General features: G+C 42.8%; 2 protein-coding genes and 3 long non-coding RNA genes across 6 annotated transcripts in view; 4 read left to right on the plus strand and 1 right to left on the minus strand.

Moving 5' to 3' along the window:
* Nucleotides 1-14,649: 14,649 nt before the first annotated feature.
* LOC309702562 lies at nt 14,650-31,112 on the plus strand. The gene is made up of 4 exons (XR_014275627.1): nt 14,650-14,935; nt 21,381-21,486; nt 22,011-22,051; nt 31,102-31,112. It is a non-coding gene; the product is annotated as an uncharacterized lncRNA (long non-coding RNA).
* A 255-nt stretch (nt 31,113-31,367) lies between these two features.
* LOC309702466 lies at nt 31,368-33,493 on the plus strand. The gene is made up of 2 exons (XR_014275523.1): nt 31,368-32,033; nt 32,359-33,493. It is a non-coding gene; the product is annotated as an uncharacterized lncRNA (long non-coding RNA).
* A 544-nt stretch (nt 33,494-34,037) lies between these two features.
* On the plus strand, nt 34,038-35,205 carry LOC309702342 (putative nuclease HARBI1; the record flags this gene model as incomplete). Of its 2 annotated transcripts, none has more annotated exons than XM_082527029.1 (4): nt 34,038-34,356; nt 34,433-34,545; nt 34,631-34,742; nt 34,823-35,205. In XM_082527029.1, 4 exons carry the CDS (start codon nt 34,038-34,040, stop codon nt 35,203-35,205), a joined length of 927 nt encoding a protein of 308 aa, XP_082383155.1. The 2 variants fall into 2 exon arrangements, with proteins under 2 accessions (XP_082383155.1, XP_082383156.1); XM_082527030.1 differs by having other exon boundaries at nt 34,433-34,539.
* Nucleotides 35,206-36,470: 1,265 nt separating this feature from the next.
* Nucleotides 36,471-36,977, minus strand: LOC309702515. The gene is made up of 3 exons (XR_014275579.1): nt 36,825-36,977; nt 36,673-36,733; nt 36,471-36,562 (listed from the first exon to the last, which is right to left on the minus strand). It is a non-coding gene; the product is annotated as an uncharacterized lncRNA (long non-coding RNA).
* A 32,996-nt stretch (nt 36,978-69,973) lies between these two features.
* Nucleotides 69,974-72,089, plus strand: part of LOC309702404 (protein NLRC3-like) — a 28,465-nt gene continuing 26,349 nt past the window's right edge. The window contains exons 1-4 of the mRNA XM_082527122.1: nt 69,974-70,209; nt 70,465-70,566; nt 71,559-71,637; nt 71,799-71,985. Of these exons, the coding sequence (XP_082383248.1) occupies nt 70,091-70,209; nt 70,465-70,566; nt 71,559-71,637; nt 71,799-71,985 (487 nt within the window). The 5' untranslated portion in view covers nt 69,974-70,090. The remainder of the gene's footprint in view (nt 70,210-70,464; nt 70,567-71,558; nt 71,638-71,798; nt 71,986-72,089) is intronic.

Genomic DNA, 72,089 nt, shown 5'->3' on the forward strand with positions numbered 1-72,089 from the left:
TTTGGTTAAACTGTCAGCGAGGAATTTGCATTTGCACTGTTACATTTTTATATAACTTTAATGCACATAAACAACAGCTGCTTGTTTCAGTGAAAATACATTGATGGGTTTTTAATAAAGTTGTACAGCTGTAAAGTATTTTGTCTGCTGTCAATTCTATCGTCAGCTACATCGTTATGGCAAATGTTCAAATGTATACAGGGAGTGCAGAATTATTAGGCAAATGAGTATTTTGTCCACATCATCCTCTTCATGCATGTTGTCTTACTCCAAGCTGTATAGGCTCGAAAGCCTACTACCAATTAAGCATATTAGGTGATGTGCATCTCTGTAATGAGAAGGGGTGTGGTCTAATGACATCAACACCCTATATCAGGTGTGCAGAATTATTAGGCAACGAGTCAAAAGAAGGACTTGACAGGCTCAGAAAAGTCAAAAATAGTGAGATATCTTGCAGAGGGATGCAGCAGTCTCAAAATTGCAAAGCTTCTGAAGCGTGATCATCGAACAATCAAGCGTTTCATTCAAAATAGTCAACAGGGTCGCAAGAAACGTGTGGAAAAACCAAGGCGCAAAATAACTGCCCATGAACTGAGAAAAGTCAAGCGTGCAGCTGCCAAGATGCCACTTGCCACCAGTTTGGCCATATTTCAGAGCTGCAACATCACTGGAGTGCCCAAAAGCCCTTTCCTCTACTCCCTCTTCACCCACGACTGCAGACCTGCTGATGGTTCCAACACCATCATTAAGTTTGCAGATGACACCACGGTGATTGGCCTCATCAGTGACAACGATGAGGCCGCCTACAGGGAGGAGGTGGATCGTCTGGCTGAGTGGTGCGACACAAACAACCTGCTGCTTAACACCGAGAAGACCAAGGAGCTCATCGTGGACTACAGGAGGAATGCTGACCCACATCCACCCATCCACATTAAGGGGATGGCTGTGGAGCGTGTGAGCAGCTTCAAGTTCCTGGGAGTCCACATCTCCGAGGATCTCACCTGGTCGACCAACTGCTCCAAGCTGGTCAAGAAGGCTCACCAGCGCCTCTTCTTCTTGAGGACTCTGAGGAAGAACCACCTGTCCTCAGACATCCTGGTGAACTTCTATCGTTGCACCATCGAGAGCATCCTGACCAAATGTATAACAGTCTGGTACGGGAACTGCTCTGCCTCGGACCGGAAGGCGTTGCAGAGGGTCGTGAAAACTGCCCAGCGCATCGCCGGAGCACCACTTCCTGCCATAAAAGACAGCTACAGGAAGCGGTGTCTGAAAAGGGCTGGGAAAATCATCAAAGACCCCAGTCACCCATCACATGGACTCTTCACCCTCCTGCCCTCTGGGAGGCGCTACAGGAGCCTCCGGACTAAGACCACCAGGTACCGGAACAGCTTCTTCCCCACAGCTGTCAGACTCCTGAACTCTGCCTCCTGACATCTGACCCACGTTAACTTATGGACTCAACATACACACACCCACAATGGACAACTGTACCCTATTAGAATCACCTTGTTGTTGAATTGTGCTATACAAATAAATTTGCCTTGCCTTGCCTATTTCAGGAAGCCGGTTTAGAAAACTCAGAGTGAAAAATGATACTCAGGGTTGAGTAACCCCGAAATGTCCAACTCGGAATATTCGGTTTCAGAAAAGCTGATAACAAGTAGTTCAATCAACGCGGAGTTGCTTTAACCCCAAGTTAAATGCGTGCACGAGGATACATAAAGCCCTGATTAGTGGAGCACAGATTAAGCGAGTCACCATGGAGACGGAGGGAAAGAAGGCGCGGTCAATGTATTTTACAGCGCTTGAGGCCGAAATTCTGATGGCAGCATAGGGCTTTGGAGTTGACGTCACGCCGCAATGCATTGTGGGAGCGCAGCTCCATTTTCGGGGTCTACGAATCAAAACAAACACACTGTGTTGGAACTACGACGACAAGAAACATGCTTAAAAGCAGCTAAAAAAGAAAACGGACGGTATAGAGACCGATTGCGTCCAGAGGCGAAGCAGCGGTACTTGAAAAAAATAGAGTGCATCGCAAATCTGGACCCATATGAAATACGGCAGTGGAGTAAAGACCCAGACGACTTACCGCCACTGTCCTACCCCGATATCTTCACGTATCTTGTTTGTGGAGTAAGCGCTTACACAGCGAACCAGTTTCGTAATTACAAGTCACTGGAGGCGCACATCCAATTTACAAATGGCTGGGTGCAAGATTTGGCTATTTTCAAGCCGCCAAACTCTGAGTATGTCGTCAAAGTAAGTCAGCTGGAGTGCATCCAGTGAAATAGCCATTTTCCACCCCCGACCATAATTAATGTTATACATTTATCATTGAACTGCTAAAATATCGTTATCATATTATATGCCCGTAATTGTAAAGTACATGCAAATTAACACATTGATAATCGGGCAAATTATTAACGCCAATTTGTGTCCTTCCTGTCTCATTTCATTTATTGTCTTTACATCAACCAATCAAGTCACTCCATTCGATGTTTGATCGCAATTTCTATAACTTCCGAGACCACCAACGATGATATTATTCAGCTATAAAGTGTGATAAGAACATATTTAGAACTTACCGGAATGAAAATGTCTTGAGCACACCAGCTGATATCTGGAGACGTAACAGAACTTGATATCAGCTCGTCTCACGGCTGCTATCCAGGCTAGACGCCTTCGTTTGGTAATATCCGATACATGAGCTCCTTCATGTTGCTTCCAGGTTGGGAAAGCATAAAAAGACAATCCAAACTTATTCCCTTGCCGGTCGTAAGATCGAACATTGCAGCCGAGCACACAGCAAGTACGAACCATGGCTATGCTTTCGCTCCTTACTTAGACCCCCAAAATGGCGGATCGGGCCAAAATCCTTTCCACGCCCACCCCCGTGACATCACGCTCCAAAGCCCTATATGCCGATAACATGCAAATTTTGTAGAAAAAAAGTAACACAGCCTCAGCTGCAAAACAAAGGGAGCATGCATGGCAAAACATAGCCGACAGAGTCAATGCGTGAGTGTTAATTTAAACATTGATCTAGGGATTTCCACCCATTTAACACGTTATTTTATTATATTTCATTTTTTATTTTATACATTTTATTTTGTGACGTGATGTGAGCGCAGGTGCAACCCAACAGGCCCCAAACGTTCCTGGCAGCAAGTAAAAATGAAATATAAAAATATAGTCCAAACAGGTAAGGTGTAATTGTATTATGAGCCATAGTGCTTGGTCTGTTTGTCCGATGTAAATCAATTGCAGTTAGAGGCTACATTAATTTTCTTTCTGTAAGCACTTATTGAAATTATCTGAGCACATTACAAGTAAATATCTGCTTACTCTGTATGCTCAAATGTGACCCGTTATAGCCAACAGAAAAAAAGCGGAGGCCCGAAAAACAGGTGGGGGTCCTCCACCACCACCACTCACAGAGCCTGGCCACTTGGCTTCCACATTTGTGATAATGTTGGCAGCATCACATATGATCTTCACAGTGCAGAGAACACAAATTAGCATCCATTACTATAATGAAATAATTTGTTAGTTTGAAATGCTACAGGGAACTATGTACCTGCACATTAATGCTGTGGAAAGACTTCCTGTTCACATAGTCTCCTTCATTTACTGAAGGAGCAATGATTGGAATGTGAGTGCCATCTGTACAGCCAATCACGCCTGGGAACCGTGAAAATAAATGTAAAATTTAAGTAGTAGTTCAAGTAGAGCTGGGCGATTTTTTCATATCACGATATGTTTTTTTCATTTCAGGCGATTCATTTCAGAATTTTAAATTGGATACGGTATTTCACAGGCAACCAGTGCAAATCAGCTAGGACGGGAGTAATGTGGGCAAACTTCTTAGTTTTGGTTAGAATGCGTGCAGCAGCATTTTGGACTGTCTGTAATCTATGGAGAAGGGCAGTGTGGAGTCCAAAATAGAGTGAATTGCAGTAATCCAGCCTCGACGTTACAAAGACATGGATGAGTTTTTCCAGGTCTTTATGCGGGATATACTGCCTGGCCTTAGAAATAAGGCGGAGTTGGTAAAAACTGGATCTAACAACAGCAGACACTTGTCTATCAAGTTTAAATGAGCTGTCAAGTAACACGCCCAAATTCCTAACAGTGTCGGAAAAGGAGCTAGTGAGAAAACCAAAAGCATCATGAAGTTTGGCACGAAGGACGTCACTGCCAAAGACCACAATTTCAGTTTTCTTATCATAAAGGATAAGAGTATTTGCCAGGAGCCATTGCCTGACCTCACACATGCACCCTCGAAAACTATTCAAGGACAAAGCTAGGTCATCATTTAACTCAAAGTAGATCTGAATGTCATCAGCATAATAATGAAAAGCGATGTGATATTTCTCAAAGATAGCGCTTAATGGAAGCATGTACAATGAGAACAGAGTAGGGCCTAACACAGATCCCTGAGGGACACCACAACAGACAGGTACAGCGGAGGAAGAGGAAGTGGCCAAGTGAACCGAGGAGAGCCGATTGGACAAGTATGATTTAAACCAATCCAAGGCAACACCCTTGATACCTACAGTGTGCTCAAGTCTCGCCAATAGGATTTTATGATCAACCATATCGAAAGCCGACGATAAATCCAATAGCACTAGGACCGAGGAGCGTCCATTGTCAGCCATTAGTAGAAGGTCATTGAGAACTCGGAGCAGCGCTGACTCAGTGCTATGATGTGGTTTGAAGGCCGATTGGAATTTATCATTAATGCTATTCTCATCCAGGTAGGCCTGGAGTTGAAGCAACACTATCTTCTCAAGAATTTTGGCCAAGAATGGAAGCTTGGAAATCGGCCTATAGTTCGCATAATCATTATAATCGAGGTTCCTTTTTTTAAGAACAGGCTGAATTATAGCATGTTTAAAGGCTGATGGTACGCAACCAGAGAGCAAAGAAGAGTTCAAAAGGGACAATATACTAGGTCCAATTGCACTAAAACAGTCCTTAACTATACGAGATGGAAGAACATCATATACGAGATTAGTATTGTTCAGTTGTTCAACCAGACGCTTAAGAGTAGGGAGTGAAACGGGTTCAAACTGATAGAAGGAAGAGGAACAGTCAGGGGTAAACGCAGAGCCTGTCATTAAAGGAAGAGCAGATTTAAGAGATGAGACTTTATCTAAAAAATAATTTAAAAATTGTTCGCAAAGAACCGGGGAGCACGGCAGCGGCATAGTGGGGCAGGGGTTGACCACAGAGTTAAAAATTTTAAATAAAATTCGAGGATTGTTACCATTGGTAGAGATAATTTTTGAAAGAAAAGCTGCTTTAGCCATTTTGGCAGCAGTTTGAAACTTCAAGCGACTAGTACGTAGGATGTCGTAAGATGCCTGGAGTTTATCTTTCCTCCACCTTCTCTCATCCCGCCGACACGCACGTCGTAGAGCGCGAACAGAGTCACTTAACCAACATTGTGAGTAAGTTCTGGGGCGCTTAATTTTAATAGGTGCCACAGTGTCGAGGATGGAGGAACATGTAGTTAACAGGGTATTGGCAAAATTCTCAACCATATGAGGGGTAAGACAATCTGACGTAATAGATGCAGAATACACAAAAGAAGCAGAGAATTTCACCACAGTATCAGCATTAACAGTGCGCACATCACATAATAACGTTACATGTTATTATGTGATGTTACTGAAATCATCATGAATAACAGGAGTGGTGATTCCTGTAACTTTGTGTATATAATTTGGCATTTCTTACTGATGTAGGCCAAAAATAAATACATAAACTGAGCACCTGATGGCTTTGAACTTTTGTTGTCCATCTTCCATTGGTTTGAATTTTGCGCTCCAGTACAAACACAAATCCCCCAACCCGAGGATCAGCACAATTAACCTAACAGACCTACACCTTAGTTCACAGATTCACTTTGTCTAAGGTTGATTTCTGGGATTTCACACAACCCAGGATTCAGATCGTGAATCCATGATGGGCTTGGATTTACATCATTATAAATGAAATGTGCTCTACTTGGAAGCAGCCGGCCCCGCCCCTTTTGACGGGTTGTGTGAGACTTTAAATCATCAAACTGTAAATTATAAATTTAAATTGTTATTGATCCTTTACCCCGAGTCCTAAAGTGTAGATTTATTTTCTTACTCTTCTTATATTTATTGTTTGTTTACTTGCACCGCTGTAACTGCAGCCTCGTCGTCTCGTCTCTCTATATGCTGGACTGTCTGTAGCGGAGATGACAATAAAGTTTACTTTGACTTCAGCAGCGCGCAGGCGCACCGAGGGCTCTCGCGCTCACGTTATAGAATGTAGAAAAAACATGGGTGCAGATTATAAGTCTGTATCATAATATCTGTTTGTTGTTTTTATTTTGTTTTGCGAGTTGGTTATTAGATGCCGCTCCAGCCAGCCAGAGACTCCCCGCCGCCCCGCCCTCTCCTCCCTGTGCCGCCAGCAGCAGGCGCACCTCGCAAACGGAGGGCGCCCTTACTCCCAGCAAATGGCTGATAGAAAACCGATCGGTGCCTACGAATTTCCCAATATGCGCTGGCATGACGTCGGGGAAGCATGGGTACGACCGATTATTTTATTTTTTTCTTGCCCGTGATGCCCCCCCCCCACCACGATGCATTCTATTGGTTTGCACACTTACACACACCCAGCTGTGGTTTCCTGTTTTGCTGGACTCTGGAGAGCCCCGCCTTTAATGCTCTTCTCTCACAGAGAGCAACAGAAAACTTGGAAAAACTCCAGATTGACTGAACTCAGTTCAAAGTTACCTTGACACCTTTAGATGTGAGACGTAGTGATGGTCCGCTTGAAGCTGACGCTCCGGTGCGTGTGTCAGAAAGATCAACGCGCTGCTTCAGAAGCACCGTGTCGAGGCTTGATTCGTTTGGCCAGAGTCACGTGATCAGTGACGTCTGAAGCTTCGTTTAGAACGTACCTTTTTTTAAATCGAACTTTATTGAAACACAATGAGTATACAACATACAAACAGATGAAGTTTACAAAAGAACAGAACATGAACATACAGAACCAGGAGTAAAAAAATGATGATATGAGGAGGCGAAAAAAATCAACATATAAATATTGTTCTGAGAGGCTTTTTGTTGGTTGAGTCTGAAATTGATTATATGTACAATTCATATCCTTATAAAAAGGCAGAAATATGGTGTTTTATTAATAAACTTACATTTATGGATATAAAATAGCTAAAAGTATTAACAAATATTTTATAAAAAACATTTATCATTCTTCCTGGGGAACTTAAAGAAAGAGAATAAAACATTTTCCCATCGTAAAGAAAACTCCCTTAAAATATAGACAATAACAAAACTGCTAAATTCTTCCAGAATCTCTGTGTAGAGGAACCAAAAGACATGTGCCACAGTTTCTGGATGATCCCCACAGAAAGTTCAATTAGTATTTATGTCTCTTTTAAATGTCACCATATAGTGACTGGCTGGGTCACATTTATGAAGAATTTTATATGAGATTTCCTTCACCTTGTTCACAATTAGATATTTATGGGATCATCCAGACTGTCTTCCAGGTGATATCTGGAACATGTCGGTTCCAGTAAGATATTCTATATATGGGAGAGACATGATATCTTCTTGGAATAAACTACGTATTCTCTTATTGCTGTTACCAAGTTCCTGTGAAAAGCAGATTTTTCCCACTGCTGACTCAGCTGGATCAGGGAGAGTGACTGAGGCAGATATTGAGCTGTCAGTGTTTTTATATAACATTAAAGTCCCTGAGGGTATGGCACCAAGCACCATTGAGAATTCCCCAACACTGACGGGAAAATTATATAGTGTAAGGAATTCATTGTAAGTAAGTAGTACTCCCTCGTTAAATTTTAAAACTTAGTAGCGGCCGCCATTGTTGGCAGCTGAAATTTGGCTGGGCCGCGCTATGAATTCTGGGATATGGTGGGCCACGAAGGACACACCCGACCCATCCTTCAAACTCGGGGGAATGAAGGACGCATTTGAAGGAGTCGAGGAATCGGGACAGCCTTCGTCGCCTGGCTGTGACGTCATCGGCCTTCAAATGCGGCCTCCGGAGGATGCAGCCGACGTTTTGGGACACAGCTTGTGTGTCTTTGTTGGTCATGTGACCTCCCAGGGACTACACATGGAAACGAGCAGTTTAGCTCAAATCTGGCAGGTTTCCATCGTCTGTTTTTGTCCTGATGTCCATGAACATGAACACTGTCCCTGTCAAACACGTCCAGATAATCTGATCCAGTGTTGTTCTTCTTCTGTGGTGTTTGTGATGGAGCAGCAGCTGCTGATCCTGATGTCCTCCACCAAGGGGGCAGCAAATTCAGCTGACTGTCATCATTTATTAAAAAGATGTAACAATGTGACATAATGCAATATAATAGTGTCAGTTACACATTGTGGGTTGCACTGTGGCCAGAATGGACATTACCTCCTGCCTAATGGAAGCTGTCAGCCATCCTGCAACCATGAATTAGATAAGCAGAAGTGAAGGGATTGTTAACAACAATTTAATAATAAAATGTAATGTGATAGTTGCACTTTATTAGCTCCCCACAATCGTATGAATAATAACCATGAATGCACTGCATGCTCATAGCAAGTTCTTTAGGTTTAAAGTGAGATCCTGCTTTAAAGGGCGCTTCATCTGCTGGGAATGACATGTTTCTTCTAGTATGTAAGGCTCAGCCCATCTTACTGGGACTTACTTTTGTAGATCCACATGCTCTAAACCTGCTGCTCCATGATTGGTGCAGAAGCTTTAAGCTACTATTAACAAATAATGACCATGGACTTAGTTGTTACTACAATAACTTATCATTGAGCAACTTTTAATTTTACTTGTAAAACTATGCAAGTAGAATTGAATGGGGCACAGTGAGCTGAGCACAGGCCCACTCTGTGACACTCAGAGGTTTGTGGATATCATACTGAGAGTATTGGACACAGTGCAGCCAGCTTGCAGCCACTTTCCCACCACTTTAGCACAATGTTTACATGAGACTCAGCCACACTAATGTTCCTGGGCAGACATGTGGTGCAGCATGGCTGATGGCACTGTACCTGCAGCTGTCATGGACAAGAACCACTCAATACCTCACCCAAGCCAAGCCTGTGCTGATGTTGTGATCTGAGACCGAGACACTAACCCAGGATCATGATATGATGTTGTGAGAGTTTCACTAAGAATTAGCTCTGATTACAAGATTTCAATCTATCGTAACTCTAATTTGTATTTACTTCAGTTTGTTCATCTTGGAGCTGTGTGCAGCTGAGGACAGTCTTATTATTACCAGGTGAGGATATGTAACAGCCACAGTCTGTAGAGATGATGTCACCATGGAGTGGTGATGTCACTGGAGCTGCCAATATGTGCTCCAGCCAAAGCTACACCAGAGGGTTGTGCTGTGTAACAGGTTGGTGCAGGTGGTGTTATCTACATTTGAACATTAGGCAACAGTCTCATGAAGACACTTTCTATTGTTCACTAAAGACCAACAATAACAGAGACAAAGGGAGAGCAGCAGAACTAGTGCTAACAATTAGCACTGCTAGCCTGCCCACCAACACCAGCTAATGTTCTAAAAACGATGATCAATGATTTTGCTGTAACGGCTCCAGCTGTCTGTGTCAGGGACACGTTGGAGATGAAGTGAGTGATCCAGTGACAAAGGTTTGGAAAGCTGCAGTCAGCTGAGACTAAAGGAGTCACCTGACCGAGAGACCAAATGTTTCACTGAGAACGTCCAGATGAACAGAATCAACCTTTGGGATAATCTGTTCCACACATCCATGTTTCACTTACTGCATTATATTTCCTCATTGCTGTGCACACAGGCCTGTGGCTTATAACCAACTCCAAGTTCAGACTCAGAGGCTGCTGAAGCTGTTTTCTGGAACAGAGACGTGTTGGATATAAAAGCAACTCTTCTTTATGTGTCAGCACTGAGGAAAGGAGCAGCTTCGTTTCTAAGTGTATGAAGGACTGTAGCAGTGTGTGTGTGAGCTTTATTTCACAGACAGAACCATGTCAAAAACACAACTTCAGGTAAAAACAATACAAAATCAAAGAGTCTGATCAGAAGGATTAAACAGAGGAGTGTGGGACTGTTTTTAACAGACAGCAGGTTAAGCCAGGCTGGAGGAGTAAACTGAGCCTCGGTGTGAGCAGCAGTGTGTTTGACAGGAAGCTGAGATAAACAGTCTGGAGCCCATTTAGTGCTTCATATGAAAGTGTGAGGATTTGAAAGCAAATCTAAAATCAAGCAGGAGTCAGTGTGAGAATGATTTGTGCTTTTCCTCAGTCAGATGCTGGGAGTTTCAGTTCATCCATGTTCAGCGTGCTGTGCTTTGTGTAACAGGAGAATATGACAGTATAAATCAAGTCTTCATGTCACTGAAAGCCTCCACAGTCTGCTATGGAGGTGCATCAGTTTGGATTTACAAGAAGAACATTTCTTAAACCTGCCACAAGATGGCGCTCCAACAGAAGGGATGTCCACAGTGTAACACAGACACACACATACTGTGTGAATGTGTGAGTGAATGGGCTTTCAACACAAGGCTTCTGCTGCTACCTTTAATGACATAATTAGCTAACAAGAACAAACTGTTAATTACCACCAAAGAACGGCTCCAGATTTTAGCTGCTGACCATTTTGTGAAACGTTGATTACATCAGCTTATTGTTGATTTTTCAACCTTAATATCAGCTGCTTTAAAGGAGCCTGGTTCTCTCGCAGTAACACTTTTCTTCACTAGATGCAGTGCAGGCACAGTCTGTGTTTCTAAACTACACACTAATGTTCATTGTTGTGCAGCTAAATCCTCCCTCTGGATGGGAAGAATCCCTGTCAGGCTTCAAACACCTGGCTTGGTGTTCTGGAGCTAATGTGTCACCTGTGAGGACTCTGAGATGAACACACAGCAGACACTTCAGTTCTCCGTCTGTGTGTCCTCAGTTTCCCAGCATGCCTTGGCTGTGGTGGTGGAGGTGAATGAGGGGGAACATGCTGCTCTGTCAGCACTCAGGTTTCATACCTGGTGATCTCAGAGGACAAAGCGGCGTTACAGCAGCGCACGTTGATGAGACCTGATGCTCTGAACAGTTCAGACTTCAGCCTCACTCTGAGAAAACAAACGACTGACTGTCAGCAGCAACTACACCTGCTCCATCAGTGACGGAGAGAAGAACTGAGACTGAGAGACATACAGCTGCAGGTCAAAGGTCAGAAACGCCCGCTCTTTGTACGGGTCAGGAGTTAGTACTGCAGAGGTCAGAGGTCAGCTTGCTGACAAACCATTTGAAACAGTTTGGAGCTAAAAGCACAACAGCAGAGGAAAGAAGAGACACTGCAGAGATGATGCAAAATATTGTGTTTTGTTCTCAGCTGTCAAAAAGTGTAACACACGTGTTCCAGCACAGCCTTTGTGTACTTTCACTTCTCCATACTGTCCATTGGAAATCCTGTTTGTTACTTTTTGATTTCAGTCCATGTGTCCAAAGCAAACTTCTGTCCCACACTTTCTCTGCTGACTCTTCACCGATGCTCAGATGATCTCAGATGATTTCACCAGAACTCATCAAAATTCGGGCTCCACAGAAACCCAGACGTCACTAAACAAGCGTAACAAGCAAAGTGAAAACTGGTCGTTCAGCTTTATTGACCAAAGATAAGCTCACATGTCACCTCATGACACAGACACTTATTTCCACAGCATGCACGAGGACTGACAATAAGTGTCTATAAAGCCACTTCTATCTGCCACACCTGTGCTTCTGTCATGGTTGCTCTCCTCTCACTCTGTCATTTATCCACAGTCTGCCTCCCTCTGCTCCGTCAGCTGACGTCCTCTCTACACCACCTGCTGTGTTTTATCCTGCAAAAACACATTTAAGAAGCGTTGCACCGAGTAACGGGAGGAACTGCTATAAAATCCATTTAAAGGAGGTGGTGCTGAGTGCTGTGACTGGGGTCCCACCACTGACATCACGGGTGGAGGACATGTTGGAAAACTGCTACAAAGTGCTGTGCAGCCAGCAGAGCTTACAGTCTGTCCTGTGTGTCATACAGGCTCTCACACTTAGTGTTTCTGTGACACATTGAAGAGAAGTTTGTGTTGTTCACAGTTGTGCTTGTACTGAGTGACAGCTGACATGACCTAACAGGAATAATGTGTCTGTGCTGAATGAGAAGTAACACACAATGAAGTCTTGATGCATCTCAATCATCCAGGAAAGTGAGTCTGTTGCTTCTGTTCATCTGGACGCAGCGTTTTGTGGCAGAAACGTGTCGTCATCATCAGGTGACGTCTTCAGTCTCAGCTGCAGGTTTCAGTCTTACAAACAGGACATTTGCATAAAGACTGAAAGCAGCTGCAGGAACGATGGGCTGGGAGCTCCGTTCCTTCATCTTAATTATGCAGATTCTCAGGACCATTGATCAACAACCACTGATCCATGTCCATGAGTCCCATTCACAGAGATGTGGGAATGGCTGCAGTCACAGCATGTAAGATGGAAATAAATGAGAAGTATTTAGCTGAAGTGGATTTGATTTATGTTACTTCTTTTTTAACTTGTAGTTCTACATTGGAAGATTATTGTGATATTGAAATATAAAAATACATTTATATTCTATTATTTTCTCAAAATAAGCGTCACACTCGTGGAAGCCGGTGTACCCGCCGAAACGCCTGCATTTATGGAGACTTTCAGCCCCAGGTAGGCCAGTTATGGATCTTCGGATCCACATTATGTCAGCAGCTGTTCTCCACCGTGAACTGTGTTCAAACAAACACGCTCACGCCTCACAGACGACAGCTTACAGTCCTGTAGAGATAAAGTGACTCGTACAGCCCCGACCTGCAGACGCTGTGCGCAGAGGTTCAGGAGCAGAAGTCCCGTTGTAAACATATCACGGCAGACCCAACGATGTTTGCATGAACGCGCTTTTTTTAAAAGTCAGGTCGAGGCTCCAAAAGCCCAAAGGCGATATAACAGTTTGTGTTTGCTACATGGATCATTGGAGTTCAGCTTTCCTTTGTTATATTTCTTTAAGAGCTCAAAATGTGTTCATTACATAAATAAAATGTAATGTAATGTAAGCTCAATGTCCTTACAGCATAGCGTCTCTTTGATAGAGAAATGCCCAGAGTTACACCATCTATCGTTCACAAACACAGCCAGACCCCCTCCTCCCTTCTTACCACTCTCCGCTGTTCTGTCATAAGAGGCTCAGCAGCTAAAGCAGCACACCTGGGTCTCCCAGCCTATTAAAAGCAGCCCTTTGCTTCACCTGCTTCACTAAACATTATTATTTTAAGCAGAGTGGTGTGATTTATGTAGGCATTGCTGTGTGACAGGATGACTTTTCTTGCACACCCACCAAATGAGGGCGCACATGCTTCCACGCCCACTGGTGACTGCACACATCCTTTCAAGGAAGCATTTCATTCATCCCTAACAAATGGAAGAAAACACTGTGCAGCGTGTTCAGGTTTGAACGTGGCCCTGGCCTCTCTCTGCATCCACCTGGCACATGCAACACACATCCACTCCCTGCTGAACTGCTTGTATTTGATGTGTTGAAGTTTTGGTAAAGTTTGAATAAATTCCACTTTATTTATAGGAACATTTCATCTGTGGACTCCTGCTTCCCCTCTCCTTGAGCCAGTTTGTGACGGGAACATGACATAAGAAAAGTAATTTATCCCTTTTTGATTCTGTGTATCTGGCGCTCATCCAGTGAGTTCACACTTGGCAGAAACAGACTGAATTTGTCTGGAGAACTTTGGCTTCAGCCAAGTTAGATAAACACACTGTGTCTCTGTCAAAACAGCAGTGTAGTTGTGGCACCCCTGTGAGGGAATGACCACATGAATATTATTTTGTGTAAAACACTCATGTAACGGGACATTTTTCATTGCTATATGTATTTATTTTCAGTTTCTTTAAGAGGATAGAAAATCCATGTAACAGGGATTCATTTTATGTTAGAAAGCAGTGAGGGCGGAACTTTGGTGCTTGCTCCGGGGTTTCGGGGAGCAGTAAGTGGAGCCCACCTTCCGCTGCTTCCTCAGACACGTTCTGGAGGAAAGCAGAGACGCATCGTGTCTTCCTTACTCTGCTCTTCACCTGCTTTTACAGGTCGGTACACGGTGCTCGCACCGAAAATGTTGTTTATTGTCACCATGGTTACCCACGTTAATGTGAATGGGAGAGTTAAGGCGGTCCGCCAAAGTTATTTATATGTAAACACGGGAGAAAACCAGAGGAGTGTCCCGCGCGACCGCACCGCGAGCCCGCTCGTTAGGTGGAGCGCTCGTGAAGCAGAGTCAGTGCGCTCCTATGCTCTGTGCAAACGTGTTGTAATGCTCCAATCAAATCAGTTCTGTGAGATGTGAATGTTAATAGTTCTGTTAAAGTGACTGAGTAGATTAGCTAGTGTAACACAAGCACTCTGAGCAACTCTGTGTAGCTAACAGAGGCATTCATGGGTTGATTCAACAAGCTGTGTTTCATGATGCACTAAATAGTGATTTTGCCAGTAAATTACTGGAGGGAACAAATGTAATGTATTTACCAATGCTGTTATTGAATAGAACTGTTTAGCCAGTAAGACACTGCAGAAGACAATGTGATGTGTTTATTGATATGATAAAAGGATGTAGCTGTTATGGAAAGAAGTGTGAACTTGAGAAACTGAAGCAGTTAAAAAGAGTATATTTCACTGATGTTGTGAAATAAGTAAATGTCATTGATGTGAATGAGGAACCAGCTGAACAGTATATTGAAAGCTCATGTTTAGTGTTTTATAGCATTTATTTGTGTGAAATAAATCAGACTCAGACACGTTCTGGAGGAAAGCAGAGACGCATCGTGTCTTCCTTACTCTGCTCTTCACCTGCTTTTACAGGTAACATATTTGTCATCGAGGTCTTCATCCTTGGGACCCGTAACATAGTAACTTCTTCATTGTTATACTTCTATAGTTTTCCCATTTTGTGAGCTGTGGATGTGGAAAGTGTCTCAGTGACACATCCACATGAAAACGGCGTTACCTTCGTTCATTTGCACGTCAAATGAACGAGCTGTTTGGACTTTAACGTCACAGCTGATGCTTCGATACTCGAACTCAAGAGTTCAGCTTCCACTCAGAGGTACAAGTACACACAGCAAAGATAAACGTGTACACAAGGTGGAACCCACAAGTGCACAGCTCCGACCAGAGATGGGCAGTAATCCGATTACTTTTTTCAAGAAACGAGTAAAGTGAGGGATTACTATTGCAAAAAAGGTAATTAGATTACTGTTACTTTGCCGTAAGCACGCTGCGTTACTGCGTTACTAAAACCGCAGCTGTGTGCAGATGAACAATGGATAATCTATCGAGTGTGGAGAGAGTGTGAGCGTGCAGCGTTTAAAGCGTGGAAGCACTGACCTTACTTTGAGTTTGACTCTGTAAAAAGTGACAAAAACATTAGCGTCCGCTGTTCACTGCGTGGGAAGACAACATGCTCACTCACTATGTGTTAATGGGCATGCTTATTTATAACTTTGATAAAATGTCATAAAAATAATTCCATGCCAGCTCACCATTGGTGATCAGGTAGTTTCTGTTCCAGTTCCAGTCCCATAAATCATGAAGCTTGCTGCCAGAAAAGCTTCAAATCTCCTTTGAAAGCTGTTTGTGGTCTTGATTGTGGGAGCTTCAGTTGTCTGACTCCAGCTGCCACACAGTGCTCACTGATATCATTTGCAAAAACCCCAGTGTGACAATATTTATCAGTGAAGCAGAAATCAGGAAGTGACGACTTTTCTTTGAACATTTGCTCAGGCTAAGCTGTGCTTTCTACCACAGTTGGGAATTTCCTGGTTTACAACAAATTATTGTGTCAACACCGCATAAGATTTCAAACTACAGGAAAATCACTGGAGTTATAAGAGGCAGACAACGACACACACACCACGTGCATGCTGTTGCTATTTATTGTGGATTAACCTGTCAAGGGCAAGAACAAAAGAATTCTGCCTCAAATACAGGAAATCATAGCTTTCCTGTATTTCCTCCATTGTTGGCATGCTGGTTAGTGCTGTTGCTCCACAGTAAGAAGGTCCTGGGCTAAATTATCCATGAATGTAAACGGCTGTGTGTTTCTATCTGATAGACTGGTGAGCTGTCCAGGGTGTACCCTGCCTGGTAACCTATCACTTCAGGGTTATTTCCCAGCCCTGCTGCTACCAGGATAGAGATAGGAGGATGGTAGTTGTTGTAGACCCATTCAATTTCAATTGAAGGATTAAAATGTTCCAGGAGCTCAACTTACTCCATCTGAACATGTTTCAATCGTGTTTTATGAACACAACATGCAGCTTTACTGAATATGAAAAGGTTGTGTTGATTTAACTCAGTTGTTTAAGTTTCTGCCAAAGCAAAACCTTTGTGTGCAACCAGTGTCCACTATTGAATCAAGTAAATCCAACATGTTTTTGTCAGTGCAAAAGGAGTTACGGTGCCTGTATTCCTGCACAATATTGTCCCGGGAGGGAGGAAAACTTTCTGGTGAAGTTTTGGTTGATTTTTGGGTTTTGCGTGACACTAGGTTGATTTTATCAGTGAGGTTTGGATTGTTTTCTTTCTCTAAGAGAGAGAAAGATGGTTTTATGCTTGGACATGTTTGCAATGGGCCCCAGTATTTGTTACTTTATTAGTATTTTATTGGTTGCGTTTGTTTGTGCTTTTGTTACAGTGCACTGAGATAAGAACATCTGAGAGGTGTGATCCACCGCTGGTGATATTTTTTGTATTTTGTGAGTTCCCGATTTAACAAATCAGCTCTTTAATCCAGACCTGAGAGGTTGAACTTTAAAGCGCTATAAAATATTCTTACTGGAAACAGTCGCAAAGTGTTTTTCTCCATGATTATAATGAGCTTCGGAGAAATTCACTTATATGTGACATTGATCACATGAGAAGTCCTGAGCCTAAAAGGATTGCAGCGAGTCAATCCAGTCCAAAAACAAGGAGCTGTTTTCCTTTAAAATGATGACATCATCTTGCTGGTGATGGAGGCTCGAATAGGCTGCGCGTGAGACTCCATTATCAGCAATATCTGGTATGAATGTGTGTGGATGTATGCATGTGACTGGACTGTGACGGACTGACGACTAAAAGTTTAACTGACTTGATACTGAGACAAAAACGGTGCCGACTTTAGGATTAGTGAATGTCCACAACAATTCACCCAGCCTGTAGAAGAAGGGTGGAGGTTTTGTCTTGCTTTGTTTGTGCAGGAGCAGAAGGATGACAGAGACTAAAGGGGGAGGCTGTAGCTTCACATGAGTGTGAGCTGCAGACTGAACCCTTTGGTTGCTAATGTTGAGTCACTGATGTTTGCATTAAGAAAATTGTGTTTTATTAGCTGTGTTTTAATTAAGGTATCACATTATATTGTTGGGAATGTTAAATGCTAAAGTGAAGAAAAGCTTTGATTTCACTCATGACTGAACATGTTATTATTAACCATAGCAGGCCACTGTAAAGAGTCAATTAACTGTTATAGAGGGAAAAAAGGCCAAAAACTCTGTTAATACCTATGAATAACAGGCAATGATAGACTTGTCACATTCAAAATAGAGATATGTAATAACAAACACGGGTCCGTGTCATTTAGGTTCTCCATTGAAATAGTCAATCATTTAGAAAAGTAGAATATATATATATATATATATATATATATATATATATATATGTCTCAACGCTGTTTCTCAATAATATTAAAAACCTAAAAACTATTGTTGTGGAAGATAGAAGTCACTGTGACAGCCCTCTGACTGTGGAGGACGTTTGTAATCCTATTTCTGCACTTAAGGCCAACAAATCTCCCGGCACAGATGGTTTAACTGCAGAGTTTTATGAATCATTTTCTAATCTCCTGGCTCCGTTCTTACTGCAGCTTTTCATAGGAAGTGTAGAGAATAACATCCTCCCTCCTACTCTTACTCAGGGTCTCATAACACTTATTCCAAAGCCAAACAAAGACTTACTTCTTATTGATAATTGGAGACCCATCTGTCTGCTCAATGATGACTATGAGATTATGGCTTTAGTACTTGCTAACAGAATGAAAGAGTTCTTGGACACAATTATCGATGAGACACAATCAGGCTTTATGAGAAACAGACACCTTTCTAAGAACATGAGACTGGTTTTAGATCTACTTGATTACTCTGATTTGGTATCTGACTATAGCTTCATTCTCTTCCTGGATTTTTAAAAGGCTTTTGATACAATTGAACATCAATTTATTTTCCACTTTTTGGAAAAATTTGGCATTTTTCTGTAAAGCTATCAAAACCTTGTACACGAATGGCAATAGCTCAATTAAAATGATTAAGACTCCACCCCGAGATTTGACCTGTTATACAAGGAATCAGCACAGCTGATAAGGAGCTCATCATCAGCCAGCTAGCTGATGACACCACACTCTTCTTGAAGAATGCAAATCAAATCCGTCCAGCCCTTAGTGTTATTAGTGATTTCTCTGAGGCATCTGCTTTATGTCGAAATCTAAAAAAATGTGAATTACTAGCAATTAAAGGCTGCACTGCAAATGCTCTCTGTAACATTTCTGTTAAACAAGAAGTCACATGCCCAGGACTGTTAACATCCAAAGACCAAAAGTCAAGATGCTCGTCAAACTTGTCAAACAGTGTTGGGGAATTCTCAATGGTGCTTGGTGCCATACCCTCAGGGACTTTAATGTTATATAAAAACACTGACAGCTCAATATCTGCCTCAGTCACTCTCCCTGATCCAGCTGAGTCAGCAGTGGGAAAAATCTGCTTTTCACAGGAACTTGGTAACAGCAATAAGAGAATACGTAGTTTATTATGGCGGGGAGTCTCTGGCTGGCTGCAGCGGCATCTAATAACCAACTCGCAAAACAAAATAAAAACAACACAACAAACAGATATTATGATACAGACTTATAATCTGCACCGATGTTTTTTCTAAATTATATAAAGTGAGCGCGAGAGCCCTCGGTGCGCCTGCGCGCTGCTGAAGTCAAAGTAAACTTTATTGTCAAAGGAGCTTGCATAGAAAAGCGTCTGGACTTCTTTAAGTTACTTGAAGACGTTTCACCTCTCATCCGAGAAGCTTCTTCTTTTGTCCCTCTGTGGGGGGTCACTCCCACTAGGTTTATATCTGGGACTCTCCACCATTTGACCTTAGAACTGAAGAAGCTTCTCGGATGAGAGGTGAAACGTCTTCAAGTAACTTAAAGAAGTCCAGACGCTTTTCTATGCAAGCTCCTTTGACTACGATGACCTGGATGACTGAGAACCTTCACAGACATAAACTTTATTGTCATCTCCGCTACAGACAGTCCAGCATATCCGGTTGTTCAGTCTGACGTCACTAGCCGTGTCTGGGCCTAAACTCCGCTGCAGGTCCATATATCAAACGATCACTGTGGCATTACTGAGAGTTGAAAAACTGTCTAAAGTCTTTCATCTTTAATAAAATGATCAGCGTTCTGCTCTACCAGGTGTAACAATTGAGTTTAACATCCAGGCATCCATGAAAACGGAATTTATGACATTTAACGGAGTTAGAAGTTAGCAGGAAGTTAGCTCGCTAGCTTCTATCTAAATACAATATAGCATGTCCTGACTGCGGGGTTTTGGAAACAAATTCAAACGTACAGCTCTGTTATCACTTCCAGCATAAATGAAGACAGAAAACTAAACAGCAGTGACGTTTGTAGGGTTACTGAAGTTGGGCTAGCTGATATATAATGATGTGCTACGTGACCGCTAGCGACACTGCTATGTTAGCATAATATAAACAAGATAACTTTTTTTCCACTCGATAAAAGTTAACGTGAGTGTTCTCGGTGGTCAGGAACAAATGTAATCGCATGGCAGGATGCTGTAAAAGGACCAAACTTCAGCCAGGAGAACAACTGAGATAATCCATCCACAATACGAGGTTAGTCATTCATATACTGCTGCATGGGCTGGGCTGTAGTTACATCCTAAGGTTTTAAAAACTGAGCTTAAATAAATGATTAGCGGTAATAAAAGCCGAGGGAGGTCAACAGAGATCACTGACTGTTTTAGGAGCTTTTTGAGATCAAATATAAGAAAATACATAGCATTAAACATGTTAACAACATAAAAGCCATATTAAACGCCCGGAAGTAGGATTCGTCTTGTCATCACTGAACAACCGGATAGAGAGACGAGACGACGAGGCTGCAGTTACAGCGGTGCAAGTAAACAAACAATAAATATAAGAAGAGTAAGAAAATAAATCTACACTTTAGGACTCGGGGTAAAGGATCAATAACAATTTAATTTATAATTTACAGTTTGATGATTTAAAGTCTCACACAACCCGTCAAAAGGGGCGGGGCCGGCTGCTTCCAAGTAGAGCACATTTCATTTATAATGATGTAAATCCAAGCCCATCATGGATTCACGATCTGAATCCTGGGTTGTGTGAAATCCCAGAAATCAACCTTAGACAAAGTGAATCTGTGAACTAAGGTGTAGGTCTGTTAGGTTAATTGTGCTGATCCTCGGGTTGGGGGATTTGTGTTTGTACTGGAGCGCAAAATTCAAACCAATGGAAGATGGACAACAAAAGTTCAAAGCCATCAGGTGCTCAGTTTATGTATTTATTTTTGGCCTGCATCAGTAAGAAATGCCAAATTATATACACAAAGTTACAGGAATCACCACTCCTGTTATTCATGATGATTTCAGTAACATCACATAATAACATGTAACATCCTGTAAGCACAGTCTGCCTGTGTCTTTTCTCTGCAAATGAACATTTTCAGCCAATATAGGTAATACATCAACATGGCTGCCGTGGCTAAGTTAGGAATATTTATAATGTCATTTCCAAAACTTGCATGTGATCTGCAATTTGTAGCAGATCTACTGACTGTCACAGAGCAGCTGGAGCAGTCTCAAATGCAGGTCAGTCCACTGCTGCCCCCTGTGGCCAAGTGCCATAGCTACTGCTGGATGAACTCGTGACACATCTGCACCTGTTTCTATGAACACATTGAGTCTGAGTGGCTGCACTTACACTGGTGCATTCAAACATATTGAAAGATGGCAGCAATGTGGATTGTCAAGACTCAAACCAATCCACATTGCTGGCGTTGCATCTTTCAATGCCAGCAATGGCAGGTATCAGTGCTCAAAGCTTTTGTGTTTGTTTCCAACAAGTTGCCCACCTCGGGAAACAAAAATGTGTTCTTTTACTTGTCAGATGAACATATGAGACACTTTGACTCTTCAGTGCAGTGTGGAGCCTAACAAAGATCTGTTTTGTGTCCCAGCTGATCAGCAGGAGGAGGAGAGTCTGACGGAGCAGCAGAGGAACATTTTCAGCTACTTGGACTCAGCTCAGCCACTACAGAGGAAACAATGAGCTCAACACAGAAGGTGACAGACAGAGCAGGACCATATGACCAAAGATATTTATCACCATATACATTTGAACATTTGCCATAACGATGTAGCTGACGATAGAATTGACACCAGACAAAATACTTTACAGCTGCACAACTTTATTAAAAACCCATCAATGTATTTTCACTGAAACAAGCAGCTGTTGTTTATGTGCATTAAAGTTATATAAAAATGTAACAGTGCAAATGCAAATTCCTCGCTGACAGTTTAACCAAAAGGCGTTTCCAGTGGAAACTGGCCGACACATCCTGAGCATAACCATGTATAATATCCACTAAACTTCAGAAGAGGTTATACAGTCGTGGCCAAAAGGTTTGAGAATTGCATAAATATTGGAACCTGGAGAAGTTGCTGCTTAAGTTTTTATAATAGCATTTTGCCTGCACTCCAGAATGTTATGAGGAGTGATCAGATGAACTGCATCGTCCTTCTTTGCCATGAAAACGAACTTAATCCCCAAAAAGCCTTACCACTGCATTTCATTGCTGTCATCAAAGGACCTGCTGAGACCATTTCAGTGATCGTCTTCTTAACTCAGGTGAGAATGTTGGCGAGCACGAGGCTGGAGATCATCATGGCTGTATCCCGATTCAGGTTCTGCAGCTTTAAAGTCCTCAAGGGCCGCGTACTCAAAGACCGCTAAGGCCGAAGTGCGAGGCTCGTAGGCTCGTGAAATGGGACGTCTAGCCTCCGTCGCGCTGCCCAGGTTGCCTAGCAACCATGATACTAACAGCTGGAAACGTTTCATACAGCTTTGTTTGACAGAAATGAAGGAGAACATATTTAGTTCATTTGTTTCTACATGAGCTCTGTGTGATTTGATGAGTATCTGAGGCTGAGACCACAGGACTGTGAAACATGATTGTTGGGCTTCATTTCTGTGCTGAACAGTCGTTTAAGATTAGCTGTAAATAACAATTAGCTGATGTTGTTCATGAGACTAAAGTCAGTGTAAATATGATATGGCCAATATCATAGTTATCATATTAATCACTTCACTCACAGACAAGTATCTGTGACAGTGTGTATACAGATGTATCATATCTATGTATCATGTCTCAGTTATGTGTGCCTTTACTGTATTTAACACACACATAAGGCGCACTGGATCATAGGGCGCATACAAGTACCGTATGCGTATTTAAAAATAAAGCAGGAGCAAACCTGAGTTCGGTACTCACATTTTTATTACCAGTAATCGTCATCATCAACAACACACAAGCATACAAGTGTGCGTATTTAAAAATAAAGCAGGAGCAAAACAAAGTTTGGTACTCACATTTTTATCATCAATCAAACCCATCGAAGTCCTCATCCTCTGTGTCTGAATTGAACAGCTGCGCTAAATCTCCATCAAACATGCCAGGTTCACTTTCTTCACTGTCAGAGTCACTTTCCGTGCCGTGCGGCTCCTCGGAAACGATGCCGGCTTTTGCGAAAGCTCGAACAACAGAGCCAGCAGCCATGTTAGCCCAAGCATCTACAATCCATTGGCAAATTGTGGCGTAACTCGCCCGGTGCTGCCTTCCACTCTTGGTGAAACTGTGGTCTCCATCGGTCATCCATCGCTCCCAGGCCGCTCGCAGCCTTACTTTGAGCGGGCGGTTCACACCGATGTCCAGCGGTTGGAGTTCCTTTGTCAGGCCTCCCGGAATGACAGCAAGCTCACAGTTCATTTGTTTCACTAGTTTTTTCACATCGGCTGTGAGGTGGGCACGCATAGAGTCACAGATCAACAGCGATGGTGATGCGTGGAAAAAACCACCTGGTCTCCTTACATACACCTCCCTCAGCCAGTCTTTCATCATTTCCTCATCCATCCAGCCCTTTTCATTTGCCTTAATGATGATTCCTGCTGGAAACTTCTCTTTAGGCAAAGTCTTTCGCTTAAAAATCACCATAGGCGGCAGTTTCTGTCCATTAGCATGGCAGCCAAGCACAACAGTAAAAGAAGACTTTTCATACCCCGTTGTGCGTATCGCTACCGTGCTGGTCCCCTTCTTCTCCACAGTGTGACTCACCGGGATGTCAAAAGTGAGCGGGACCTCGTCCATGTTTGTGATGTGGCTGGGCTGGATGTGTTTGTCGCCGATGTGTTTGCTGCAGTAGGAGCAGAAGATGGCCAGCTTTTCCTTATAATCCGCTGGAAGTTGCTGCGCTACCGTAGTCCTGGTCCGGATGGAAAAATGGCACCGTTTCATCAAACGAAAGCACCAAGACGGGCCTCCTTGGAAATGTTCAATGTTCATCTCTTCAGCTAGTGAAACTGCTTTTAGCCGAATGGTGACCGTCGAAACGCTTCTCCCGCTCGTTCTTTGCTCGATGATCCACCGCTCGAGTCTTTCCTCCAACTCGGGCCTCCTCGCCTTATGTCCGCGGAAACTCAGCTGCGTTTTCTTGACCTGCCGGAGCTTGTTTTCTAGCTTCCTCCATTTGCAAACCATCGATTTGTTAATCTTAAATTCTCTCGCCGCTGCTCGATTTCCATGTTCCTCCGCGTAGCTGATGGCCTTCAGTTTAAACTGTGCTTCGCAAGCGTGTCTCTTTGGCATTTTCAGGGTTGTTAAAACAACGATGTTCTGCATAATGCACATACCTGTTCTTTTATACAGGTATAAAAGAACAGGTATAGGGCGCACTGCGCTATAGTAGGGCGCACTGCGCTATAGGGCGCGCCGTACTTTTTGAAGAAAATCTAAGACTTTTAAGTGCGCCTTATGGTCGTGAAAATACGGTATGTGTAAAAAGCAAACGTAGGAGCTGTGATAACTGTCTTCTTTTTTTTCTTTTTTTTTGTCCCGTTTGGATCTATAGCCATCAGAATTGTTGTCTTGAGGCCAAGAAAGATGCCAAGCGGATTTATTTTACCAAGTGGATCATCATTGAATTAAGATGGCGCCGGTGAGGTCGGCTGCCGTCACGACTGCTCCGACCACTTTTTCTTTGTCTTTGTTTTTTTAAGTTAGTTTTCAGCGTTTCTAAATCGGCAAAATCATCACCATTGGGTACATTAGGTATGACAGTGACACTCTTGTTTCTATTGGTTTACAATGTACTCACAATTCGATGTTTTTAACTCCGGATCCGAGCTGGCCGAGTGAGATCTCGAGGGAGAACAAAGGGAAGCGGCGGCGGCCTAGAGGGAAGCGAGCCGGCGTCAGGAACAGGCTGAGAGCTCGTGCACACCTCTGCCTAGCATCCTGCTCGCCAACGTCCAGTCACTGGAGAACAAGCTTGACGACCTCAGGGCCAGGATAAAGTTCCAGAGAGACATTCGGGACTGCAATCTCCTCTGCTTCACCGAGACATGGCTGAACCCAGAGGTGCCGGACCACGCCATCCAGCCGGCCGAGTTCTTCTCGGTTCACCGCATGGACAGGACACGGGACTCGGGGAAGTCAAGGGGAGGCGGCGTGTGTTTAATGGTGAACAACAACTGGTGCAACAGTGCGAACGTTGTTCCTCTCACACGCTCCTGCACACCAAATCTGGAACTACTGTCCATCATGTGTCGTCCTTTTTATCTACCTTTATCTAATTTACATCGGTCATCGTAAGTGCCGTTTATATTCCACCACAAGCGGACACGGTCACCGCCTTATGCGAGCTGCATGAGGCACTCACACAGCACCAGACACAACACCGGGACGCTGCGCTTATTGTGACGGGGGACTTTAATAGCGCCAACCTCAAACGCGCAGCGCCGAACATTTATCAACACATCACCTGCCCCACCAGGGGTGAAAGGACACTGGACCACTGCTACACTACGGTCAAGGACGGCTACAAGGCACAATCCCGCCCCCCGTTTGGCAAATCTGATCACGCCGCCATCTTCCTCATGCCAAAATACAAACAAAGGCTGAAACAGGAAGTTCCGGTTCAGAGGAAGGTCGCGCGCTGGACGGATCAATCGGTGGCCGCGTTACAGGACGCACTCGATGACGCAGACTGGGGCATGTTCAGAAACAGCTCCGACGATGACGTCAACGTGTTTACGGAAGCGGTTGTGGGATTCATCGGGAAACTAGCGGATGATACCGTGGAGACAAAGACTATCACAACGTTTCCCAACCAGAAGCCGTGGGTGGATAAAACCATCCGCGATGCTCTGAGATCCCGCACCGCTGCCTACAACGCGGGACTCACGACGGGGGACATGGACCCATACAAAGCCGCGTCATATAACGTGCGGAGGGCGGTGAAAGAGGCGAAGCAGCGCTACGGGAGGAAACTAGAGTCACAACTCCAACAGAGTGACTCTAGGAGCCTGTGGCGGGGACTAAGGACAATAACGGACTATAAAGCACCAACAACCGGTATGACGAACGCGGCCGTGACTCTGGCAGACGAGCTGAACACTTTCTATGCTCGCTTCGAGGCTGCAGCTAAGGTCTCCAACAATGCTTGTGTTAGCGGCGCTAACGGCTGCAGACAGGAAGATACTGCCAGCACCGGAAACGTGCTCGTCATCTCCGAGCATGAAGTAAGGAGAGCCTTCAAGAGAGTGAACACCAGGAAAGCAGCAGGACCAGACGGCATCCCAGGTCGTATCCCCAGAGACTGCGCATACCAGCTAGCTCCTGTGTTCACTGAGATATTCAACATCTCTTTATCTCAGTCGGTGATCCCCACATGCTTCAAAGAGTCCATCATTGTTCCTGTCCCGAAGAAACCCCACCCTGCTTCTCTCAATGACTATCGCCCTGTAGCCCTCACCTCAGTAGTGATGAAGTGCTTTGAACGCCTGGTCAGAGACTTCATCATTTCTTCACTACCAGACACACTGGACCCACTACAGTTCGCTTACCGTCCAAATCGTTCCACAGACGATGCCATCTCTCATCTCCTCCACACATCACTCACTCACTTGGACACTAGAAGGGGGAATTATGTTAAAATGCTCTTCATAGACTACAGCTCTGCATTTAACACCATAATTCCCTCCACACTCACCACCAAGCTGGAGCATCTGGGACTCAGCTCATCTATGTGTCAGTGGATCTCCAACTTCCTAACTGGCAGACCACAGGCAGTAAGGATGGGCGGACATGTCTCAGCCTCCACCACTCTCAGCACTGGAGCCCCCCAGGGGTGTGTTCTGAGCCCCCTGCTGTACTCTTTGTACACATATGACTGTGTGGCCACTACCAGCTCCACCACCATCATCAAGTTTGCTGACGACACCGTCGTGGTGGGCCTGATGTCTGATAACAACGAGACGGCCTACCTGAAGGAGATTAGGAATCTGGAGAACTGGTGCCAGAGGAACAACCTCCTTCTAAACGTCAGTAAGACAAAGGAGCTGATAGTGGACTTCAGCACTAAGCAGGAGAGGAACTACCAGACCCCCGTCATCAACGAGTGCCCAGTGGAGAGAGTGGACAGCTTCAAATACCTCGGAGTTCACATCACGCAGGACCTGTCATGGTCCTGTCACATCAACACCGTGGTGAAAAAGGCCCGACAGCGTCTCTACCACCTCAGACGCTTGAGAGACTTCCAACTGCCCTCCAAGGTGCTCAGGAACTTTTACTCGTGCACCATAGAGAGCATCCTGACGGGAAACATCTTAACCTGGTTCGGGAACAGCACCATGCAGGACAGACGAGCTCTACAGAGGGTTGTGCGGTCAGCTGAGCGCACCATCCGCTCCGAGCTCCCTGACCTGCACTCAATCTACAGCAGGCGGTGCTGGACCAAGGCCAGGAAGATCGTGAAGGACCTCAGCCATCCCAACAACAGACTGTTCTCTCTGCTGAGGTCAGGAAAGCGATTCCGCTCCCTGAAGACCAACACAGAGAGACTGAGGAGGAGCTTCTTCCCGCAGGCGATACGGTCTCTCAATCACACCACCACACAGTACTGACCCACACATATGGTTCTTACACACACACTGGACTTTCTGGACTTTGGTTTTGCACAACACTGGTCACTATATTCTTCATTTCCAGTTAATACTTGTACAGCTGCTGTTATTGTGTATATATTTATTTATATTTAGATTTCTTCATACATTCTTATATAGTTCTATATTGTGTATTGTGTATTTTGTTGTACAGTTATTTTATTTTCAACTTTAATTTATATATTTTATCTTATTCTTCCCAGTTAAATTTACCCTTCATTCTAATTTGTGTTGTACAGTTATTTCATTTTTAACCTTAATTTATATTTTATTCCTTCCTAGTTAAATTTACACTTTTTAATTTTTCATATTTATTTCCTATCTTATTCATAGCCTTTTCCTTTTTTTGTTTTCTTTAGGTCACGAGCAGTTGTCCAAGCATTTCACTGCATATCGTACTGTGTATGACTGTGTACGTGACAAATAAAATTTGAATTTGAATTTCATGGCCTTGCCATATTGGTCCATTTGATTGACCTTTATTATAATTATGAATCTATTTTATTTTCAGTTGCAAACGGGACAGACATAACTGTGGGATAGGACAGGGGGAAAGAATGAAAGAAAGAGGGGGAGAGAAAGAAAGAAAACCAAAGGGGAGAAGAGACGGTGAGAAGGGGGGGAAGAGAGAAAAAAAACAAACAAAAAACAAACAAAAAAAACTCCTGGGTCACCTGTATGGAGAAAAAAAAAACAGAGGAGACAGCAAACAACAAAGAGCAACATAATAATAGAAAAAAAAAGCACCATCACAATAAACTAGCTAGTCATAGATATCAATAGTTACTAAATAATAAACGATATTGTGCAACACTCAAGATAGACAGCGCACAGTGTGCTTTGAGGCAGCAGCCAAGAAAGCTGTAGTCCGCGTCTGTGAATACCCATGTGTACACCTGTGTGCATACCTGTGTGGATCAGCATGCTTGCATTCCAAAGGTTTCTCCATGTAATGATCTGCTAGGGAGTGTGGGGGGGCCACAGCCCTGTCCTTTATGGTATCAAGCAGGTATGGAGGAGATCAAAACTCCAGACATCCAGAGGCCCCCAGAACACAAGAGACCAAGGAAGACCCACAGAGGGGAAGCTGTGCCACTGTCCCAGTAAGAGCTAAGGAGAGTCCCAGATGAGGGCTCATTCAGCAGCCGCGGAGCAGAAGCCAGGGGGAGTTGCAGTGACGCGCCCGTGAGCTCCGCCGGCAGCCAGTTGTGCCTGAGTGACTGAGCCCCAGGCCGAGAGGCCGGGGGCACCCCACCTCTGAAATGGCCCGAGCGAGCCCCAATAAGCGGCCGCCAAGGAGTGAGCCGGTGTGTACCCGGACGCCCACCCCCAGATACAAAGAACCACCAACGCACCGACACCCGAGGGAGTCCGCCACCGGCAGGGGAAGTGGGGTGATAACTGTGGTGTGATAACTGTGTCTGATAGAATGAAGAGTAGACTGATATATGAAATATTCCTTTATTGGGTGAGAAAATCAGACCATGTCATAACTGCTTTAAGTCATACAGAATAGATATCAGAGCCTTAAACAGGCTGACTTCTGCTAAATGGGTCAAACTGGGCAGAAAGTCTACAAACACATAACATCCTTATAGAATATGATGTAACACTATAGATCAGCTTAGCTCAGAATATATAAAGCATATAAACAGTTACAGCAATATGATGCAACAAACACAGCAGCTACTGATCCAAAATACTCAAAGCTTCATAGAACTGAAACCAACATTTATTTTTAGCTCCATTTTGCTGCTGATACAGACTTAAGGTTTCTGAACATTAAACTTGTTGCTGCCTTTCATAGTGTGTAACTTGAAGGCCCTGAGTACTTTCTCCCACACTGAAAACACTGGGATGATCACATTATTTGAACATTACCTAATAAGACTGATTCATCAGGGCTGCAATGCCTCACAGATGATGTGCAGCAGTGGGTCCCTCAGTCTGTTCTCACTCTGGACACTTGCAGTCGTCACACATGGAAATCAAATGTGTGATAAGCTGCAGGATTCAAACACAAGTGTAACTTATAAACACATGTTCATACTTTTATTCCACAATCAGAGAGAAAGAAACAGAGAGAGAGTGCAGGACAGACAGACAGGTGACAGTCTCAGGTGTACACACTGCTACACAACAGCACCAGAGAAGCAGGATTTAGTGTTTGTGTTATTACGAGTGTAAACAAGAAGAGTTCCAGATGGTGCAGTGGACACATGTGTGACTGCTGTGATTAAAGCATCTTTCTTTCAGCTTAACGAGTGAACCGTCAGCTCGTTCAAACACACGTTAAAGTGCGTTTGGCTCGACACCACCGAACAGAGGCAGCAATATAACACAGCTAACATTAACAGTGCAGTGGATCCTGCTTGTGCCGTGATGTTCAGGACTGCAAACCGAGCAGCATCGCTGACTTTCAGCTTGTTGTGTTTGTGGATATATGACTGACTTTAATTATCCACAAAATCATCACATTCTCTGTCAGATTAAAGTCGACTATTGAACGGCGTATATTTTAAAGGCTTTAAAACCAAGTTAACGCTGAAAGTACAAACATCACTAATGTCACATAACTCTGCCGACAAGGCATAGCTATGGCTATGAAATGCTCTTTGTGTATCACTTCTTCATTATGAAAGATGTCATTAATGCACTAGTAATGTCTCATCTGGAGTATTGTTCAATCATTTGGTCAGCAGCTAATAAGACAGATCTTAACAGACTTCAGTTAGTCCAGAATAAGGCGTCCAGATTAGTGTGAAGATGTTCATACTATACTAATATTGATAAAATGCATAATAACCTTTCTTGGCTTCCTGTACAGGCTAAAATATTCTATGGCTTACTTGTAGTTCTAAAGAAAGCAATTCTGTTAAACACACCACATTTATTCTGCTCAGCTGCAGTATCCAGATGAAATACATCATCATATTACACAGTTTTCAACAAGCTGCAATTTAGTAAATGCTCGAGTTAAAAGTAACGTTTTGTAAAACTGTTACATTTAGAGCAACTTTTAAGTGGAATAAGTTGCCTTAAAAAATTAGAGAATTATTCAAAACTTCAATGAACACTTAAAAGCCGATTTACAGAGCTTTTAGTTGTTGTAAATATTGTAAGACATGATTTGTTTTTGAAATTTGTGTAATGTGCCTCAATGTTATTGATATTATTATTATTATTATTGATTGCTTATATTTGAACAATTGTGAAACCTCACTGTGGATGTAAGAGTGAAATTATGTGGATATCTTGAATCCACTTTATTGTGTAATATTTTATGTGAGTATTTGACGGAAGACGAGCAACATCTGTTGTGGAAGCTAACGGGGTTCCTTTAGAATAAACAAACATAGGATTTATTATCACTGAATAATTCTGTATAAATCTATACAAATTATAGAAATATGTAATAGGAAACAACAAAATAATCTAAATTATAAAAGTGTGTGTGTGTGTGTGTGTGTTTAGTGTTTGAACAGTCATGAATTATCTTTAACAGCAGGTTGGATGTAATGTGTTAGAACTACCAGCAGGTGGGGATAAGAGACCTTTAAGGTGTTTGGTGCCACGCTCCACCTTCAGGTTTAAAACTAGTGTTAATGGAGTTTGAAGGTTGAGTTTGTTCCACGACTGCATTTCACTCACTGCCTCTGTTTGTATCTCTGTCACTGCAGGACCAACATGGAGCCAGAAGTCAGCGCTCTCAGGAGGCCGACAAACCTCACAGAAGAAAGGGAGAGAAAAAACACACCTGTGACGAGTGTGGGAAGGCTTTTACTCTGAGGGCTAAACTAAAACGGCATCAGGTCATCCACACTGGAGAGAGACCGTTCAGCTGTGACTTGTGTGGAAAGTCTTTTTCCTGGAAGCGTTGCCTAAAACACACAAACTCATCCACAGTGGAGTTAAAGCGTACAGCTGTGATCAGTGTGGCAGAGCTTTTACTCGCAGTAGCCACTTACAGAGGCATCTAGTTACCCACTCTGGAATTAAGGCATACAGCTGTGATCAGTGTGGCAGAGCTTTTACTCACAGTAGCAGCTTACAGAGGCATCAAGTTACCCACTCTGGAATTAAGGCATACAGCTGTGACGAGTGTGGGATGGGTTTTACTGAGAAGGCTTCACTAAAACAGCATCAGGTCATCCACACTGGAGAGAGACCGTTCAGCTGTGACTTGTGTGGAAAGTCTTTTTCCTTGAAGCGTTACCTAAAACAACACCAACTCATCCACAGTGGAGTTAAAGCGTACAGCTGTGATCAGTGTGGCAGAGCTTTTACTGACAGTAGCACCTTACAGAAGCATCTAGTTACCCACTCTGGAATTAAGGCATACAGCTGTGACATCTGTGGAAAAACTTTCAGCCAGAGAAGGAACCGAAATACACACCTACGCATTCACACCAGACATGATGTGTACTGCTGTGAACAGTGTGGCAAATACTTTACAACAGACGCACAGTTACAACGACACATGTTTACCCACACTGAGGAGAGACCTTATCGATGTGACCTGTGTGAGAAGACTTTTAAAACTCCACAGCACCTGAGAGAACACCAACAGATCCACACCAGAAAGAGACTCTACAAGTGCAGCTACTGTGAGGTATGTATTTATATTGTTATCTTGTCATTTTAGCCTGACTGTTTGGAACAACTCTGCTCATTAAACTGTGTTAGCATGTTAGCAATTCTACTGCATGGAAAAGCAGCTCTGAGTGATTATTCAGATTTTCCTTTCAGTTATGATTTTAGTATTACTGTAGTATTATGGTGGTAGTATTGTAGTTATTGCAGCCCAGTAAACTGAGTGTGTTAACTGAAACAGTCAAATGTAGTTGGACGTCTGCAGAGATGCTCTTTATTTCAGGCGACGTTCAGGATACAAATGTTGAAGGACTGACTTACACTGTCTTTGTGTCTTTGTTTAGAAGCAGAGCGACACAGATGGATCCAGTTCTCAACCCTGTCATCACTGTGGTGGTGGGAAAGACTTTCATTGTGACCTCTGTGGAAAAACTTTCAGTCAGCAAAAGACCCTAAAAGTACATCAACGTAGACACACTGGAGACAAACTGAAATACTGCAAAGAATGTGGGAGAAGCTTCACCACAACAAGTGAGTTAAAACGACATGAACTGATTCACAGTGGGGTTAAAAAGCACCTCTGTGATCAGTGTGGGTCATCCTTCACCACTGCATGGAAGCTTAAAACACACAAACGAGTCCACACAGGAGAGAAACCACACAAGTGCAGACACTGTGAGAGAAGCTTCTCACGGTCAGGTAGTCGTAACATTCATGAACGTGCACACATGGAAGGAAACTACAGCTGTGACCAGTGTGACAAGAGCTTCAGGAATCTCAGTTCATACTCTGCACACAAACGATCCCACGTTACTAATAAACTGTTTCACTGTTACCAATGTGCCCAAACATTCACCTCATTGTCTGCTCTGTGCAAACATCAGCGCGATCACTCAGGGCTGAAATCACTCCCATCACTGGATCACAGTGAATCTGAAGACACAGAAAGATCCTCTGGTTTCTGTGTCAGACTCAAAAAGCTTGAGATCAGGCTCCACAGAGTTCAGATAGAATCATTTAAACTTGTGTTGAACTGAACTGGTTGCTGGGCTGAACTTCTACATAATACAGATCTACATGGGATCTTCTTTTCTGTTTTTTACTGAGTCAGTTTTGTCCTTTTTTCTCTGTCCTGGTTTTGCTCGTCTGTAAATGATTGAAACTCAGTCAAATAGTTCATTGTTCTCCAGCAAAACGTTTTGGAAACTCATGTTTAACCTTTAAAACTCTGACATGTTTTAGCACACAAGGCTTCATCGGGGAGTTCACTCATGATTGGACCATGAGAACAAAGGTTTTTAGTTCTTTCAAAGAGAGTCTTGGAGATGTTTGATGTTTCTGTTTTTCTGAAACCACCTGAAAGAAAAACTATTTTTCTTGCTTTATGTAGTGTGGAAGTTTTTTAATGTTTCTTCATCTGTGATGTTCTTGAATGTGTTCACGTGAAGATGGTACAAATAAACTGTCCTTTCAGCTTTAGCTCCTAATTTATTCATTATTTATGGATGTAGCACAGCAGCCGTCTCTTGATTAACACATGGAGGGCTCGGGATCTGATGGTGTCATCTCCCTAATTTGCCCACTCAGTAAATCTCACTCATGGCCAAGAAATTGAAATAAACCTTGTTTCCCTGCTGGATAGTGATCCACTGTAACTCTGCTCCTCCTTCCTGTTTAGGATTTCTGTGGCTGAAGTAAAATTCCCTCCATCCATCACTTATCCCAGCTAACCCAAAGTGAAATAAAGTTTTGCTGGCCTTAAAAAAGCATTACAATAATGGGCATTACCAATGCAAACTGAATGATACAGAAGATGAAAGAAGAGACTTTGATCAGTTAATAAAGCTCATGATCTGGATTCATTGTGGCTGCTACACAGATACTTCTGGGTCACTTCTCTCAGTTAGGAACCTTCCTCACCAAACTGACTGTTGGACCACACCCCTGGTTTCATGAGAAATTGTTTCAGCCATGATTTCTCTTCCTGTATTTCAGAGTAAAGACTGAAGTGACAAATGGAAGCATGTTTAAAAAACACAATGTGAGAGAGACGTTGAGGTCCTTAGAAGTTACCCTGGGTTTTTCTGTCACCCTGCTAGATGTTACACACCTTGTTATTGGACTGATTTCTACTGCTGGACTACTCCTGCGGAGAGTAACAATACTCTTACTAATTAGCTTTCTGTATAATATTGGTGACGCTGAGCACGTTTCCAAGGCTACCGTCTGTCGGGCAGTCAGGAATGTTACAGTTGCACTGAAACGTCTCCTGTACTCGTTTGTGGTGTTCCCCGGTCATAGACCCACAAGATTCATCAAAGAGGGATGCCACAAAATTGCAGGTATCAGGATGACCAAAACTTAATTTATGATGTGGTGATATTTGAACTACTACTTAAATTTTACATTTATTTTCAGGGTTCCCAGGCGTGATTGGCTGTACAGATGGCACTCACATTCCAATCATTGCTCCTCCAGTAAATGAAGGAGACTATGTGAACAGGAAGTCTTTCCACAGCATTAATGTACAGGTACATAGTTCCCTGTAGCATTTCAAACTAACAAATTATTTCATTATAGTAATGGATGCTAATTTGTGTTCTCTGCACTGTGAAGATCATATGTGATGCTGCCAACATTATCACAAATGTGGAAGCCAAGTGGCCAGGCTCTGTCCATGACTCACAAATATTCCATGAATGTACACTGAGCACAAAATTTGGACATGGTGAGTTGAGAATACTTTAAAATATATAAAGACCAATTGCTTCAGGGACATTTGAACTGAAGTGTATCCTTCTGTCTTAGGAGAGTCCACTGGCTACTTGCTTGGTGATAGGGGGTATCCATGTTTACCCTATTTGCTTACCCCTTACCCTGACCCTGAACCGGGCCCACAGCAGCGATATAATCTGGCTCATTGCAGGACAAGAGCCAGAATTGAAATGACTATCGGAATGCTTAAGGCCCGGTTCCAGTGCCTGCAAAGACTCAGGGTCACCCCAGAAAGGGCATGTGACATTATTGTGGCATGTGTGATTCTTCACAACATTGCCACAATTAGAGGAGAACACTGTCCTTCTGAACCAAACATCAGCAGTGATCCAAACCATGAACATCCTGACCCTCCCACGGACATACAAGATGGAAGCGCAGTCAGAGACACCATATGTCACAATCATTTCTTTTGACCCATCACCTCAACATGTTGAAAGAAGAATAAACTGATTTTTTGTTCAACTGGCTTTATTGGTCGCCTGTGTTTCCTGTACACAAAGTATTAAAAGATGTAAACCTCATAAAGTGTCTCTGTTGCTTCCTCCTCTGTAACAGCTGTCAATGTTTCTTCATTATTTTCCTGTAGTAAAGAAATAAACAACATTGCTGTTCTACTGTAAACTCATATAATCTGTGGAGTATTACTCACAACTGCATGTTGGTCTGGCTCAACAGGAGGCTGCACCAGATGCAGTACACCACCACCATCAACTGATAGAATATGAGGTCTATACAGGTCACTTATAACTTACAAGGGACCAAATGGCAATTAACAAACATACCAAGCACCTTACACTTCATTGTCATTATGCTCTCAAAGACAACCAAGACTGAGGGAAGGCAAAATCAGTAGGAAAATAACTTCACTACAAAATAATCCATTATGGTAAAGAGTTTATCAAATGAATGAGTAGCACTGCAAAGGTGACTGTGAAGAAAGGATGTATGCACATCATGTATTATTTTGAATTTACCCCCTATGTAGGCACTTGTGTCTTGCGGGATTATTGACTCAGAGGATGTCCCCGCAGAGATGCCTTCGGCCACAGGGCGCCCACTGTTTTGGCTGAGGGCCAACTGCTCAGCCTCTGTGAGTGGTGGTGGTGGAGGACCCCCACCTGTTTTTCAGGCCTCCGCTTTTTTTCTGTTGGCTATAACGGGCCACATTTGAGCACACAGAGTAAGCAAATATGTACTTGTAATGTGCTCAGATAATTTCAATAAGTGCTTACAGAAAGGAAATTAATGTAGCCTCTAACTGCAATTGATTTACATGGGACAAACAGACCAAGCACTATGGCTCATAATACAATTACACCTTACCTGTTTGGACTATATTTTTATATTTCATTTTTACTTGCTGCCAGGAACGTTTGGGGCCTGTTGGGTTGCACCTGTGCTCACATCACATCACAAAATAAAATGTATAAAATAACAAATAAAATAACATATGATAAAATAACGTGTTAAATGGGTGGAAATCCCTAGATCAATGTTTATATTAACACTCACGCATTGACTCTGTCGGAAGGATGCCGTCTGCAAGCAGAGCTGCTTGAACCTCAGCGCTGAGGTCCAGACTACTTCCTGTGAAGCCACGTGATGTAAATCTGCTGCTGTAACTTCACAGTTTACTGAAGCTAAATGCAACGTTACCATATAATCTGTTTTCAACAAAGGTTTCACTCCGTCCGGTGTTGATGGAATGATTCAGGCCGTACTCGTCAGGCTTCCCGTCGACCACACGCATTTCAGTCACAAACCCCGTGACTGACAACAAGGGAAACAGCAGAAGAAAAGATGTGAAAAATACTGGATGATGATGATGGAGGATTAACCGCGGTGGCTAAACTGTTTCCTGTCTTTGTGGGCGTACTCACAGGGAAGTTTCCAGGCACGTCAGTCTTGGTGGCTAAAGTCTCCATTTTCCAACATGTATCGCTACAGGTGCAAAGACACAACATTAATCATCAGTGTAAATATTTTAATGCTGTCCAAACGGTGTTTGCTTTGTCTGTCCTCTCGCACTCACAGAGGAAACGAGGACGCCACCTTCAACCCATCTTCAGTTGGCTCAACCATGGCCGGACTTCCTGTTGGCTTTGTGACAGCAAACCACTTGAAATGAGAGCAAACTGCAGTCAAGCACCACTTACAGCAACCTGTGGACACGCAAATGGAAAGCACTGAGAATCATACAGAAGCATAAGAGCTGTTTATTGTAACACGTGTGTGTGTGTGTGTGTGTGTGTGTGTGTGTGTGTGTGTGTGTGTGTGTGCACATTAATAATACACTGATGTATGTTAGTTTGATTTATGCTATATCTGAGAAAACAATTGCAGAATTTTACATCAAAGTTTCCAAAGCTGATGTTTTGTTGTTCACACTGTTTTATATTCATATATCTGTGAAGGTTCTCAGTCATCCAGGTCATCGTAGTCAAAGGAGCTTGCAAAGAAAAGCGTCTGGACTTCTTTAAGTTACTTGAAGACGTTTCACCTCTCATCCGAGAAGCTTCTTCAGTTCTAAGGTCAAATGGTGGAGAGTCCCAGATATAAACCTAGTGGGAGTGACCCCCCACAGAGGGACAAAAGGACCCCCTGATGATCCTCTAATCACCTGAGCCAAGGTTTGAAACTGGGTGTGGGTCCCAATCAGCCAGAGTTTCGGGTGTGTTCATTGTGAAACCTGGCCCCACCTTATCATGCGAATTCCTGAGGTCAGATGGCCCAGGATGTGAGTGGGCGTTAAGGCGTCTGGGAAGGGATCTCAAAACTGGATTATAGATGGCAGAGAGTTGGTGTCGTAAACCCCGCCTCTGTTCAATGATGGTCGCTCACAGTGGACATAGATGGCTTCTTTCACTCCTCTTTCAAACCATCTGTCCTCTCTGTCCAAAATGTGAACATTGGCATCCTCAAAGAGTGTCCTTTATCCTTAAGATGCAGATGGACAGCTGAGTCTTGTCCTGTGGAGGTGGCTCTTCTGTGTTGTGCCATGCGCTTGTGAAGTGGCTGTTTGGTCTTTCCAATGTAGAGGTCTGAGCATTCCTCGCTGCACTGTACAGCAAACACCCCATTGTTAAGTTTGTGTTTTGGCGTTTTGTCTTTCGGGTGAACCAGTTTCTGTCTGAGCGTGTTGTTGGGTCTGAAATGCACCAGGATGTCATGCTTGGAGAAAACTCTCCTGAGTTCCTCTGATACACCAGCTGCATAGGGGATGACAATGTTGTTGCGTCTGTCCTTCTTATCCTCCTTCGCTGGTGTCTGGTCTTCTTTTCTTTGCCTCTTTGCTGACTTTAAAAACGCCCATTTAGGATAGCCGCACGTTTTGAGTGCTTCCTTTACATGTGTTTGTTCCTTCTTTTTTCCTTCAGGCTTAGAGGGAACATGTTCTGCTCGGTGGTGTAGGGTCCTGATTACTCCAAGTTTGTGTTCCAGAGGGTGATGGGAGTCAAAGAGGAGGTACTGGTCCGTGTGTGTGGGCTTCCGGTAAATTTCGATGTTGAGGTTGCCGTTCTCTTCAATGTGCACGGCGCAGTCCAGGAAAGGCAAACAGTTGTCCTTTGTGTCTTCCCTGGTGAACTTGATGTTCATCATCAACATATAAAGTCGTTCATAACAAACTGAAAGGCCAGGAGTTTAAAATGCAAACCGATGGAAGCAGCAGTAGAAGACTATAATGTCACAGAGCACACAGTGTCTATTATTGTGTAGACATTTATAAATAAGAGCTTAATAAAGATGCTTAATTTCTTAAGAAATAAACAGGTGGAGGGATCTTTATCAAAAGTGGATGTTGCATCTGTGGCTAAACCACTGTACCCAAAAACTTTAAAAATCTAGTGTGTGTGAGGCTGTGTAAGTAAAGCTTGCCCTTCACACCCGCGTGTAACAAACCATTTGTTGGGGGTTGTGGATTTGACACCTCAGCATTGTGAAAGTGGGGAAACATGTTTCTGGCTGTGCATAAGATTTCTGCTTACAACTTAGAATCTCAGTTCTAAATGAAATTCAGATGTTTTTTTAAGTATGGCTAATGTATTAATTGACTTCTAAGGCACACACACACACGCACACACACACACACACACATACACACACGCGCGCGCACACCAACAACAACAACACCAACAAAGAGAAGAAGAAGAAGGGGTCGTTTTACTACGCATCATAAAAACGCAATCATTCATCTTCCAACTGTATCTTTCTGTTCTGTCTTTAGAATCATTGGTTTGTGACCTTCCTTCTGTGAGGGCACACACACACACACACACACACACACACACACACACACATACACACAATTTTAAGTAGGCAATACGGTTACCATCATCCTGTCTGGTTTATTGAGTGGGTTGAGAACTGATACATAGACGACTGAATTAGTATTATTTTGGGGAACATGAGAGCAGGGTGATCAGAATCTTGCAGCCAGAGTTTAAATGAGTGAAACTGGCAGATTTTTGTTTTGTTTTGTTTTTGTTTTTGAAGTACGGGTGTTTTCTCACCTATAAGAGAAAGAACATTTTGTGACAAGTCCTAAGACCGGGCTTTTGTATTTTTTCTTTTGTTTTTCAGTTTATTTGTCATTTTTCATTTTATTTTTATTTTTTGAACAGTGCACTGATTTTTGTTTGTGAATTTCTTTTCTTTAAGCAGATCTGCACGTCGGGAAGAAAACCGTTGCGGGTGGGTTTCTCCACATTAAAATGGGCTCTGGAGAAAGCCACTTATTGGGACAAGTCCCTGTCCAAAAAGGATTCAGCGATGTAATCTGATCTAAAGTTCTTCTTTTCTTTTTGAAATGACGTCATTTTGCTGAGAGTGGAAACTAAATGCGACGACAGGTTCCACTATCAGCAAAGAAAGTAAGAATGGATGAATGAATGAATGAATGAATGGAAATAAAACAAACTGACTGACTGGTAAAAGCTGACAAGACTGACTGACTTAACACCATTGCGTGAAGTCAACCCCCACCTGACAAAGGTGTGGATGTATCTCTGTGTGTGTCTCTGTTACAGGAGCAGAAAAATGACAGCAACATCTGAGGTTGCGTGATGGTTTAACCTTTTAAATGCCATTTTTATGTTTGTGAATCTATCAGAGGTGTGTTATTCACGGGCTTGTGGTACTCACAGAAGTTACTGTGAGAAAGTGTGTACACACCTGCGCAGCGCTAACATTTGCATTTTTTCTACAGCATTGCAGTTTTTTATGTGATTTGATGATGTGGTTTTTAGCAGAACAATTGGTGGATGTTTGTTTCTTTATTACAGGTTTTGTTTTCTTTAAGAGTGCATGTAGCATTCAGCAGAAGTGGACAAGTGACATGAGAAAAACAAATAAGGGATGCAGCTTTTATGGAATATTTGAAGATGGGCTATTGAGCTCATAGTGATACAATGGGTGGAGTGACATTGTTTAAGGGAAGTCACAGATTAAATTGTGGAATAAATTGGGATGATTCATGATTTGGGACAAATTATGGTAATAATAGTGATTTAATGATTGGAGAGAACCTGCACATGATACTTGTCTGTTATGCTGAGTACTTTATCACTTTCATGATCTATAGTTGGTTGCAAATGTGAAGTTTGATTTAGATTGTTTTAGGGAGACTGTGCAACATTCTTATGCATGTCTCATTGGGGAGTTGACACATGGCGAAAGCCGTGTGGCGAGAGGAGTGTTATTTTTTCAATTTGTAGATGTCGTGAGGTGCCAGAGGCAAAGTGGGTGTGGCTGAAGGTCTACAAACGAAAGTGGAACGAGCCCAGGTGGACGGGGGGTCCATTCGAGGTGGAGACCAGGACCTCACACGCGGTCCGACTGAAAGGGAAAGGGGGAACCTGGTACCACTGGAGCTAGTGTGCTGTAGCGGAAGAGCCTAAGAGGTCGGAAAGGCTCTCTGCAAAGGAAAAGAGGGGGAACTCGGCTGAGACCCCCCTACATGGATCCCAGCCCAGGGACAGAATAAATCCCTGATCCATGCAACGACTGAAGGGTAGTCTACCCCGGAAGTTGAAGAAAGAAGAGTAAGAGAGAATCACCCGACTCAGAAGATAAAGGTTTAAAAATAATAATAACAATAACGACGAAAACAAAAGTAAATAAAAAACAAAACAAAAAGACAAAACAAAACAAAAGAACAAGTGAGATTACATTGGACAAAAGCGATGAGAGAAATAACTAAAATGGGGTTATGGGGAAAGTGGAGAGCAATGGTAGTGTTAGGAGTGATAACTGTTGTGATTGTAACTGTGATTTTTCTTGCAAGTGAATTGCCCAGAGACAGACCTGAATCCATTCCAGCAACTCCACCATCACAGGCCACGGTGGAGCGAACCAAACGTAGTGAAACAGGTAAATCAGATGAGTGTTTGGATTATTATGGCGGTGTAGAGTTGGACTACGTTAAAGGGTCCACAATCTCGTATGCATTTGATCTTTGTGCTGTCATTAAATGCAAGGGCTTACTGAACAGTTGAGTCCAACGTCTTTAATGGCAGTACTAAATCGGATGGCGTTAGATATGTTGTTGGGATAAAAAGGGGGCGTTTGGGGATATGTATTGTACTTTCATTCCAAATAACACAGTTCCCGACGGCTCTGTGACCCGAGTTCTGGAAGGCCTAAAGACGTCCACCGCAGTGTATGAGCATTCGGGATTAGATGACCTGTTGGAAGCGTGGACGACCTCTGTCTTTGGGCAATGGAAAGATTTTATTACGTATGTCAATTATGGTTTCTTTGTCTGTTTTCATTGCAGTATTAGTGACATGTGGGTGTTGTTGTGTGCCTTGTATCAGAGCCTTGTTCGTAAGACTCATCAATCGTGCTGTGGGAGAGTCTGATACAAAGGCCGACACCATGATGCCACTTTTGGGAAATGGGGAGTCACAGTATGAAAACATTATGGTGAAAGATTTAGTTTAGTTTTATCTGCCATGGAGCAGATAAAAAAGGGGGACTTGTAGGAATGTTTAGCTTATTTTAGAGTTTAGAAATATGTTATCATAGAATGTAGAATTATTGTAGGGACACTGTTTGTAAAGTAATAAAGGCCTCACTCTCTTGTGAAGTTAGGAGTAGATTTTAGAAGGCTTCTCCCCCACTGAGTGGAAATTCCCCAGAGGATGCAAGGTAGGGGTTTATGACCTCTAGGGAGTCATCTACCCCCACAGTGTTTTAACTGTTACACACACACATCCACACGCACACTCACTCATGTGCACTCACACATACACACAGGTATGCGCACACACTCACTCACGAGCACTCACATAGACACGTGGGAACGTGCACATGTAGGCATTCACGTGCTCGTGCTCGTGCACATACAAACAGAGAGAGTTTGCAGCACACCGTAGAGGGGGTTTTATGATGGGGTCACTTCTATAAAGCTGACTGTAACCAACAAAGGAGTGAAGATTTTTGTAGAGGGACACCGGCCTCATCTTCCCTTCTAGAAGTGCATGCTTAAATGAAGATGAATGTAGATGAATAAAGATTTTGTGAAAATGACTACTGAGTCCGGTGCCATCTCTGGATGCTCGAGGAATAAGAAGAACCGGGGTAAAACTGAATTCTCAACAAGACACATTGAAAACCATGTTAAGAAGATCTTGTTGTTTCCTGTGGATCCGACACAGAGAGTGGACTTCAGACAGAAAGCGTGGAAGAGATTTTAGAGGCCGTGTGTGGCAACAGGAAGTTTCTGTGTGTTTGCTGATCTTACATGTGGAAAACAACACGTGATGTTTGTGAAGTTCTACAATGATCATTGTTCTCACAGCATTTTGAGTGGGAACAGTTCAAACTGGGAGTAGTGGGAGTTATTTACTGATTGAAACAAGCTGAATGTTTCTGTGACGATGAAGATCAGCAGCTCAGCTGATCAATGAACTGACATCTATCAGTCGTTTCATGAGATGAAGTCATCAGCAGACATTTGTTCTGACTGTGTGATGAATGTCAGAACGTCAGGGCTCTGCTTTAGTCACTGCTTGATGATCATTGGCTCATTGTTGAATCCAGGGCCCAGTCTGACCTCTGACCTTTGCTGCAGGTCTTCTGTGTTATCTTTCATGTCTGATCTTCTGCTGTATCGTCCAAAATAAACATCTGGATCATTTCCAACACTTCAGCAGATCTTTAGTTTGGGCAGTGCAGCACAGAATAACACATATTGTACTATACTGCCCACTTCCTGATCTTATTGGATCTGTGTGTGAGGTTGGTGAAGGAAACACATGTTTACTGAGTGAGTCGCTGCCATTAGGAACTAGTTTTTATATCACAGCCTGGAAATCACACAGGACCATTTCTGCAAGTGAAAAGTCGTCATTGGAGGAAAATGATTGTGTAGTTTTTTTTTTTGCCTGTCCCGTTTGGCTCTTTTTATTATTATTATTTTAATTATTGTCTAAAGACGAAGAAAGATGCCCAACGGATTTACTTCACCAAATGGTCCATTTGATTCACCTTTTATTGTTTATTTTATTTTCACTTGTTAAATACGGGACAGACTTGACTGGGGAAAGAAAGAGGGAAAGAAAAACAGCGGGGAAGAGGGACGGTGATAAAGGGCAAAAAACAAAAAACCAACATTACAAACAGACAAAAAATACATCCATCGATCAAAATGCATCTATCGATCACCTGTTGAGAAAGAAAAAAGAGAAAACAAGCAAAAAAAGAGAGCAACATAATAAACAACATCACGATGATATATGGGAATATGACAGTAAATACTAAATATTAAACATTATTGTGCAGCACATAAGATCAACAGAACACAGTGTGCTTTGAGGTAGGAGCCAAAAAGGGTGTAGTTTGTGGGTGTGATCACCCGTGTGTACACCTGTGAGCATGGACGCGCTTGTTTTTAAAAGGTTCCTTCATGTAATGATCTGCTAGAGGGTGTTGGGGGGCCACAGCCCCGTCCTCCAGGGCATGAAGCAGGTATGGAGGAGATCAAAACTCCAGACATCCAGAGGCCCCCAGAACACAAGAGACCAAGGAAGACCCACAGAGGGGCAGCCGCGCCACTGTCCCGGAAAGAGCTGAGGAGAGTCCCAGATGAGGGCTCACTCAGCAGCCGCGGAGCAGAAGTCAGGGGGAGTTGCAGTGACGCGCCCGTGAGCTCCGCCGGCAGCCAGCTGTGCCTGAGTGACCGAGCCCCAGGCCGAGAGGCCGGGGGCACCCCCACCTCCGAAGTGGCCCGAGCGAGCCCCAGGCTCCAGGCCCCGATAAGCGGCCGCCAAGGAGTGAGCCGGTGTGTACCTGGACGCCCATCCCCAGACACAAAGGACCACCAACGCACCGACACCTGAGGGAGTCCGCCACTGGCAGGGGAAGTGGTGGTGGGGCGTCTGATACCCAACCTGACATATAGACACAGACATACGGGCACACACAGACACAAACATCCATTCCCCCCCTCATGCTCTCATATGCACTTACTCCACACTCAACCGACGTGGAGACAGACATAAAGAGACGCTGTACACACGATCACACTCCCCAAGCGTACTCTACAAACCGGGTCTAGGTACCCTTGCCCCTGGAGGGGGGAACTGCACCCAGACCCAGGTGGTGTTACCCTTTTCCCTGCGGTGGGGAGAGGCATATATATATATATATATATATATATACAGTGTTGGGGAGTAATGGAATACATGCACCGCCGTTACGTATTTAAAATACAAAATATGAGTAACTGTATTCCGTTACAGTTACCGTTTAAAAAGGTGGCATTTAGAATACAGTTACTTTGTTGAAGTAAATGGATTACACGGCGGTACTTCCCTGTTTCATATTGTGGCGGTCAGGACAATTTGGGTTTTGTTTGACAGCTGTGATGTTCTTATGTTCTAGGTGGCAGCATTACGGTTGCCATGGTTAGAGGGTGACGCTCTCTCTCTCTCTGCGTGTTTCCTGGGTGAGAGAGCGCCTTTTTGTTGTTGTTGTTGTTGTGCTAAGCTAACAGGCAGAATATAAATAAATAAAATAAAATATCCTGGCTATAACAGTTTGGGTCAAAGTGCAGATGTTCCAGATGTTCTGAGTCTGTCTGTGTTTCATGTTAACATGTAGATGTTGGACCAAAGTGAAGCTTTTTGATGTGACAGCAGGAATGTGAAGTGTAACTCTGAGCTGTAGGAAATGAAACTAAACGCACTTTTTCTCCTTTATTTATAGGAAAGTGTAGGAGAGCAACAGATGAACAAGCGTTACTGTAACAGGAAACATCAGAGGACCTTTATGTTCATCATCATCACTGTTTCCTTGTTCTGTCACAAACACACAACACTTCCTGCTCTCTCTCTGATGGATCTGATTGGCTGTTTCATTCACAGGAGGTCAGGGCGTCACACAAACAGCTTTAACTGCACAACGACACACTTTAAATCATCTGCAGACAAACCTGTGTGTTTGATTTATGAAGAAATAATAAAGACGTGTGTACAGCTGTCCATGAAGCAGCTTCTCACACAAACTCTGACACTTCAGCCACTTTAATTCCTGCAAAGCTGCGTAATAAAGAGCTGTGACTGCTATGAGCTGCTGATGATGACTGCATGAAGCTCTCAGCTGAAGCTTCTTTCATTTATTTTCATGTTAATGTCGCCTTTTTAAGTCTGTGTGAGGATTTTAATGACACACATTAAAGGAGCTTCTTTGATTAGAACCAAATTCATGTTGATTTTCAGCCTGAAATGATAAAAACTTTAATAATTCTGTTTATAATCATCAACCTGGAGACTAATGAAAAGTATAATAGTGAAAAAAAGCCTTTATTATTTGAGTAATGCCTGAATCTGCTCAGAGACGGAGACAACACAGAGGTGTTGATGACAGTTTGACATTAACTGAATTAAAAACAAAGTGCTCTTATTGTGAAAATCTGCCTCCTACTTCTTTAAATCATTTTTATGTATTTTTTAACCTCACAGTGAAACATTGAGGCATTAATCTGACACAGTTTGATCAGCAGCTGTGTTTTCACTGACGTTTCACTTTGATTTGTTCAGACTGAGCAGAGAGGATCGGTTCTCTGTGTGCGCACTGCTGAGAAACACAAGCTCATTTCTGCTGTTTCATGAAAAGTGTTATGGAGGAACAAGAAGTTCAGCCTCTAAACTCTCAGCGTGAGGACTGAGTGAAGAGTTTCAGAGCAGAGAGTTTTGGCTCACAGCTTTTAGCGTCTACACAAAGAGACGATTACGCACTTGATCTGAGAACATCTCCACCTCCTACAAACAAACTCTCCTACGAGCAGCTGTCCCAACCACAACAGGCAGAAGACTGGATTTCTTCAGGTCAGATTTCATGCAGTTTGCATAAATTGTGTGTCACAGACTTTGTAGTTCACATTTGTGTGACTCGTTTAAATCTTCTCCTCCTGAAAGTGAAACTCTTACAAACACATCAGGCCACAACCTGCTGCAGGTTAATGATTGATCTGAAGGCAGCTGACCTTTGAGCAGGAACTTGTGAGTCTTTTATTGTGTTTAGCACTGCCAAGTGCTGGCCTCTGCTTCCACCATCACATTTACACTGGTAGGTTCAGCACTGCTGCCTGCTTCAGACTGAATCCAGCAGCACAAAGACACAAGTTAATAAAATCAGCATCTATTCCTTTATCACTGCTTTGTTACAGAGGAGAACAACGCTCCAGTAATGCGTAATCCGATTATTTTTTTGAAGTAACGAGTAAAGTAAGGGATTACTATTGCAAAAACAGTAATTAGATTACCGTTACTTTCCCGTAGGAACGCTGCGTTACTGCGTTACTAAAACCGTGATTTTTTTGCGAGAATGTCTTCTGTTTGGAGTCAAGTTAGTGTTTTGTGTCTTTGTTTGAGGCCTGATGTCGAGCAGAGGTGTGTGTAACTGCACTGGTCTGTTATATGTGTGAAGTGTGTGCTTCTCTTCAGCATCATCTTTGTCACTGCTGATTCCTTTGTGTCATCATGTGTTGAGAAGAGAGAACAGTTATAACGGAGGAGCAAAAGGAAGCCCTGAAATCTGCATCAACAAGGAAGTGTTGGCTCACCAGTGATCCCAGCAGAGCCACTGGTTTGGCTCCAGTTGTTCTAGATTCAATGATGTTGCTGCTACAGATACATGTCAGCATCTTTATTGAATTTAATATGAAGCAGAAATGGTGTCATTAGGAGAAGAAGAGGAGAACAAGTCCGGCGAGGAGGCAGCAGCTCTTAAAGATGAAACAGCAGCTCAGCCCTGAGCTCAGAGAGCTGCACATGAAAAAGCTCCTCAAGCAGATCCTGTCAGAGGTTTGTCATCAACAGGAGGAACTGTTCACATCATAGGATGAAGATGCTGTCAGCTGGATGAAGAAGGTTATTTAATGCAAACGTTCACACTGAAGTCAAATTGTTGTCGTGTTGAACAGATTCATGTACTGATCGTCTCCAGAATGTTAGAAGAGCTTCAATGAATCATTAGAAACAACTTACAGCTGCACAGCTGTGTCAAACACATCTGTGTGTCATTGTGGGATTGTTGTGTTTCTACATGTGACACACGTCTAAAACATGCACACAATCTGAACACAAACAGGGACTCATGTGTTCCCACAGCCAGATGCTGAGAGCCATTTCCTTGTAGTCCTGTGTCTACATACATGAACCATTAGATGTTATTGGAATGATTGTCAGCTCTGATAGTTTCATGTGTGTTTAGCTGGACGCTGTTTGATCCTCGACATGTTTAAAGGTGTCCAGTCCTGAGACACTGGGGCTGGAAACAGCTGTGATGTCATTGGACTGTCACACAGACAGAAGTGCATGAAGTGAGCAGCCGAGGAGCCGCTGATGTTTTGGATTCAACAGCATTTGAAAGGTCGACACAGACACATTTGCACACAGAAAGCTGAATCTGTCATATGCCACAGTGAACTCACTGTTCAGTGTTTTTCAGGAAGCTTCTTAACTGCCTCTGCTGCCAAACAAGCAGCTGATGTCCTCGAGAAGAAGCTGAAGAAGTCTTCAACAACAAATACAGGATACCAAAATACCAAAAAGTTCTACTTTGGTTTCATCTGACCACATGACATTCTCCCAATCCTCTGCTGTATCATCCATGTGCTCTCTGGCAAACTTCAGACGGGCCTGGACATGCACTGGCTTCAGCAGCGGAACACGTCTGGCACTGCGGGATTTGATTCCCTGCCGTTGTAGTGTGTTACTGATGGTGACCTTTGTTACTTTGGTCCCAGCTCTCTGCAGGTCATTCACCAGGTCCCCCCGTGTGGTTCTGGGATCTTTGCTCACCGTTCTCATGATCATTTTGACCCCACGGGATGAGATCTTGCGTGGAGCCCCAGATCGAGGGAGATTATCAGTGGTCTTGTATGTCTTCCATTTTCTGATGATTGCTCCCACAGTTGATTTTTTCACACCAAGCTGCTTGCCTATTGTAGATTCACTCTTCCCAGTCTGGTGCAGGTCTACAATACTTTTCCTGGTGTCCTTCGAAAGCTCTTTGGTCTTGGCCATGGCGGAGTTTGGAGTCTGACTGTTTGAGGCTGTGGACAGGTGTCTTTTATACAGATGATGAGTTCAAACAGGTGCCATTCATACAGGTAACGAGTGGGGGACAGAAAAGCTTCTTACAGAAGACGTTACAGGTCTGTGAGAGCCAGAGATTTTCCTTGTTTGAGGTGACCAAATACTTATTTTCCACCCTGATTTACGGATAATTCTTTACAAATCCTACCATGTGAATTCATGGATTTTTTTTTCACATTCTGTCTCTCACAGTTGAAGTGTACCTCTGGTGCAAATTACTGACCTCTGTCATCATTTTAAGTGGGGGAACTTGCACAATCAGTGGCTGACTAAATACTTTTTTGCCCCACTGTGTGTATATATATATATAAATATATATATATATATATATATATATATTTTTTTTTTTACATACATAGTTTTTTGTTGCCTTATGGTTCCAAGCGCTGTCACCAATCTTTGCATTTTGTTATTATCTCATGACACTTGTTTAATCAGCTACCATCTCTCCTGTGGACTTTTTAATGTCTACAGTCTCAGACCAACACAGCCCTGCCCTTCCCATATTAGATTCTTGATGAATGTGTGTTGTTGTTATTCAGCCTGGTTCAATGTGCCCCTTTTTAACTTTGAGCACCCGCCCCTTTAAACCTCTCTGCACAGCCCTGCACTGAACTCACTATCTTCTCCCTCTAACAGCCTCCACATGTTCTCACTGTAATTTCCCCTCATGAATGAATTTATGCTGCACTAATGTGAATGTTTGCAGGGAAATCAAACGCATTTCACACGCAGTACTCGAGCTGACTTACCTTTGTTTGAATGACGACTTGTACGCGCTGACTCCACAGATAAGGTACGAGAATATGTCAGGCTACGTCTTCAGGGTTTCTACTCCACGGCCGTATTTCATACGGGTCCACATTTCCACTGCACGCTATTTTCTGCAAGTACCGCCGCTTCGCCTCTGGACGCAATCGGTCTCTATACAGTCCATTCTCTTTTGAGCTGCTTTTAAGCATCTTGTAATCGTCGTTCCAACACAGTGTGTTTGTTTTGATTCGTAGACCTCGAAAATGGTGCCGCGCTCCCACAATGCATTGCGGCGTGACGTCAACTCCAAAGCCCTATAGAACATGTTCTTTTTCATTGTCAAAATTATCAGGAATAAAGAAGAAAACTGATTCAAAACCTGTGGAACCTGCCAAAAAACAAGTTTTACTGCAAAGGATTTCTAGATGTGAAGGTTTTGTGGCTTTTTTCAGTTTCTAAAACAAACTCATTTGTACAGAAGGATATGAGGATGTATATGTCCGGTGGTGGGTTTTTTTCTTCTTGATTTAATGTATTCATTTATCTCTTCACTTAATCTTTCTTTATGTTTTTTTTTTTTTTGATTTGGCATGAGCGATTTCCGGTCCTCACTCCAAGCCAGTTGGTGGCGGTAATGCACCACATGTTCTATCACAGCTGCGTCCGAGAGGACAGGAAACGTCTGTATGCGTCTGCAAACCAGGTAACTACACTCAGCTGAGCCTCTCTGCTAGTCGTTATTAGTTGGAGGGTTTTGCGTCACTTTCTCTCGGCTTGATAAAGGGCTGTATAGAAATCTCTGGTACGTAACACGTAACGTCATTTTTAGGGAGCGTCGCAGAGAAGTGAGGCTGTTTCTTTGTTTTTGTCGAGTTTTGATTGAAGACATGTTTCCAGTCCGTTTTTTACTCGTTTGTTTTTTCATTAATAACTTTACATTATCACCGAGAACAAGAAGGCGCTTTGTTTGTCACATTCACCTTATGTCTGTGAAGGTTCTCAGTCATCCAGGTCATCGTAGTCAAAGGAGCTTGCAAAGAAAAGTGTCTGGACTTCTTTAAGTTGCTTGAAGACGTTTCACCTCTCATCCGAGAAGCTTCTTCAGTTCTAAGGTCAAATGGTGGAGAGTCCCAGATATAAACCTAGTGGGAGTGACCCCCCACAGAGGGACAAAAGGACCCCCTGATGATCCTCTAATCACCTGAGCCAAGGTGTGAAACTGGGTGTGGGTCCCAATCAGCCAGAGTTTCGGGTGAGTTCATTGTGAAACCTGGCCCCACCTTATCATGCGAATTCCTGAGGTCAGATGGCCCAGGATGTGAGTGGGCGTTAAGGCGTCTGGGAAGGGATCTCAAAACAGGATTATAGATGGCAGAGAGTTGGTGTCGTAAACCACCGCCTCTGTTCAAAGATGGTCGCTCACAGTGGACATAGATGGCTTCTTTCACTCCTCTTTCAAACCATCTGTCCTCTCTGCCCAAAATGTGAACATTAGCATCCTCGAAAGAGTGTCCTTTATCCTTAAGATGCAGATGGACTGCTGAGTCTTGTCCTGTGGAGGTGGCTCTTCTATGTTGTGCCATGCGCTTGTGAAGTGGCAGCCACTTGGCAGCCACAGTGATAAATGGCTGAGATGGCTGCAGCTGTACGTGTGAGGTACCTACATATTTCAAGATGAATTTGCAGAGATGTCATGTTTGGTGCTTACAGACATCACACTGCATTTTGTGATTTCGTAGCTATTGTTGTGATATTTCGGAGCTTCCCATGATCACCGTGACAGTCATTCATTTTAACATAACCTTTCTATTCCTTTCAGGGATCCTCATTGTTTTGGTGAGGAAGATCAGCAGCTGTGTCGACAGGCAACAGGTAACGGCATGCTTTTCTGTTAGTACTGTAGACCTTGGTCTGGTGCTCTTTTTTAGTTTAACACAGTATTTTCATTTGCCGAAGTGTAAAAAGCTTGTTCCAGGAGAAACAAACTTTAGTGAGTTCTGCAAAATGATTCCCACCATTGCACACTCTGTCAGCCTCCAGTGTGCCCTTTTTTTGTCCTTTAACTGAAGAAAGTCGGTAGTCAGAACATATGAGATAAGTGAGATCCTCATTTTGCCTGCTTATTTCAAGATACAACATTTTCACAAACTGCTGTAGGATAACCTTGCTATTTGTCTTTTCCAACACTTCTACATTCATCCATATTTCCTTGTCTGCTTCTTTCCAGGTGAAAAGTACCTGAAATGGGTGAAAGATTTTGTTTCCAAAAACAAAAGCATGTGCGTTCACCTGAAGAAGCCAAGTGGTGCTGACCTGTGGATAGAAGAGCTTGAGAACACCAAATACAACGGGGATGATGATGAAGTTAACGCCTGGGGAAAATTCTACCTTCCCGAGATTGTAAAAATGCAGGTTATTGGTGTGGTAAAGGGCACCTCATGTCCATGTGACGAGCTTGTGCTGATGACGTGTGAGGACAAAAAGCTGTACGGCTATGACGGAGAGGAGCTGCATCTGGTGGCTTCCAGTTTCCTGGAACTATGTGACAAAACGATAGAGTATCCAGCATCCAAGCGCTACTACAATGGAGAGGCCTTCAAAGATATGGTGAGAAGTTAGACTGCTAAGAATAAGACTGGGGATGCCTAGTGTTAGAGATCAATCACCTGAGCTTTTCTTTGTATTGTTGTGTGTTCTGTTTAGACTGAGGAGGACTGGAAAAAAGTTAAGATGAGTGATGTGGGGAGGAAACTGCAGGAAGAACATAAAAAGCTGGTAAATGAAACCCAGTCAGCGTTCGTCAGCCTAATATCATAGGTGGGTATTGGAGCTGAGTATCATCACTGATTTCTAGAACCTGTTCAATTCCAATTCACAAGGTCCCAATTAGATTCCATTTAATTCTTACTCAGAGAGTCAGAAACATTATAATTCTGATCATTTATCAGTACTGACACTTGTGAAACTTCATCAGAGGTGTGAGCATCACAGCAGATGCTTTTGTGTCAAAGTAACTGAGGATAAAACACAAAACCATGAAGCAGATTTTCCTGGCCTAGCTTTTTACAGTAGATAACCTTAAAAATATTATTCTGCAGTAGAACAAAAGCAGACGAGAACCACGACTCAACAAATGTACATTGGCTGATGCTGCTGAAGTGATTCAGAGGTTTTAATAAGAGGTTTTAATAGAGACACAGCAGAGCATTTTGCAGTTTCACTTAATTTGAAAAAAATAAATAAAATTTGGTATTGAACAGCAGAAATGAGGCTGTCTTGTCGGAAGTCATTAAAAAAAAATGGCTGTAAACAACGGTAGACTGCTTCATAACAAGCAAGCGAATAATGCCAAAAACAGAGATTTGAGATGGGAAACGGTGTTCTTAAAGTACACTGAGAGAGGCAGAGAGCTGTGCTGTGTTGTTTTTCTGTGTGTGTTTTAATGGTGGTGGAAGCAAACCAGCAAAAGTAAGAGGGAATTCATGACAATGTTTATGTCAAGCGAAATGTGTCTTCTTTTGCTGCTGGTTTGGTTAGAGAGAGACAAAACGTGCAGCTTCAGGATCTGAGCAGCTTTCAGCACCAACGGCATCACAGCTCAGACTTGGATTCAGGATTAAGCCCTTTATGTTTGACTGTAGTGATTGTAGCTCTGTCCTTGTTATTAATCGCTTTAGTCAAACACAGCTATTGTTTGCTGGGATGTGTATATCCTTGACAGTTTGTATCTCAGAGTTATCAAAGACACTGTGGATAATCATCAAGAGATTGTTGTTCTCTTAATAATGACCTATTTGATTGTTTGTTTTTTCTTCTTCTTACAGATTCTGGTATTTGGCCAAAAGAGAGCTTCACAATTCTTGGCTTCACCTGTGGTAGAAAAATGACTAAAGTTATGCAACACTCTCTAAAATTAAAGCTATGCAACGCTTTAACATGAATGGCGAAGGAGTGCATCTCTTTCACTGTCTCTTCCTGTCCTCTTCTCAGTCTTTGTTGTGGCACCTCTGCTATGTGTTATAGAAAGCACTTGGAATCATGTTCAATACAAAAACACCAAACTCGTGGGATTGCCCTAGCAAGCAGTTGGTAAAAACTAATTAAAACTGATATATATCAGCTTCACTTTCTAGCTGCAAAAGCACGTTTCTGCAAAAGCATGCAGTTTCCTGTCAGCACTTTTTGGCACAGAGTGTACTCAGAGTTAGGCCTTTCTTATATAAAGCAATATAATCAGCATATAAACATTTAAGATGATAAATTTAAAGCTCAACAGTAACTGCTATAAATATTATAACTACACATGTAGTGCTTTTGCTTAAGTAAATTATAGTTGGGATCATAATAAGAAAACATGTGTTTTTATTTTCTGTGTACCCTGGGTACAGACCAGTATAAATATGGGATTCTTCCCAATAAATGCTGTCTAATAATGCTTCACATTGCATTAAACACTAGATATGTAAGCAAACAAACAAAAACCCATAGAAGCCAGTTTTAATTATTAAATGTGACAATTACATGGAGATGGAAAGTAAACATGCTTATACACGTCTCTGTGATTACAGAAAATCCACACAGATGCTGTCAGAGCAGAGAATCTTTGATTTATCAGAATGATGAATGCAAATGATTTCATGAAATCTCACTCTTGTTCTGGGTTGTAAAATTCACCTGTCCAGTTAAACCGAATCCTTTGCAACACGGTTCTAAGAACCCTACCAACCTCATCCTCAGCTCTCTGCCTGTTATCCTTTTCAGCTGAGTATTCATCCACATGTGTTTCAACTTCTCTCTCATTTTCAAGCAAATTGCTCAGGCTCTCAGCTTCAGCACAGTTACCATATGGCCACTCTCTGAGGTCTTCTGTGTTCAAGCCAAACAAATTCTTACATGATCTGCAAGGCTTCATTCTGGCACCATCACGGAGACAAAAAGCCTCACACCTGATATTTCCAGGTACTTCAATTGTTCCATCAAAGTAATCTTTCTGGACTGTGTTTGGATAATAGGTCATCACCGCACCAGATACATATTTATGCCATTTGCTAAGACAGGAGGCAGCAATCATAATTTTCCCAGCGTTAGGACCTTTGGTGGACATGGAGACTCCGCAGTACCTTTCTGATTTGTTGGTTTGGGATTTTTGAGAAATGCAGATGGTGGACGAGACGAAAGCTGTTTTTTTATTATTCTCTTCTAAGTCCAAGTCTGTGAGGAGATCTTGCAGACTCTGCTTTATTTGCTCTTCATTCTCTGAGTTATTTTGCAGGACGATCTGAAAACAGTTACAGATCTGGTCAAAGTGTTGCACCTGATTATATAGTTGTTTTTCATAGAAAGTTGATCAACATGTTTGTTTCGCTGCTTGACTTGTTTAACTATGCAGGACCATTGGATGCTTTTGGTTTAGACATTTTAAGATAGGGGGTGAAACAAGTCACAAAAATCTATTTAATTTTAAATCAATAAGCAAAAATCCATCTTTGTTCTCACTAATTTATAATTAAATTTGCTAATTGACCTTTTTTTTTCTATTTTGCTATGCCGGGCTGTCAAAACACGCTGAATTTAGAGTCTTTGAGCTTAACAGATCCAGCAGCTACACAGTGACAGCATCATATACGCCTTGAAGACTGTAAGCATCTCCAATAATGAGTCTGTTAGACATTATTTAGAACTAACAAATTCTGAAGCAAGTCTCCAGCTCTCCTGCAGTCTCTGTGTTTGGTGGAGAAGTATAGCTAGAAGCATATGTTGAAGTATAAGGTACAGTATGGATTTTCTTTGGATTTCTCAGTAAAAAAGCACTTTGCATTATACTTTCCTAAAAACTGGAAGTTTGTCAGATTGACTGAAAATGTGAGAAGAGTTATCTTACCATGTCGAGCACACAGGAGAAGGGACTTCGCCTGGGAAGCTGAGTCGAATACAACTTTAAAGGCCTGGGATATCTTCTCATTAAAGAACCCAAAACAAAAGGATTAGGGAAGATTTCTTCTGGAGAAAAGGGGATGTTGTTGATTTTGCCCAGAAACGACATGCTGTGAAGGATCTGTTGAGTGAAAACATATTTGCTTATTGTTAGTAGTGATAAACAGGACTGTCTTAAAAGTGTCAAAGGTAACACACCTCATCCACCAAGTGTTGACTTCCCGGAGTCATGTAAGAGCCCCGAACCCTCCTCTTGGTAATCTTGTAGGCATTAGTTTTGAACCTCCTTTGAGAAATTGTTGTCTTCTAAAATGATAATGATCGAGCAGTTAGGGATTTAAAAACACAGGAGATCTGATAACTTTGGCTACAGCAGAGTCTGCAGACATACCTATTTTGCTCTTGGTCGGCCTATTTTAAACATGAGAGAAAACATAGTTAGTGAAATGTTGATAACATACAATGACTATCATTGGTGGCTGAAAAGATGCCAGGTAACAAGTGAAAAGCTGCTACTTACCATCGCCACAGTCTAAGAATGAAACAGGAAACACTGAGCGAGTTGCCTCCATCTTAAAGCTGTTGATCATGTGATTTAAAGGAAAGCCACACCCAGCTCTTTCCTGGAATTTTACTCGACTGTAGAAAACTGCTCCATTTGCCCCGCCCACCCATGATCTTTAATATCTACCAAAAACAACCTTTTGGTTGTCAGTAACCAGCCGATCGTTTTCGCGATTAAAAAATGACTTTGTGCGGCGGCGTTCCCACCGCGAGCAGAACTCCGGCTCAAAAACCGCTGTTTTTGAACACTTTTATTTACTTAAGCATTTTAATGGGCTTACTTTGAAACAAAGTGCGATTGAATGATTATTGTTATGTGTTGCCTTGAATTCGGCTATGCTGTCTGTTAGACAGTTGTTTTCCTTTATTGTTGTTTTTGTATTGTTTGTAGCGAACGCTACTGGAATGTATAGATTAAGCTACGTAGCCAAGATAATTAATAATTTAACTGTTGTACATTGGTTGATGATGATTTGCATTGTTACATAGGCTTGCAGAAAAATATATTTGTTTACCGGTAAACTGAATCGAACTTGATGTGCTAATGGACGTTTTTCTGACCTACAGGTCAGGTTTTGTTCCCTCCCTTTGAATTAATCTTCTTCATATTGAAGTGGCGAGCCGGTAGGACCATTCTTTGTTTCCCCTCTTTCCCCCACTTAGCCGTCTTTGGATTACGGACATATTTCCCCATTTGTATGAAGCTGGACTCTAAGGAGGAATACCTTAAAAGTGAACTTTAAAAAGAAGAGGACCAAAAAGGACTTTTGCACAGAAAGATCACAGCATTGATTTATTATTTAATTGTGGGCATTTATGTTGTGTGTTGTGTTAATTATTTTGTTCCATTTCCCCTTTCCTCCATTTATTCAATATATTTTTGGTACAAGATATTGCAGTCTTTGGTCTCATCATTCACACCATCTAGGCTCCATAAAGAACTATTTCTTCTGCGCGTCAGTCAGTAAACTCATCCATTGAAATAAACTAGTCCTTAAATAACTTTGAGTTACACAGTGGCAAATGTAATAGAGAAAGACACAGGGCCACCTGAAATCTGTCGTCCTATCTGATTCAAAACCAACATGTAGGAGAATCTGGAATCTTTGATTTTGAGTTAAAAATAAAATATGGGTAAAATGCAGAAATGTTTTTACTAACATGTACTAACAGAGACTTGGAGGAGAGAGACCTAATGTTTAATAATCCACATTTCACTGTTTTACTCTTTGGTTCAGATGTGGATACTGTATTGTTCTTTCTTTGTGATTGTTTATGTTTAAGTTGTTTGTTGCTGGTTTTTAGTTTGTTTTTTTGTCTGTTTGGGAGCTGACACAGTCTCTATGGAGATGGGTTTTTGGGGGGTAGCAGGAGGAGAGAAGCTGCAGAGAGGCGTGTAAGACTGCAACTCTGCTTCCTGGTCCCAACTCTGGATAGTCATATTTTGGGGGGTTTAATAAACTACTACTGCATGATGTAAAGCTGAAGTATTACACAGCTTTATGAACCTCCTGTTATCCTGGTAGACGAGTACAGCAATAAATCTTTTACTTGAACATCTTCTGGCTCCAATAAGCTTTGAAATGTGACCATGAAGTCAGAGACACACTGACTGAAACCCACAGCTGTGACTGTGGATCACATCCACACACAGTGTAGCTGCTGTCTCTGTGTGAGGTCTGTGTATATATGTACATATTTATGCTTATATTCATATTCTCCTTTATTTGATATCCTAATTCTGTGCTGTGTAAAAGTTTGTCGGTGTTCTGCTGCTACAAACTGGATTTCCTGGAGGATAAACATGAGGGATTCATAAAGTTCTATCTCTCTGTTAAAATCCCCCAAAATCAATGAAATGTGAATTTCAGGCAGACGTGTTTTTAAAAGAGTCTCTTTAATGGAAAAATGTGTTTTTAAAACCAGCCAATAGGAGCGTCTGTGGATATCAGCTGAGGCTGAACTCAGGAACACCATCACATATAAATACACAGAATTAAATCACTAGATAAAAGACGTCATTAAATAAGGATCGAATCAACATGTCAGAGGTCAAAGGTCAGTCAGAAGAGGTGTGGTTAAACACTGGCAGTGCAGCAACCTAATGCAGTTTGGTTACCGCCACGGGAAAAGCCCCGCCCCCTCTGAGCCTCCGCTATGTCCTCAGCACATCCAGGAGCAGCAGGTCAGAGGGGGCGGGGCCATGTCAGGACTTATTTTAAGTAAAATTTAAAGTGGAGCGACGGCAGGAGTCACACAGCAGTAACCAGCTCTGTCTGCCAGGGTCAAAGGTCAAACAAGTCCTGCAGCTGACCCACACACAGACTTACACTGATCCACAGAGAGTGATGAATCCACACATCACTCGGCTGGAGGAAGCTCGGTTTCCACACCGTCCAATCAGAAACCAGTGTTGACGCTGAGACCCGTCTCTGTAACAGGAAGTCCATGAACAGGCAGACCCTCTGCAGCAGGCTGACCTGTGACCTCTGAGACAGAGGGAGGAGTTTGTGTCAGCAGGGGGCGCTGCAGCATCGCCTGAGAGCTTTAAGAACAACAGCAATAAACAGGAAGTGAAAGTCACACTTCTGTTGGTGTGCATTATCAGCAGACCCCACCCTCTGCAGGAAGCTGAGATAAGAAGCAGCCAATCACAGAGCAGAGAGCATGTGACTTCCTGTTCCTGCTGTTACTGTGACAACAGCTCCTGGGACAGAGAGCAGCTTTCTAAAGAGGAAAGATGCTGCTGTCACCCCCGGGTGTCATGTGACCCACCTGATGTACCGATTTAAGACCGTAAGAACAATAATAACAACATGTTTTAGTCAGGTGATCCATGCAGAGCAGATCCATGTGACCAAACACAGCTGGATCACATGTTTCCTCTCCTGGAAACAGAAAGCCTTCATGTATAAAGGCTCATGTACCCACTGAGCCCTGCTCTCAGATCTGTGAGGCTTTAACAAACAACAGTTTAAAGTCATGTTTAGCATCTTCTGTCAGTGTGGAAGGTCACACACTTTCCTGAGTGTTGAACCCTGAACTACTAGCTGTTCATGTCAGCCTGGACATAAATACAGACCTGCCTGCTGTCATAGACCCCAGCACTCACATGTTACTTATAAGTGACTCATATGTATGCATGTATATATTGTGTATGTTGTGCTATTTCTTACTTAGTGTGTTGTGTCTTTGTTCCTGTTTGTGCTGCAGCACTGTAACCTAAATAATTTCCCCTGGGATCAAAAAAGTATTCTGATTGTGATTAAATGAAAGCAGTCAGAGCAGAGGACGGTGATGTAAGGAATGGGATTTTAATCAGCCAGTCTCCTTTAACTCTCAGCATCACAAAGTAATGTGGTAACATCTGGACTGATGTGTTTACTGTCAGCTAGTTTAAATGCTGTAGGCTGCAGCCGCTGCTCTAACACTATAACTGTAACAGGGCTCAGTGCTGCTTCTAACAGTCTGAGCTGCTTCAGGCTTTATTTGTGAGGAGCACAGCAGCTTACAAACACGTGGCTGGGCCTGGACCCAAAGGAGTGTTTGTTAAAGCCTGCAGTGAATCCAGCAGCAGAATGATGGAAATGCAACACAGCAAAGATGAAGAGGAGCAGCATTACAGCCAAAGTCCAGTTCATACAGTTAGGTCCATAAATCAAATAAGGGAAAATAAAATGTTGTTGGATGCACCTGTCTGCACCCTTAATGCTGTCTGGTCGCTATGGTAACGCGTAAACATTTCTTCCAAAATAAGACACACGACTACAACACGGGAAAAGACCCAGGGAAACGAAGTTAACGATAAAAACCCTGAAAACCATTGTTGGATTTATATTTTATCATTGTCATTGTTATTGGGGAATATCTAACCATATATGCTTAGAGGTGTAGAACCAATTGTGTAATGATAGTAGTCTTTAAAGACTTTGTGTGACTCCAGAGTGTTCTGGCATTCACACCCACGTCCTGGGATCATGGGGGAGGTGCTACCTTCTTATTGTTTTGTGGTAGGATGTCTGTTTTAGTCTAAGTGCCTTTTGTTTAGATGAACTGCTGGACTTCCAGACCAGCAGGTTTAGGGAAGTCGTTTATGGGGTCACACACACACACACACACACACACACACACACACACACACACACACACACACACACACACACACACACACCTACATAACATACAGACTGGTACCTTTGTTCACGTGTATGTTAATGAACCTATGTATATTCATGTAACCTCAATAAAAGAACAGTGTTACGAGGGAACGGACGAGAGCGACTGTGGTCAAGCGAAGGAACGGCATTGGTCCAGGTCTCTCCCGTGCACGAGAAACATAAAGAACTACTCGTGTCTTGCTTTGCTGTGTAGCTGGATTGAACGATCCAGCGAACAGGTTTATGCTACAAACCTATCAACCATCAATTTCACACCGAGCCTCGACTCTCACGGCCCGGTACCAAACGACTCACGGACCGGTCCGTGACCCGGGGGTTGGGAACCGCTGAGTTAACGCATGAGTAGTTCAGGGCTGCACGTCATTTTCATTGTTAATATCTTTGTGAAAAGCACATTGATGTGAAAATCATGACCACTCTCAGTCTGCACTTTCATTCATGACTTCAACAGGTTGAAATGAGCTTTGAAGAAACATTCAGTGAAATAAATCTTTCATGGATTCATGTGAGCAGCAGATGAACTTTGTACCAACAACATCTTCAATAACAGAGTCTGAATGAAGCTCAGGTGTTGATGCTGCTCACTGATTGGACGCTTGGTTTCAGCTCTGCTCTCAGTCTTTACTGCACAGGTGAAGGTAGAAAGTGTGACTGGATCTATAGACTGGAAACAGAGAAACATGCTGAACATTTGAAGCTTTGCAGCAGAAATGTTCATGTTACAAATACAGCAGAGCTGATCTGGGATCAGTGTGTTCACACCTGCAGCTACAACAAGGTTTCATGTCTCCACACGTCAGCATGTGAACTTTACTCTGACTCAGTCTGAGCAGTCAGACGGCATATTTTTAAAGTTAACACATCAGCACACACAGAGCTGAGCCCCTCCCACCTGTGCTGAGTTTCAGGTGGAGCCCCGCCTCCTTCCAGGAAGCAGCTCACCTGTGTGTCCGTGTTTAGTGTCCAGGTGTGGAGTGGAGCTTGTTGTTGGTGTGTGAAGAAACTGTAAGTTTGCTTTGTTTCCTCCTTTAACAGTTTGTCTTTAGGAACTTTACTGTTTGTTCAGCTCGTGTTTGATTTCTTCACACAACAAACTGTGTGTGTTTGTATTTCCGGTCTCTCCATTAAAGTCAGTGTGTAATATTTCCTGGCTAACATCAGCTGTGTGCAGCTTAGTTCAGCACAAATCTGCCGCTCCATAGTTCACGGTAACGGACTCACAGCTGGACCAACGAGGCCGAGTGTGTCCGCCACTCTGAGCTACGTTCGTGTTTGTGTACTTGTAGTTTGTACTTTGAGTTCACTCAGAGCCCACAGAGGACGCAGCGTACGTGATGACGTCACAGCCCTTTACCTCCTTTACTGTCACTGTGATTAATGTTTACACACGAGACACCTGCAGAGCTCTGACGCTAAGCTAGCACACAGCATGCTAACACTAAGCTAAAGCTAGGCTAGCCAAGAACCCAGAGTGAGGTTAAAGCTGAGTAAACACTGACCCCAGACCAGCACCGTGATAAAGTGAGCTGCTGCTGCTGAACTTGAACAGGTAACAAAGTGATGAGCAGTCAGGCTGCAGGTTTCTACCTGTTCATGTTTCTACAGTAGAATCACTTTGAAGTGTCTTTGTGCTGTTTCATCTTTGATTTGTGTTCATAAACACTCAGAGAAACATCACGTGACCTCATCAGGATCTGTGTTGGTGTGTGGGGCTGTACCTCAGCTTTATGTTGTTACATGCTCATTTGTTCATTTTACACAGTAACATCAAAGTAATGTTATGAGGAGTAATGAAGTAACGTACTCCATTACTTTTAATCAAAGTGTTCTGTGTAATATGTGTAATAATGACTGTTTTGAGTAATGACCAACACTGATCACAACAAAGAGGAAATGCCTCCAACATGCACAAACATTTGAGCCACAACATGCAGTTAATGTGCACAAATGTCTTTGATATGCTGCTCAGTGATGGTGGTGACTGTCAGAGCAGAGCTACTGAGAATCAATAAGTAATATCAATGATGGGATCAGAATCACTAAATTCTTCTCATCCCTGTCAGTATCATACATGTGCTGTATAATGTGATAAATGTAGAGGTGCTGGCTGTTCTCTCACTCTGCTGTTTAGCTGTAAAGGACGCCTCCCTGCCTTTGTCTCATTCATGACCTTTAATAGTCTCTTCTAACATGCAGAGATCTGTATGATCTGTTTCATAGAGTCTAACCAGCCTGTACAGGTAACAACAACAGTCACTGCATCACTGACACACAAACGTCATCTCTGTCAATAACAACATTCATACATGGAATAAAAACACATCAGTGGATCATTGCTGGAGCTGATGTTTGTGCTCCTGGTGCAAAGGCTCTCAGTTTCCTCCTTGAAATAACATCAGTGGTGGGTCAGCGACATGCTTTCTTTCCCTCTCAGGTTTAAATATCTGGGACTCTCCACCGTTTGGTTTTAGAGCTGAAGAAGCTTCTCAGATGAAACGTCTTCCAGAAACTTAAAGACGTCTCTTTTCTCTCCAAGCTCCTTAGATCACATGACCTGGATGACTGAACCTACAGACATATTGACCTGGTTTCTATGTTACATGACAGGTCAGAGGTCAGCGACTGTAACTCAGTTCCTCCTGTTAATGTGAACTCACTGAGTGTTTGTGGACAAACAGAGACTGCAGCGTGTTGTGCGCTCTGCTGAGAAGGTGATTGGCTGCAGACTCCCATCTCTGCAGGACCTGTACACCTCCAGGACACTGCGGCGTGCAGCCCGGATCTCAGCTGACCCTTCCCACCCTGGACACAGTCTGTTTGACCTGCTCCCCTCAGGCAGGAGGCTCCGGTCCATTCGCACCAGAACCTCTCGCCACAAGAACAGTTTCTTCCCCTCTGCTGTTGGACACATGAACAATAACCACATGACTGTCCCCGCCACTCACACATGACCCTACGCTGTGTCACTGCATCATTTCATGTCTGGCACTGATCACCACCTGCACTCATGTACATATCCTTCTACGTAGCACTCTTAATTCTTATTCTCATGTATATATCTAATGTATATCTCATGCACATATCTTCTTTCTACATAGCACTTTAATTCTTATTGTTTGCACTGAAGCACCGCAGCAAATTCCTAATGTTGTAAACCTCAACATCTGGCAATAAACCCATTCTGATTCTGATTCTGATTCTGATTCTGACCTCTGAGACAGAGGGAGGAGTTTGTGTCAGCAGGGGGCGCTGCAGCATCGCCTGAGAGCTTTAAGAACAACAGCAATAAACAGGAAGTGAAAGTCACACTTCTGTTGGTGTGCGTTATCAGCAGACCCCACCCTCTGCAGGAAGCTGAGATAAGAAGCAGCCAATCACAGAGCAGAGAGCATGTGACTTCCTGTTCCTGCTGTTACTGTGACAACAGCTCCTGGGACAGAGAGCAGCTTTCTAAAGAGGAAAGATGCTGCTGTCACCCCCGGGTGTCATGTGACCCACCTGATGTACCGATTTAAGACTGTAAGAACAATAATAACAACATGTTTTAGTCAGGTGATCCATGCAGAGCAGATCCATGTGACCAAACACAGCTGGATCACATGTTTCCTCTCCTGGAAACAGAAAGCCTTCATGTATAAAGGCTCATGTACCCACTGAGCCCTGCTCTCAGATCTGTGAGGCTTTAACAAACAACAGTTTAAAGTCATGTTTAGCATCTTCTGTCAGTGTGGAAGGTCACACACTTTCCTGAGTGTTGAACCCTGAACTACTAGCTGTTCATGTCAGCCTGGACATAAATACAGACCTGCCTGCTGTCATAGACCCCAGCACTCACATGTTACTTATAAGTGACTCATATGTATGCATGTATATATTGTGTATATTGTGCTATTTCTTACTTAGTGTGTTGTGTCTTTGTTCCTGTTTGTGCTGCAGCACTGTAACCTAAATAATTTCCCCTGGGATCAAAAAGTATTCTGATTGTGATTAAATGAAAGCAGTCAGAGCAGAGGACGGTGATGTAAGGAATGGGATTTTAATCAGCCAGTCTCCTTTAACTCTCAGCATCACAAAGTAATGTGGTAACATCTGGACTGATGTGTTTACTGTCAGCTAGTTTAAATGCTGTAGGCTGCAGCCGTTGCTCTAACACTATAACTGTAACAGGGCTCAGTGCTGCTTCTAACAGTCTGAGCTGCTTCAGGCTTTATTTGTGAGGAGCACAGCAGCTTACAAACACGTGGCTGGGCCTGGACCCAAAGGAGTGTTTGTTAATGAACCTATGTATGTTCATGTAACCTCAATAAAAGAACAGTGTTACGAGGGAACGGACGAGAGCAACTGTGGTCAAGTGAAGGAACGGCATTGGTCCAGGTCTCTCCCGTGCACGAGAAACATAAAGAACTACTCGTGTCTTGCTTTGCTGTGTAGCTGGATTGAACGATCCAGCGAACAGGTTTATGCTACAAACCTATCAACCATCAATTTCACACCGAGCCTCGACTCTCACGGCCCGGTACCAAACGACTCACGGACCGGTCCGTGACCCGGGGGTTGGGAACCGCTGAGTTAACGCATGAGTAGTTCAGGGCTGCACGTCATTTTCATTGTTAATATCTTTGTGAAAAGCACATTGATGTGAAAATCTTCATGAGAGTCAGAGGCCCTACAACACGATTAAAGATTCATTCAAAAGAAAATCACAAGTTATTATCATCTTCAGAACATTTCATTAAACATTAGAGACAGACTGCTGAGTACATCTCATCTCTATCCAAACAACCTACAGTCCACAAACACATCATGAACCAGTGCTCTGGGCTGTGGTCTGTCCCCAGTTACATGGATCAGCTGGTTCCCTAGAGGTGACTGCTGCTGTGGTTTGGAGCGGATGAATAAACCTGAACTGAATCAGGTGTCCAGTTACTTTTGGTCCCTTTAAACCAGGCTGTCACATGTTCAGGATGTGAAACTCCTCCTCCTCCGTGAAAACGGGTGTGGGTTACAATCAACCAAGGTTTTGGGTGAACCCATTGTGAGATCTAGCCCCACGCTATCATGTGATTTCCTGTGATCAAATGTCCCAGGATGTGAGTGGGCGTTAAGACGTCCATGTCCCTCTTCAAGCAACTTAAAGAAGTCCAGACGCTTTTCTTTCCAAGCTCCTTCGACAACATCATTCATAGAACAGCTTCCAGCTTCTTTTGCTCGGCTACAGTTTGGATGGATTTGCATTTAAAGATGCAACAAGACTAAAATGGTTAGGGTCAGGAGGTCAAAGGTCAGGGCTCCTGTGGGTCTGAGGGCGGCCTCACGCTGGAGAAGGATGAAGGAGTCTGACCTGAGCCAGTGTTTGACATGAACACATCAGCACTGCTGTCAGTGAGCCTAACGACAGCCGTTAGCATCATTTCAGTGTTTCAGTCATAAAAACACTTCCTGTCTCTGTGGTGGTTACAGTGACATCATGCAGTTTGTGCTTTGACCTCCAGAGGGCGACAAATCAGCACAGACAGAGAGCTCCATTCAAACTTTGCTGCCATCAGGAATAATTCTTCAAATATAATCATCAGTGTTTGAGCAGTTATGATATCAGGGACAATCTAGACATGTGTGACAATACTGAACATGTCACATGACACACCTCAAACATCATGTGATCCACTCTCAGTCTGCACTTTCATTCATGACTTCAACAGGTTGAAATGAGCTTTGAAGAAACATCAGTTCAGTGCTGAAATATTTAAACGCTGCAGGAAGAACAACAACAAAGTGATGACGGATGTTTGTGCTTCAAACAGGAAAACCAGCAGAAATAAATCACAGCCTGCCAGAGGTTTGGAGTTTCCGAGGTGCAACTGAACGCAGCACAGTGTTCCAATGCTCCTGATTGTCCTCAAACGTCTCTTTGGGTGTTTCCTTCCTGCTCAAAGTTTTCTTTCACTTCCTGAACTTCGTGGAGTGGAGCTTGTTGTTGGTGTGTGAAGAAACTGTAAGTTTGCTTTGTTTCCTCCTTTAACAGTTTGTCTTTAGGAACTTTACTGTTTGTTCAGCTCGTGTTTGATTTCTTCACACAACAAACTGTGTGTGTTTGTATTTCCGGTCTCTCCATTAAAGTCAGTGTGTAACGTTTTCCAACAAGGCCGAGTGTCTCCGCCATTTTCTGGCCTTGTGTGATCAGAGTCCGGGAATCAGACTAAACACACTGAATGTGGCCTGAGCTCAACTGGAGAGCCGCTGAGCTCCGGATGTTTTTATTTACACGCACAGCAGGAGACAGAGAGCGCACTTTGTAAATGAATACTTCGTATAGATGTGTGTTAGATTCAGGTTCAACATGTCGGTCTTAAAAATACTGCGTCACAAACTGTTGGCTCCTCTCCAACAGGAAGAAGTGTTACAAAACACACGAAACTGAACTAAATTAACTAAATTATTGAGAATGATCAATGAAATGATTTTGGAAAACTGATTAACATTTTACAGGAAATGGCCTGTTAGTGTTGTTAGTTTGGCTAAAAAAAAAGACTGAGTCACTGCTTTCAAAAAGTTCAGTTTTTATCATAAAATCTACATTAATCTACGTCAGTCCAGCCTCTGACCCCGTAAATATATAATAAATAAAAAATCAAATATAAACTGAAACAAGCAAACTCACCGTGGAAACTAACTGAAACTAAACAGAATTAAAAACACAAAGTGTAAAAGAAATGCAAATAAAAACTAATTAAAAATTACAAAACTACAACAACCTTGCTGTCTGTGGATATGTTTTGGGTGGAGGTTTCAGCCACCACAGATGTCTGCCTTCATTTGTCTGTAAGTCAGTGAGATCATTTAAAGATGGTTACATATCTGCCACAGTGTTAATTTAAAGTTCTCACCCTTCGTGTTCAGAGGCAGCAGGTGGAGGGACAGCAGAGGACTTTGTTTTTTAAAACAAATTTGATTCAGCAGGTCGGCCTCTGTTAAAAATATCACGAACTGTCCGCTCAGACTGTTCACACTGAAACAAAGATGGAGGATAAAACATGTTTTACATTTCTCAGACTGAACAAACGTTACTGTATTAAGTTTAAAACACTGTTAATAAATCGGAACATTTAAAGATGCTTCAGTCACGGTTTTTATATTAATAGTAAGTCAGATGTTGAGCTTTGGCGTGAAAAAAGTTTTTCTTTTTTCCTGGTGAGGAAAAAAGTTTGGAAAAAATCAGTTTAAAGTTTTATATATACATATTTGATTTGTACGGGACTCATATTTTAATACTAAAGTAAACCTTTTGTCTTCTGTCTGTACAAAATACCAGATATTAAAGTGCAGATGTTACAGATGTTTATATCTATATTTTATTATGAAACAGAACAAATGAACAGTTTAGCACAAACAAATGTTAACATGTAGATATTGTACTAAACTGCAGTGAATATGAACTCAAACTTTGACTTTTACAAGATTAAACTTTATAGTGACGTGTAGGAGAGGAACAGATGAACACGAACTTTGACATTTGAATACAAACAAGTGATTCTGAGCATTTTTTTTCTCACCTCATCATCTTATAATATATTTGCTTATTCTTCATAAACAGTAAAAACAAAATCAGATCAGTGGATCTATTTTACCGTTTTAATGGCAGAATGGACAGAAGTTTTATATCTGTGTTTATTTTTGAGGGGATCACTGTATATCAGGACTGTTATAGTTTAATATTATTTCTGTTCAACTGCTTCAGCAAAAAAGCTTAAAGTTTGAAACCAGGAGTTTAACTTTGATCAGAGTTTCCATAGTGAGTTAAAAATATTTGCACAGCAGCTCCGAGAACTTTTATCAATATTTATTTGAATCCTCTAAATTTCATTCATAGCTGTTGGACTGTTCATAGGTCTCAATAAAGTTTGTTTCAAAAGAAAAAGACTGACACAGACACGTCATCCGTCTGTGTTCATGTCACATGAAACTTAGTGGAAAATTCCTTTTTATGCTGCATTCAGGAGCACCAGTAAAACCTCGGTTCTCCAGAGATTAGAAACACTTTGGGTCACGTGAATGGCGGCCATGAAAACGACATTCTTGTATCAGAACCAAGAAATGTTGATTTCTCAGGGAACATTACTGATAATTAAGAGTTTAGAGAAAGACACAAACATATTTATTTTAATAAAAGCTGAACCTGCTCAGTGGAAAAACAGAAATGTGTTACGGCCCTAGCAGGGCCTCCTCCTGAAGGTGCCTGTGTGGGCGTGTCCTTCAATGGCTTCTGCCTGAGGTGCCAGCTTTCCCTTTTACACAGCTGACTCTCGTCAGTAATCAAAAGTATTTAATCCCAGGGAAAGGTGAGCTCTGGGCCAGAGTGCCATGTGAGTGGTTACAGCTAGTGAGCTGCTCTCTTTCTTTTTGGCTTACGTTTTACTTTATTGACCAACGCCTGAGTTTTGTTTGTTTTCTTAAATGGTGATAGCGGCTTGTCCGTCTCTTTTAGTTGAGCTACTTTAATAAAACTCTTTAATTTAACCCCTTTGCCTTCTTGTCTCCTTTTTCTGACCCGGACACTTTTTGTTACTTCCCCCTCACCGCCTAGACCCCTCAGGGGAACGTAACAAATGAGATGAGATTAAATCTGATATCACGAAGTTAAACAGTCAGAAACTCTTCTGAAAATCTGCCTCCTCCCCCCCTGTGCTAAGCTTCAGGTGGAGTCCTGCCTCCTTCCAGGACGGCTGTAAGTTTGCTTTGTTTCCTCCTATAACAGTTTGTCTTTAGGAACTTTAGGGGCTTTTTCTCTCCTCATGAACATGATGTGAGACAGAGGACAGAGCTGCTTGTGTTCTGCTTTTTTGGGTTTCCCTCAATAAGCTGCTCCCTTTATGTTCTTCTGTATCTAATGTCAGCATGTGAGTCATCTTCAAACACAAGCTGAACATGTTTTCATGGTAGCATCGGTAGGATTCATGGAAAAAGCACTGATTCAGGTCACTAACCAGGTTCAGGGGGATGACTGGAGTATTTCCCAAACAGAGACATCCTGCGGGGATCTTTGTTCTCTTGTAGACTCTGATATTGTTTCCAATGTTTCCAATAACAAAAGAGAAAATCTGTTTGATTCATTTTTCTTTCTTTCTTTTGTAGATATAGAGATATACCTCTAGGTTAGATTTATTTCTCTGAACCTCCACAGCTGCAGGTGGAGGAGATGGTGTCTCCATCAGCAGATTCAGTGGAAAGGCCGGACTTAAAGGAGGCTTCAAAAGGCTTCCAGACAGGATGAACTGGGCTAAGTGACAGAGAGGATAGAAAGGATTGTTTTGAACTTTGAATCATATAAAATCATTCCTGTAGTCCCAGAATAAAAACATTGTAACATTTGAATGTCACAGCATATCTGAGTGAAGAATAAGTCAGTGTCATTAGCTTGTATAAAACAGCCTCAATTCACCAAAGACATCTTGCTTAACTATAGCTGAGAGCCAATAAGCAGATTTTTAGAGCCCAGATCTAAAAATGTCTAAGAACAGTTGGTTCATAGACTCTTGGTCTGAGGAACAGAATATAGCAACACACTACTTAATCTAGTGAGTAACTAAGTAATGTACTGCATTACTTTTAAGAAAAGCAAGAAGAAGAACCCGAACAGAGCAAATCAGCATGTGAACTTTACCCTGACTCAGTCTGAGCAGTCAGACGGCTTTTTTTTTTTTTTTTGGAGTAACACATAAAGGTGTGACACACACACTTAAATCCAATCTGAAGTGAGACTCAAAGTTCAGTTTGTACATAAACAGTAAAAGAAACTGCATTTACAGTATTTCACAGAACTGAGTACACTGATTTTCCTGCCTCCATCAGTCTGTGGAGGAGGTGGAGCTGCTGCTCTCACTGACACACTGACTGCAGAATGAGCTCAGCTGCTGTTCCACAGTAACTGCTGCGAGGTGGACACATCTGTTTGACCATAACCAGTTACTGTGTCAACAGCTGTTGGAGGTCAGGGGTCTTTATAATTACCATATGTATGCATATCTATGAAGCGCCTTGAGGCGACTTTTGTTGTGATTTGGCGCTATATAAATAAAATTGAATTGAATGTAGTGCTGATTTGTGTTTCCTCTACAGGTGAAGGTAGAAAGTGTGTGTGAGCTGATGTGAATCATGTGACCTGGTTTCTAGGTTACATGACAGGTCAGAGGTCAGCGACTGTAACTCAGTTCCTCCTGTTAATGTGAACTCACTGAGTGTTTGTGGTTTACCTCTCAGACTGACTGAAGATGATGATGGAGGAAGAGGAGGACAGAGCAGAGTCTGCAGGGTCCAGCTGTCCGTCTGTGAGGAGTGACCGGTCCAAAGATCTAAATCCACACTTCAGTGGTGAACCTGGAGCAACGAGGTCAGAGAGCTGAACTCACTGAGTAACAGAAATAATTCTGCACTGACATTATAATCAGTGTTGACTCTGGTTGATTGTCTGACTGTGTTTGTGAGCTGAGAGGAAATGAAAATGAGTTTGTAACAAAAATCAGTTTTGTCCAGTTTTCCTGTAAAAAGCTGAACTCTAATCTAAGAGGATGTTACTGACAGGAAACAGCTGCATTATCTGCAGTCTGTGTGATCACAGCTGCTTCAATCATGTTTGTGTCTGCAGAGGTCAGAGGTCACAGTCTGCAGTGTCCAGCTGTCCGTCTGTGAGGAGTGACCGGTCCAAAGATTTCCCTCCATTCTTCAGTGGTGAACCTGGAGCAACGAGGTCAGAGAGCTGTGATGACTCCTTTACATGTTTGTGTTTCCTGGATAAATATGACCTGAAACATCCTCAGATTGTTACAAAGATTCATTAAAAAGAAAACAATGAAAGAGAAAAGATCCAAATGTTCGACTTGGTCATTTGCTGTTTGAGGACAGTGATGCTCATATCTGTGGGGAAAGTGTGACCTGAGTGGGTTCATGTTTGTCTTTAAAGAACAGAGCTGCTCTGATTCTCTTTGTGTCTGATCTGTTAAACAGTCTGAGAGGTCACACAGAGACCCAGCAGCTAAAGCCTGGATCATACTGGCTGCTGTTACTCCATCAGGACAACACTGAACCACAGTGGTGTGGATGTAGTGGATAAATCCCACCATACTGATGCTCAGAGTTAACCACAGGGAACAAAACCAGATGTTACCTTCAGATTGTGACCTTTGGAGTGGACGATGCAGATTTCAATAGAGAATAAATGTTGTTGTTTTTCAGCTGTGAAGAAAGAATCTAATTTTCTGAACTTAAGAATTTATGATGCTGGAAACAACATGGAGACTATAACACAACATTTCCACTGTGTTCATAGAATGAATGTAAAACTGTCAGACATTCATTAAATATGCAAAATGTCTACAGAAGCATCAGAGGGTCAGACGTGAAGCACTCAGTGATTTTGATCAAATGACTCATCAGTTATTGATCTGTACTACACTGATCTACCACGTTAGTAAAGCTGGTGTTCTGGTGGTGGAGGGAGACTCGGATCATGTTCTGGTTTTGGAGCAGTGATCTGCTGATGGTTCAGTTTGATGAGCTTCTTCAAAATCATCCCTGACATCACCACTGAAAGGACGTCCATGAAAACAGACTGAAAATTACTGATATGTTCACAATCTGAGAGTTTAAAACTTGACAGACTTGATTCAGATGAAGTTATTTGAGCAGAAACTCCTGGATCTTTATCCTGTGTTGATCTAATCCTTCATGGTTCCTCCACAGAGTGGAGCAGCAGAGCTCAGAGGTTCCCAGTGGTCAGTCTGCCCAGCAGCATCAAACACAGCTGGACTCCATATTTATGGTCTGTACATGTACAACAACTACTGTTACATCTGTTCTGTTCACAGTCATCTCCATGCTGCTCTTTGTAGACCAGTGGATCGTCAGTGTGTCCAACATGGATCTGATGTTTGGCTCCATGATTTCAGTCTGATTGGCTCATTCATAAATATTCTGTTCCAGCTGCTGGAGGACAACATCATCACTTTTGTGAAGAACGAGCTGAAGAAGATCCAGAAGGTTCTGAGTCCAGATTACCCAGAATGCTTAGAGAGTCAGAGGAGCAGCAGCAGAGAGGCATTTGTGAAGATCACAGTGGACTTCCTGAGGAGAATGAAGCAGGAGGAGCTGGCTGACCGTCTGCAGAGACGTAAGAGGATTTATCTAAAGATTTAAGCTGCTGGATAAATGAACATTTTCCAGAGATGGAAGATGGAGCAACATGTTTTAAAGATTAGTTCTTTTTGGAATTGA

The sequence above is a fragment of the Aulonocara stuartgranti genome, assembly GCF_965226115.1.
Source record: "Aulonocara stuartgranti genome assembly, chromosome: 3".
Classification (NCBI taxonomy): Eukaryota; Metazoa; Chordata; class Actinopteri; order Cichliformes; family Cichlidae; genus Aulonocara; species Aulonocara stuartgranti.